This window comes from Ptychodera flava, chromosome 1, assembly GCF_041260155.1.
Source record: "Ptychodera flava strain L36383 chromosome 1, AS_Pfla_20210202, whole genome shotgun sequence".
NCBI lineage: Eukaryota > Metazoa > Hemichordata > Enteropneusta > Ptychoderidae > Ptychodera > Ptychodera flava.
The window spans coordinates 15,427,165-15,483,696 of NC_091928.1; the positions used below are offsets into that span (position 1 = coordinate 15,427,165).

Here is a 56,532-nt window from a genome sequence, read left to right on the forward strand (position 1 = left end):
CACAAAACCTAGAAACGAAAAACACATTGTTGGGATCTATCCAACATCAGCTTAATGAAGTCATTAAAAAAGAGAGAAAATTACGATCGCCATGATAAAATTGATCATAAAGGAAGTTCGTTAAAACCAATGATCTAATACATGTGATTAAATCGCAATTGCGTACACCGATACGCTTGTAGAACAATATGAAGAAAATGCGAATTCTTCCATTATGAGTAGTCAACCGGCCGATTTTTGAGATATTGTAAGATGTGCGTTTTTTTAAATAGAAATGTGCTCTTCTAACGCATTTTGAACATGATTAAATTTTTTAATTTGAATGATAGCTGTTTGTGACTGCCATTAGATTAGAAAACTTTCCGTCTCCCTGTTTAGGATATCTCTCTGCTTCACCTCTCTCGACCAAAAAAACTCTACACTCCTCTCCCCATCCCTTCCCAACCACACAAGTATATCCACTGCATCTCTTTTCAACATGCCCCCCTCCCCCAACCCGGCACATCGGCAAACTCCCGACCACCGAATCACCCCGCCTATCCATCCCCAGCTCTGCATGGCAGGCTGTGTGTTACCGGCGTTATACGGCCTGTGGTGGGAGGCCGTATAACGCCGGTAACACACAGCCCTACCATGCAGAGCTTATCCATCCCCAGCCCTCTGACACGGGGGGAAAACGCCCGCCCAACAGAAATCGCTAACAAGCATATTTTTTGCACGAACAGTATTGTTTTCCGCCCCCGTTCTGTACATTATCCATCGGCAGCAATTACCAAACAAGGAAGGAACTAAAACTTTTAGACCGTCCTCAATGTTCAGGCTTAGGGAGCGTTCAGTTTTTACGGCTGGGGGGGGCCGGCAAAATCTTGTCGCCGGTGTTCAAAAAATATAGACCCCCCTGCATTTTTCGTGAAAAAAAGATGACCCCCCCTTTGTCAGACGAAAAAAATTGATGACCCCCCCCCCCCCCGCTTAAAAATAACTAAAACCCATACGTCAAATTTACCCGCATGGTTTGGATTTGAACTCTGGTACGCCGCGCACTTTATTCGTGTAGCAGAGATGCCAATGCACAAACTCCTCAGCCACATCCATCGAAACGTCTGTTAATTAGGACGACTGTAAGGCAATTTTTAACTTCATTTCAATAGACAACTCATGTCCATGGACATTGTATAAAGTAAACCTTATTGGAGTGGTTCGCCAAAGGCAGCCCTCCGGTTAAGAGGGTCATGGGCCATTACGTAAAGTCAACTTTATTCTAGTGGGCCACCGGTACCACCGGTAAAGAGGGTCGATCATGGCTATTGCATAAAGTAGACTTTACTGGACAGGGCTGCTGAAGGCGCACAGCCATTAAGATTGCCGTGGGGTATTACATAAAGTCAATTTATTGGAGTGGGCCGCCGCAGGCGGCCCGCCGGTAAAGAGGGTGATCATGGCCATTGCATGAAGTTAACCTAATTGGAATGGGCCGCCAAAGGCGTCTGCCTTTAAAGAGGGTCATGGGTAATACATAATGTATATTTATTGTAGTGGGCCGCCGAAGGCGGCCCGCCGGTAAAGAGGGTCAATCATGGCAATGGCATAAAGTGAACTTTATTGTTGGTATTATGTTTATGAAAATGTGGTGACCCCCCCCTTTCTTACCAGTGAAAAAGCGATGACCCCCCCTTTGCGGATTCCAAAATTTTGATGACCCCCCCCTGGATTTTGCCGGCCCCCCCCGGCCGTAAAAACTGAACGGTAGCTTATTGTTATCGCAGTTTAGCTCACACGCGTAATGTTGTGTTCCAATCACATTGCCTAGGGGTAGGCATGTTACGTCATAGGTAGAATCACAGTCCCTCTGTGGTAGAATGCTGCCTCGGAGACAGATATTCCGACTCTTAAATTTTTACCGTTGTTTTCTGATCTACCAATTTTAGGGGCTCATTTTAAAGCTCTTTGAATAAGAAAAAATGTGCACCCTCTTAGTTTTTTGAAAATCGAACAATTTATTTTTTCTCCATAGATTTAACACAGGGATGGCGGCCATTTTGAATTTCAAAAATCGGTAAATGTTAGGTAATTTGTTTTTGCAGTACCAAACTTTCCACGGTGGACCCTGATTTTCATTTTTGATTTAAAAAAGAATGGTTGAAATTTTCATTGAGGAGAGTTCAAGCAAAAGTTTAATTCTTTTACTTTTGAGGTGCAGAGTACCGTGACTTACAAGAGTCCCTAACACGCTGTGAATTGACATCACGTTGAACTACTGGGTCATGGGTCACGAGTTGTCAGCAGCTTAAGGCGTGATTTTAAACATAAAAGCGAAAAGTGGGGCAAAAACCGCGGAGAAAACAAGCAGATAAAGACCGTTTTCACATGGTCAGTGCACTTGCCCGCATGTTTTCCTCCTGAGTTTCTTTTCAAAGCATCGACGCAAAAAATTCTCTTTCGCATCACAAAGAAAGTTCTTCAATTCATCCTGTTTGTCTTTCAATCTGATACGTTAACGACACGGACTCCACTGATAGGGAGATCACTTTTACATTGAAATAAACACGCAGTGACATCAATGACAACTTTATTGTCTCATTCTGAACCAATGACTTTATAAACAAGATTAGACTGACAGATAGACGTTTTCATATGCATTCCAACGTGTGTCATTTGACATCAAGTATCCGCTTTTCAACAAAAGTGTATAACCGGAGAACCTTCAAACGGTCCTAGTTTGGAGTCCTATCGAGGCATATGCGCTGACATAACACTGCGGCGAATCAATAGGGTTTACTTGTGAATCGTCGCAACAAAAGGATATCAAGCAATGATTGAGCCTATTACGTTTCCTGGTCTAAATATTTAACAAACTGTTCCTTTTTGAAGGCGTATAATCCACTACGCCATGCTTTGAACTCGCTCAGAAAAAAAAAAAACACAGACCAGATATACTGTCTATGAGAAAACACGAGCAGGCAGTGTGAACCTTCGGCACGCTTGTTCCTTTGAGCGCTAATTTTTTCCCTCCAAAATTTTAGTGCAACATTTTATACATTTTTATGAATTTTTCTGTATTTTTTTCCATGATTTTGGACCGAATGGCCATAAATTTTTATGGGCTGCACTTTTTGACCAAAATTTTTTGAAAAATCTGACAAAAATTGTCTAGATCTGAAAGAAACCGTTGGCATTGTTTAGTATAAATGCAACAAAAATCGACTTTGGCCCTCAAGGGGTTTTAACCAGAACTTGATAAAAACGATGCCGTAATTTACGAGGGAACACGTATAGTTGCAGGGTCCAGATGCCAGATTGGTGACGTCATAAGTGTCGAGGGCTCTAATTTTAATGAACAAAGGAAATACTGCATGCCTGGAGGAGCGTTATGCAGACACAATGTTCAATTCATTGGTGGGGAAACTAGTTAACATTGTGTAGTCGTCGGAAGAGACATGTATGTTGCAGTACAGGCCAAAGTTTGGGCCAAAAGGGCTTTTCGCTTTGTACTATAAACCAAAAGTGACTGTGGTATAGGCGATCAATTAGAACCCGTCGTGAAAGCTTTACAAATGCAGGCGCACGGAATGTTTCAGTGTATACACAGTTACCATTCGGTGACCGAGGGACAATGTTTATTATTTTATACATTGACCCTAAGCAATTGTCATAGAATGAGCCCCCGGGACACATCTCAAATCCTTGCAAATACCACAATTTGTAGGGACTCATTTTGAAAATCCTGACGACAGCATGATATTTCACAAATCAGACAAATCAAACAGGATTTGCTCTGTCAGAGAAGGGGGGCTTGGAAGGTTTTTTTGAAAAAGATTCCGAGAGCTTGCATTTGACAAAAATCCAGCAAAGGATAGCAGTAAAAATAAATAAATAAAGATTGCCAGCAGATGTGAAGTAAAAAAATAATGCATTCTGTAAAAAGAATGCGTTCAATTTTCGGTGTGTCCCTCGGTCGCCCCATTTTTAAAACATTTTTCATTTGCGTCGTGCCCTTTCTGGCACACCATTTTTATAATACAATTCAATGTCGTCGCGCCCTTTTGGTGCCCTATTTTCATAACATCTTTCATTTTCGGCGCACGCACCCTGGTCACGACATTTGACGACATCTGAATTCATTACTTTTCATTCATGCCCTGATTTGACTAACATTTTAATTTTGATGGATTTTAATATACAAAATTCAAACTTTTCTGTATCGAGAACACCCCTCCTAACCCTCCATATAATTGGCTTAATTCTTTTATATCAGTTCTCCACTGCTTGTTTCTGCAATCTTTTACAAATCTTTTGTAAATTCTTAGTCGGTTTGTACCCCACGCTTTTAGCCTATTAACTGGAACAAACTTAATCACTAACAAAGGTTGTGGTTGTCTTGCAGATTGAGACCACTTCAACTCCTTACTTGTCTCCGTCAGTAGATTTTCAGCAGTCAAGGATGTTTCTATTTTTTTTCTAACTTTACAGATTCCTGAAGCTGTAGTTCCGTGTAAACTTTGTGCTACTTTACATTTCTTTCCTTATTGAGTTTTGTCATGCCATATGAAGAAAATCATCTTCACAAAAAGAAGAGCAAAAACTGGCATTTCAGAGCGTGTATGCGCGCGCGAAAAAGACATATCCTCTGAGAGAGTAGTGAAAAAATGCCAGATTCACACATTTCAAAAAAAACGGGTGAAACAGGGCTAAAAGAATGGTCCAGGGTTAATTTTCCACCCCCCCGAATACCCACTGGCGTATCCCTTACTTTATACTCCTCAGGCCTTCGTTTCGCGTTCGCTCCATCTCACCGTCTACGTGACTGTCTACCAATGGGCGGTCCACATCACCCTCAACGCGACAGTCTGTTGAAGTTTATTCATTGCAGTTACTCTATTGTGATACTTATAAGCCAAGTGAATTGGAGGCAAGTCTGAGTGGCTGACCTATTTTTTACTGTTTTGTAATTCGTGTCAGCAGCGGAGAACCGACCATGCAAAGACATAGGGAAGAGACATGTTGCAGGCACAGTCCCTCGTGGGCTATTCAGCTCTGGGACTATTCGCCCCATAGACGAGTGTACAGAAGCGAGAAACAACCCTGGGTTGTTTCTCGCTTCTGTACACTCGTCTATGGGGCGAATAGTCCCAGAGCTGAATAGCCCACCAAACGACTGTGGTTGCAGGCCTATACCCCGGCTGCGCAAGCCCGGCGCTACACATGCCAACAAGACAGAAGACGCGATCGCATGGATGTTTATGTTTCTTCGAGCAGAATACGACCAAAACCCAGACTTGCGCCAAGTCTGTAGGCATGCAAATATCAAACAGAATAAATTGAAGGAATAAACTTTAGCAGACTATCCCGCGGGGTAAACGCGTTGGCCCACGGCAAAGCCAATACACTGCTGCCGAGACAAGCCGAGCGACTGTGGGCCAGTCTAAGTAAAACCTTAAACCAGTAATTAGGCGTGTCATGCCTGAAGCATTAACGGAAATATCTTGTATAACCAAGGATAATATTGTCGAAAAAAAAAGTTACTCGATACGGGTAATTCTTCAAAGTCAAACTTTTGTTTCAGACAACAGGCACTACACTAGCCTAGACACTGAGAAACGCCCGTAAAACGGCCTGAAGTCGTTTGACTGTTGTTAGGAGCGCGTTGACATAATAGGAACATTGGGTATCGATGCATTTGTAAAGAACACCAGCCTATCAGGAGAGATAGACTAAAAACCCGCAAAATAGAAAATCGGAAAACTGTTACACAACGAGATTGAACACCAACAGCCAAGCAAATATATATATCATCGAATCTTCACGTCATGGACAGTTTTTTTTCCTGGAAAGGACATAAGATTTGTAATTGCAATCTGCTTTGAAAAAAACGAATCGTTCTTTATATAGTGACGCCCTCAAAGATCCCAACAAAAGCTTTACTCTCGTGAGCCATTCAACCAAAGCGGCTAAAACATCAACGACATTCGTGAGAAAGATGGTTAACATCTATGATCAGAGGCAAAGTAAATGTTAGTCATACATCCTAAAATGTCAAAAGTTTTTTGACACTTCGCACGTATACCGTGGATAAATATTGTAAAAATACTTCTGTATCAAATAAGAAAGGTTGGTATTATATCGTGGCTACCTGTGTCTGCCCGTCTCTAGCTCTCTGTCTCTTTTTCTGTTAGTCTTTATTTTTCTTTCTTCCTTTCTTCTCCTTTCTCTTAAATGGTTTTATCCATGGGTACAATTACAGATTGAATTGTACAAGCTTCGCTACCGTTTAAGGCCTTTCAGGCACGCAAGACACCCGCAGAGGTAGACTGACAAACAAAAAAGGGCATTTGTTGTTGCTACGGTCGTGATATGTCATGGGACTTGCCAATTGTCAACGTCCTCAGAATCCTGCTTTGTAGATGTGAATTTAATTTTTTTCAAAAAGAAAACTAAGCAAAAAAAAATAACCGAAAATACTTTAGAATGTTTTGAATTTGTGTTAACCGTTTGTCTAATTAGCACGATTGGAACTAATTTGGGAGAATCGCATCATTATATTGTTCAAGCGTTTGGTGCCCTATAGCTGAAAGTTGCAATATTACAAAGTACTCCTAAAAACAAGTGTATTACGAAAAAAAGAAAGCAGAGGAGCTTACATTTGCAGATTAAACCAAGATGACTTCATCATCAAATTATCCCAAATTAGTTCCAATTGTGTTACTATACATTAACGAAACAATCGAGTAAAATCCTTTTGCAAGTCCTTTTTGCAAATAAACTAATAATCGAGGCTCTATCAGTGTCTACAGGGAAGGTAACATTCAGTATAGTGTTGCTTTAAAATTGCAGTTTTTGAAGATCCGCTTTACTTCAACCATCTTATCTTTGCACTTTTTTCGGGCAATTGTCAGTATTAAAAAATATTAAATGGGAGGGGTCGTGTGTTCAGACAGAAATACGTGCGGGAAACAGTGTTGATTTCACGAGTGCAGTAGGAACGGCAAAGGGACTGTATTTACACAACTACAGGGAATTGACTTTTTGACGCGAGTTACCAACATGGTTTTTTATTGTTTTTTGTTTGTTCTGGGGGATGTATTCCTAAAAGCGAGAATAGACCTTACACTTAGAATGACCTTTACGACGATGAATCGGACCCGCTTTTAAAGGAAACATTTTGCCGAGGGGTCTTCAGCAAGTCTTATTAAAGCATCACCGTACTCTTGAACGAATAAAATCGCTTGAAAATTGCATTTTAATCACGGGAACTATAAACTATGGTGAATGTCAAAAACACAGTTTGAACATACTTAAAATAAGGATGAAACGTGACAAAGGTTTGTCTTGAGGTCAGCAAAGGAGTGTAGAGACGTGTCTGTTATGAATGTCGAGAGATATCGAGGACGCTATGGTGGGGAACTTAGCACAAGTTCCTTTCTTCTTTTCGCGTGTATAATTAAGTTCGCTCAACTGGAAAAATCACCCGACTGGAATCGGGAAAGTAATTTTACGGCTACTCGAGAGTGTCAAGTCATTGTATTTCTGACAAGATTTGAGAAAGAAAACATACGTTTTTACTGGTCTTGATTCGCACAATGAAAGATTGCAGGAGGGTGTTCGACACAAACTGGTTCAAGGTTCTGACGGGTCCCAACATTGTTTTGACACACAGACTGAAGTTCTAATGTAAGTCACGACATTCATAAAGAACTTAGAGAATACGATTAGTCTGCATGTAACAGACAAACATGAAGGAGTCTTCTGTTTTAAATGCCATTGAATCATATACTTTTCTGGCATGACAAACACAAGCAAGTTACCTTAGCAGTAGAGACGTTCAGATGAGTGATTTGATCACACTTGGTCGACACCACTCAGTATGACTAGCCCTATTCTTCAGCGAAATTCGCTCTTTTACATCGGCAGTAATGTGTTTCTCATTCACCAGACTTTCCGTGATGAATGGCGCTCAACTGGTGTCTTTAAAACTCAAACATTACAGTGAACTTGAATAGAGCTATTGAAAATTTATGAATGCACATTTATCAACCATACGCTTTTGGGATAGCTCTTAACGACAATAAAATAGTGCACGATTGTAGGGCTGTTCAGAGGGTCATCTAAATTACCACAGGCACAAGACGCTTTTGATGACGTCACGAGCGACTGATGCAGCTTCGTGACCGCTTGTACAGGCTTCTTATAACTTTAAAAGGCAGTAGATTTTATTCACAGTGGTTTAGGAAAGCGTTCTTTTAGAGAACCCGTTGAGCTTGTCATCTTCGTCACTGCGGAACCAACACACATAAATAACGAACCAGAGAATCTTGTCACTCTAATTGAACATAAATTACCGAAAGTACCGTAAATTATTTCAACAATGTGCTGATTAATGTACTATGCATTTTGTCAATAATAACATCACTGGAAATTGTACAAAACGCATTGTGTTGTGGAGACTAGAACTTCCATTTCACCATACCTTCGCGAGAAAATAAAGCAAAAAAACCCAAAGTACTTGTTTTCAAGGAAAATATGACCAGGGTATAGTCAACACTAGAGTGCATCTATTGCCCATGTCATTAAATGTCTCCATGACCTGTCTGTATCTTGGACACTGGAAAGATTCAATCGGTGTGGTTGTACTGATACAGCTTTTTCATGAATTTTCTGTTCGATATGAAAAGAAGTCTGCGTTGTTGTTCGACTTCTTGAAACATGCTAGTCAACTCTGCTTGCCACCAGACGAAAGTAAACATTCAGTGAAACATTGTATGGTCTGTGCCAAACAAATCAAGTTCAGTGTACAACTCTGGCAATGCGCTGAGTTTAGACTCCATGTATAAAACATTTGAAATGAAATCTTAACCCTTTAAGCGCCAAAGTCAATTTTTGTCGCCTTTATAAAATGTAACCCCAGTCAATTTTTTTCAGATTTTTGTCAAAATGTTGATGAAAAACTGTACATTAGGGAAAGGCTGCATTAACTTGCATGGTACCTGAAACCCGGGTCCTTGCCTGACCAACTCGGGTGACACACAGAAAACTTTTAATCCCCCAAGGTGTGAATGTTTATCTAATCCAGCTGGTGCTATTGTAGTGCCATTGTAGGAAAGGCAGGTCTGTGAAATTGATCCTCCGATAACTAAGTAGGGAAGTAGGGTATTCCTAAGTTAATGGAGCTTTCCCGTAATGAGCCAATGAAATGTGATGTCTGTTTGGTCCAAAATTATTAAAACAATTACAGAAAAATTTATAAAAACTGGTAAAATGTTGCACTGAAATTTTGGTGGGAAATATTACAGCACTCAAAGGGTTAATATGTCGTGCCTTTGATATAGATAGGAATAGCAGTTCTCCATTACATTGTGGTGATGTTTGTTTGTCATAGGAAAGCAAGTCAGAATAGGAAAAAATCTATTGTATCTTGAAGTCACGAGCGAAATCATCTATTTGAATTCAATAAAGAGGTGATGTTTGACGCTTTAAAGGTATACTGTCACCTGTTCCAATTTTGCCATAGTTACCATAGAAAGACAAAATCTGACCAGTCAAAGATTTTAAGCGGGTGGTCGCTTTTTAAAAACAGCGCCCTCACATGGGCATTTTGAATACCAGGAACACCGCTTTGACCATATATGGGTATCTTTAGATTACAGGTGACTGTATACCTTTAACAAGTATGTACCGTCGTCATTTTGTGCACTGAGTGACTTTATGCAAGTATTCCATGTTTTCTTGATATCACAAAAAGGTGAAAAAACGACTTTGCACAACATCCTTGGTGTGACTTTGACACTGACCGTGCATATCAAACTACTCTCCAAAGGAGAAGAAAATTTGACTCAGAAATGCAAAATTGTCTTTTCATTGACCGTTGGTGACTTGTCTACAATTAATAGTAAAATAATGTTCAGGCGACAGTATTTACCTTTTTATTGTTTTTATTCAATATAAATTCAAACAAATATGGAATTACAAAAATCTCTCATCAAAAATCATGCACAGTACTTTGTACATGAAGAATGCTGACTCCTAACAATGGCAAATCAACCACAGGAATTCTCAGAACGGTATTTGCAGTGCGTAACTAGCCAATAAGACAGCCACGCCGTATTCTGGCGCGCCACTGAGTTGCATGCATAGAAGTTAAACTTTTCTGTGACGTAGTGTCGTCTGTAAAATTCAAACAGGGAAGACAACTTTGTTAAAAGGGTGGTCTAACACAATCAAAATCTTCTCACAGTTTGAAATAATGTTACATGTTTTCAAAAATGTTTTGAGCATCTCTGCAAGTAAAAAGAATGGATGACATTTTAAGGCAACCTTTTCAATGCATAGACACGGGAAGGTAGTTTTAGGCACTTACGCTAAAAATCTGAAGTCACTTAACTCATCTCAAACACAAATCTTGTAAAAGTTAGCGTAAATGGTCACACAAGTTCACAGATTTACTTTAGATACGCAAAAATGGGTGTTCGACTGACAGATTCTGCGCAACCTCTTTTGCAGCTATATGGTTGGAATACTTGAAAAAAGTGTCGTCTGCAGATCCATCCTCGTTCAAGAGACATACTTCCATTGTGTTGGTTTCATTCCGCACATTGAAGATGACAATTTCTCTACAAGGGACTGCGATACCTCTAAAATCTCTCTAATTTCTTGACACTTAAAGTTACGTTCTGTTCATAGGACATACGTTGTCATAGCAATCAACTATAACTTTAGCATTGACATTTTGAAGGTAAATTTAAGATACCTTCATACTGGTTATCGTAGAAGTAAAAATAAACGCAAAATAAAGCGTCTTCATACAAATAGCAGAAATAAACTGAAAAAACAAACATTTTGATTTTGTCTGGATTGTTTGTATAATAAATTAAAGTCTAGAAGGGAAAAATGTCTTGTTTTCAAAATAAACGAATATGACTGTAAGCGTATAATAAATTACAGTCTAGAAGGGAAAAGTATCTTGATTTCAAAATAAACGAAAATTACGCCATTTATAAAACAATGACTGCAGAATACGTGTTACATAATGGATTGTAGAGTACATATATAAGAATTCATTCTGTAGCACTTCAATTGTCTACACTGAAATGAAATAAATAAAAAAAAGTATAATTTGATTTTTTTTTCTTATTCAAGCGACCAGAGAGCGCAGAACAAAATTTGAAATTTCCAAAATATAGACTACATCCCGCCAAAACTACAGCACTGATCGATTTGTTTGTTACTCGGCATCTTGGCGGGAAAATGGAACTTGAATTCGTAAAGTGACAGATAATAGTCACTGTATTGCATTGAAGAATTGGCTTCGCCAGACGAGAATTGTTTCTTAGCCCATTCTTATCCACCCATTGGACATGAAATTTCATGCCCAATCCAAGTATTCTAGCCACACAAGTAAAAAATGTTTGACATTCAGTATTTACAAGACAATATATCAAATTTACAGATTATTTAAATTTCTTTACAAAAATACAAATTTCATTGTAGTAAATTGTAGTACGTGATTTGACATCATCGTAATTCTCTTTACAGACAAAAGGAGACCAGAAACTCAAACATTCAAAATAGAACGACAATAAATAAAATTATACAATAGCCTCAAAAGTAAAGTCTCACCGGACCATGAAATTGGCGCACTTTGAAGCCACAATACACACCGTAGACATTAACAAATATGCTTTCTTCAAGGGTCACACGGATCAGTCATGTAACCCAAGAGAACGAGTAAATTTGTATAAAATGGTATTGCGCTTTCAGTTCACCATCCCCGCATGGCATAGCTTTTTGAGGACAGTTTTCTAGGACATTTCGCATGATGTAATCGTCCCGACACCAAGCGGGGCTATCCAAAATGGCAGTTAACTGCATCAGAAGGCACATTGTTGGAAATGTTTTGCATTTTGTTGCCCTTCATGAGTCAACGGTCGATCATTCATACCACTGTGGTTCGAAAACAAATAAACAAATAAACAAACAAACACAATCACAACGTTTTCTTTCATGGGCGCTCATACATGTTTTCAAGTCTCAAAAAAAATTACTGCAGTCTTTATAGAATTGCAATTGATGACTGTGTCCTATTTTCTGTCGTGGATTAAATAGGGGCAGTGAAAACCTAAATTTGAAAAAGATGGCCTACCAGGTCAAGAAATAAAAATAGAAATAAATACACAAACAGTTGCCTTAGATATAAGGCTTGCACATGACGTCTTATTTTGTGTCAGAACCATCTTTGACGCTTTCCGCTCGGTTCGATGCTGAACGGTTATCAGGAATACAATTGCTGATCCACCTTGTGTATTGGGGACAAACAATTGTCGATTAAAAAAGCCAAGGCAACGTCGTCACGTGTCCGTTTTTGATCTGAACTCGCCCGAATGAAAGAAAGACAAGCAGATGAGGTTGGACGAGTTCGGAGTCGATTGCATCATAAGTCCCGTTGAACGTGTTGGCGTTTTACGAACGCTTTGCCGGTTCCTCGCTTTTCGCTCTTTTTATTTGCCTGGTTCTCTCGTTTACGGGTTGACGAACTGATAAACCAGTCTCTGCGATTTTTCAGTCTTTTTCATGATGCCTTTCTTGTAATACTGTCGGATCGAACGGCTGAGTTTGTCGTAGTTCATGTTGGGTCTGTTCTTCCGAAGTCCCCACAGTTTTGCCACCTCCACCGAATCCTCGATTCGGAAAATACCTGATGTCGGATAAACAAAGAAACAAATTAGTACCCTTGTCATCTGCAAAAAAGTCAAAAGCTCGAGTTTTGAGCGCTATCATAGCAACATGCTTTACATTTGAAAAAAAAACACGTCTTCACATGAGCTATTTTCTATACCGAAGTCGTTGAAAAGCGCTGAGGACGTTACGATAGTCAAAAAAATCAATTTCTAGAGTCTATGTGAGGTCAAAGTTTGCTCGTAATTTTGTCTTTTTAGATGCTGAAGTCACAATTCAACGAGCTTACTAAGCCTGCGTGGCTTCCAAAGTTTTGAGCCCAAGGAATTAACAACAAAGTTAAAAATAATTGAATTTTTATTTTATTTGACCACAGAACGGATTTAACGCTCCATTAGCAGGTACTTTTGATAGATTTTCCTTTTAAGATTTTGAATGTCTGTGAAATGCTCTTTTATTGGGCCCCCCATAATAATGTCTAAATGCCCTACGCTTGTCAACGCAGCTGCTGAATAAATAATTTCCTATTGTTGACAACAGTGTGATCGTCTGGACTAGAATTTATTTGAACGATAACTTTGTATGCTGTACTCAACCAGTTGTGTTGAAAAAGCTATGGCTTGTATTTCAAATTAATATAGAGATGAGAAAATGCATTTTAATGCATTAAAATTAGTTAAAATATCATCAATAGTCGCAGTATAGTATATATCAAATTTTTGCAATAGCTAGAAGCTGACTGCAGTTCTTGGCGCTGGACATTTCGCCGCGTAAACTTTGAACAAACAGCGAATGGATGTCAAAGCGTCCTTCTCACCTTGTTGTTTGTCTAGGTATCTGATACAATGGCCGAACCTTTCAGGTTGAAGGAGAAGCTCTTTCAAGAACTGCCAGAGATGAATGCTTGCTGTGTGGTTGGGAGTCATGGATGTGTCGAAACCACCCGCGGGCGAGGCTGATTCATCTGAAATAAACACAGCAAAAAGTATTAGTACATTAAGTGATTAACTGTAAATTATATTAATATCAACTACGCACGGCTGGCTTCGAAGTGTTGTGTAGGTTTACAGGAAAGCATACCCATCGGCTAACAGGCGTTACTCATTCTCAAGTCTTACTTCAAATGCATTTAGAGTTCGTCTGACAAAATCTGTCGAGTTAAATGACGAACTGCACCGGGGTCTGCAGCAACGGCGGTTAGTCGGTCAGTTGTTACGGACAACGACCACTTGGAAAATAACGCTGACCATTTAGAAATTTAACTTCCCAGGGAAGCTCTCGATTAATGGGCTAAGCCGTTAATTAGATTGTTCTTATTAACGAGCAACTTTGGATGTTGACTGTCACCGCGCGGTGTGTCGTCAAGACGACGGTCTTCAAGTGCCGTAAAAATACCCCCGCTGTATCGGATGAAAGTGAATTTCGATATAACTTCAACCACGAACACATGTTTGCAAAGATGGTGAGAAGCCCACAGGTGCAAATGCATCATAAATAGCAAGGTCGTAGTGACATGTAAATTCCCCGAGATTGTTCTCGCTCGTATTGGCAGTGTATACCTACAATAAATACCGTCGTCGGTCTTACACACTCATAAGCTCAGTTGTTCACTTCTTTTTGTAATTTAATAAAATTGAATTTCTATAAACATGTGTTGTGTGTGCATGGAGGGACTGTGGTTTCATCCATGCAACTCGAGGGGCTTGGCCATATGAAGAAATGTTTTGGTTTATCCTTCACTCGTAAGGCTCGATGTGGTGCTTGAACTCTAGGCGAAACTGTATTTCTTCTTTGTTTGGCATAAGGAGAAGCTTGAAAACGTATGATTTTGTAAGAATTCGGGTGAAGAGGACATTTTTCACCGGCTTAGCAATCATACTATTCAAACGCGAACAAAAGTAAAAATTTTATCGCCCGTGCTGTCTGATATCCTCTCACTCTGTTTGTCTTTTTTACGACACAAATATGAAGACAGGTGTCACTTTGAAAATTCGCAATACCGGTTTCGTGAGCTCACGGCAACATTTCTCATTTCATCAAACTATCGAGGAGATACACCCAAGAACGACGGAATGGGTTGACTTTCAACGATGAAAACAAAACCGAAACCGAAAGACACTTACCATCGCTTCCGGAGTCGTTGCCTGACGTACACAGGTTGCCGTCACTAAGTACCCGTTCCATGTACTGCGGTCGGCCTGGAAAAAAACCAAACAAACAAAGTTTTGAAATATCCCTTTCATTCCACTTGCCGCCTGCGCATCTGGTAGAAATATAGACCCGCAAATCGTTGGCTGAAAACATTTGCATGCGATAGTAAGCGTTACACTTCCAAAACTGACGGTATTTATGCCCGATTGCGTTGTTTGTGTGTTTCTCGGCCACACTGTTTTTTCCATTTTCCAAGTTGGGTTAAGCCGAACTTTGCAATTGGATGAAAATATCCATACGTTTATGTGCTGTTGCCAACACAAAAGAAAATTACTTCACCCCCCCTCCCAAGCCCTCCACCCGGCAAGGGTATTTTCAATGGATCGATCCGGTAAGGGGCAACAGCTCATCAACTTATAAAAAAACACACACAGAACCGGAACAACGCCGGATTTCTGGTAACGAATGTTTATAAGGTAATGAATCAATGCCCGCATTAGAAAGATAGTACCCACCTTCGCTGTGAGACAAGGCTGGTTGGTCCTTCGAAACTTGCATCTTGGATGCTGTAAAATAATGAACAACTCTATGTTAGCAAACACTCAGTCTAGTGTTTTGATAATTACTCCTGAACACCGAGTAGATGAATTACGACAATATATTACTCAACTACAAAATGAAGTAATATTTATAACCCTGGCATTGTGTCAAGTGGCCATTTTATAATGTGTTAATTCTTTACTTAGATCTCCAGTATACTGGTAGGGTAGACCAATATTGTTTGCCCAACCATGTGACCACCATTACAAGATTTTATGGTGTACATTCAGTCCCCTATACTTCGTTGTGAAACATTAACGCTTTGAGGGCCAAAGTCGACTTTTGTCACCTTTATAAAATGTATCTCTGTCAATTTTTTCAGATTTTTGCCCAAATTTTGATGCAAAACTGTAGCCAAGGAAATGTAGTGTCCGTTTGGTCCAAAATTATCAAAATAAATACAGAAAAATTCATAAAAACTGGCAAAATCTTGCACTAAAATTTTGGTGGGAAAAGTTACAGCACTCAAAGGGTTAAAAACAACTTGAGGACCAATTGCGCATGCATTGTGATTTATGGCAAAGAAAATAATGGGAAAGCATGCTCTCGGCTTCAAACACAAGCTAACTGTTAAGGTTCAGGCCTTTCTGTCTGCCGATGATGCCGGATAATGCCCGCAGGGTCGGAGACGGGTCCCACTGACTCACGAGTCACGTTCCGCCTCGAGACACTACAGCATTGACCCAGATCACAACCCGTCACTCTTTCATGCTTTTTTAACGAAGAATATAGACGCTCTGTCGTGATTCTGTCTCCCTACGACCGCTCTATAGCATACACCTCTTGCTTTCACTTTAATTTTCGGTGTAAATAGATAAGTAGTAAGATGATATAGGAAACAACACAAAAGAATAATATCTGAACCAGAATCTGAATCAGAATCCGACACTTACCCGTCATCCAAATGTCCCTCTGCGCGTGGATGATGTCGCCGCAATGGGGCGCCCTGTTGTGGAAGTCGCTTGCTGACATCATGCAAAGGTTGATGCCGTTCATGCGAAAATATTCCATGTTCAAACTGGCGCTGTTTAACTTGTATTCGTGTAGCGTCCATAACAGCCACTTTTCCACGTTGTCTATCGTCCAATGTGTTGGGTCTGGTGAACGGGGGAAAAATGCCATTATTCTCTAAAATTTGTATCCTTTTTTGACGAGCCTGTCCGTCAAAGCTCTTTAGCGCTAACTTTTTTCATTACTTTTCCAATAGTTTTGTATTGATTGTAAATTAGTTTTTGTCCTACGTCCCAAATTATATCGAAAGCCCCACGGCCACTTTTCAGCTTTTGCAGGTACGTATGCTTATTGTTTATAACTGAATGGTGTGGTTCAGAAATATGTATTATATATCCAGGCTAATGACTTGTTTTTCAATATCTTTAATGGAGCTGGGCAGGAGTTGCGGCTATTAAACCTTAAATCATCAAGAATTCCAAAAAATTATCGTATATCAAGTGTATCCTTGATTGTTTGGGTAAGGTGCGTCCGCGTGCTATTAGCTTTTCAGAGAATATTAAGAAAACAAACACAATGTTAACACTATTTCAAATAAAAATATTATATTCCAACAGAAACCAAATAAAAATTGAGCTTATGTTAATACGCTTGTGTTTTTGTCTGTGTTTGTTTTTTCCCTGGCTGGCTGGTAGGTTTTTCAAAAATCCAAGGGCGGCCGGCAAACAAAGAATTTTTTTATAATGGCCTAATACTGTAAAATCCCTTAACCACCACCTCTCCTTCTCTGTGCTGTAACTGACACACCCTGTACCTTACACAGTAAATCTGGCCAGACTGGGAAAGGGGAAGCTGGATATTCAATATTGAATTAAGAAAACTAACCTGCTGGAATGTTTAGCAACTTGCAAGCTAGATTGATATCTTTCATCACTTCAAAAATGACCAGTGATCGTACTCTCTCAACTTCTTCGTCATCTATGGTGTCCAGGTCACAGTACTCCATTTGCTCTTCCACTATTGGCTCTGGTGGCGTTACGTCGTCGTATTGCACCGGCATGAAACCATTTGATTGGTCCTGGCTATAATGCGTGTCGAGTAGTGATTCGATTTCTGATAGTTGGTCGCCGTAGCAGGTGACGTCATATGCAGTCTGGAGGGAGACGATAGAACCGAAAGAAGCCTTTAGTATAAAAATTGAAAATTTGAAAACCAGCTCGAAAAAATGAGGCGCAATAGCAATATTAATAAACTGTCGTGTGAAACTGGGGAGTGTCTGAACTTTGTTTTTGCTACGGAATGACCGAGCTTTGGAAGGCGGCGTGACTACATGCTATTGGGACTCGGAGTGTTGAAAGTTAGGTTTTTGAGATGCAGAGTACGAGAAGCAGACATCGCGACTCTATTCATACACAACCCTCCGTATCTTCCTACAGACTACAGGCTTATCGACTGCTCGCTAGAGTGTAGAATGTTCGAGTCTAGCTACTAAACGGATATCAGGCGCGCTGGCATTCTGCCAATACAGTGGGTACTTCTTCCAGCTCCGCGGCCCCATCCACATTTATCTATATAGTTGTAAGGTCGCCCGCTGGCGGATTTGGCAACAGCTTGTAACCCCATGAACAGCGTACGAGATAACGCAGGACGAATTGCACTCTGATGACATATGACCTTGATGAAAAAGGGATTTCCCCGCATGAAGCACCGGTCTGTTTTTACTACCCGTTTCCTGGAACAGAGGATATTCAATGTCGCGCCAGTCATTCTTTGGGCTATTGTTTGTCCGCTAATCCCCGTAATTGCAGTTGATCGTTAATCTTGCTCTCTGGCCAGTGAAATAGGTATGAGAGAATATTTGTAAATCAAGGCTTATATATTGAAGTTTGGTACTACTGTTAATTAAGTGGCCTGCTGACAATTATGGTTCATCTGTGAGAAAAAAATCATGTCCGCCCATCCTCCCCAAACGCTCCCGCCGCGACTAGACGAGATGTGCAGGAAATCGAGTATTTTTCATAGCTTCATCGCACTAGTATGGACTGTTTTCCGAAAAAAAGACGTTTTCAGTTTAAACTTGTAGGAATTTTCAAAGCCATCGCTCCTGTTTCTCTTTTATCTTGATTTCTCACCTTTGGAACGTGTCCAGCGGACGATTCATTGATATGGTAAACGAGTCCACATACCTTACGAACAGTGTGAACAATGTGCCAGTGTGATAAAGTATCAGTGGTAGGCAATGCCTAACAGTGCACGGTAAGAAAAGGGGCAGACCCTTCGCCGCCCCTCGTCTTGAACTCTAAAAATATACTATGCTCAACGTATTCTGTTTCTTGCTTTATAGAAACACTTGGCCAATGTGGCATGGTGTTCACCGTGGTCATCAGAGAGAGGTCTAAATCATTCATAGAGGCATAGCTTGAATGATAACATTTTTGATGGGGTATTAGTCTTCTGGTGTACTACCGTTTGATATTGTCACCGGAGTAAGCTTAAGAAATAGTGCTCTGGAAATTTATATCGAGAGAGACGAATTTCCCGCCAAGTGGAAAACATCCAGGTTGAGATCTACTTCTGTCACAACAGAAACGAGACTTTACCGCGCGCGGCCGATAAGACAGGTTTAGTTGGCTATCAGCGTAGTCATGTCATGGTTTCGCCTGGCACTCTCCTAATTTTATTCAAAGTTGTGCAATGTAGCGTAAACATTTACGGATACAACGACCGGTCAAGGCTAGGATGATGATTAATCGTACTTTTGATGTTTACCTTTCACCACACAGGTACATGGTATGTACCTGTTTTGGACACCGCGGTATGGCAGCCGCATATGAATTGCGATTATTCATTCTGTTATGTCTACAGTCACGTGTTCTTACGTCCCACCCAGGCTCGCGGCGCCACTCAGGTTATGATACTCCATTGTCCAAGGCCCCTACTCACCTCACGTACAGTCTATCTGAACTGTCAATTGGTCGGAGATGGCTCTCTATCCCTACCACTGCAGTCAGCGTGACTTGTTTATCCGAAATTTTGTTGTGAATTGGAACAAAATTGACAGCTAACCATCTAACAGAATGTTAACCCTTTGCCTGCCCATGCATCATTTCTACCTGTACGAGGTTGCATCAGATCTTGGAAAAATAGATTGGATAAAATTGCTCGGCAAGCAACAAACGTCTTCTCATTATTTATTAATTTTTGTGTCTCGATAATACAGCTTCGCTTTTCAAACTTTGAGAAGTTGAAACTACGATTGGCCGTACGCAACCATTTATCAACATTCCCACTCACTGCCGCATTGTGGCTCCGCCGCTCCAACTATGAAACTCTTAGCGCGAAGTGCTGCTTTTGTCTTCAAAAATGTTGTTTTGTTGTTTTGTTTGTTTTCCAAATGACAAACACGGCTTACGAAGTTTGACTGGATGCGAAGATGGGTTGCAGTAGCAAAATATAGTATCATGTTAACAGTCGGTCTTATTGACAGTCTGCCTTCCACATAACTCTGTTGTTCTCATGTCTCAACCGCATCTCTCTCAAGTTGTCTGAACTAATCCTCACCCCAAAAAACAGCATAAATCAATGCATGGCAACGCCTTCCTTACTTAAAACATCAGTTTTCTTGCCGTACGAAAGGTAACTCAGCGAGCAGGGTCACAGCGGTGCGTTCAACCTTGATGCGCAGACATCAACAATACACGGATCACTTAAAATGATACGCAAACCACTGAGGATCGTGCAAGAAATGGTGAACTTGGCAAGCAGCCAAGTTTACATCAAGGAAATACTTTCCAAAAAATACATTGTAATTGGATGCTGGGTGACAAGATCGAAGACAGTTTGAGAACTTTTTTCAAAAAAAAACTTTCCTTTTGTACAAAAAGTTGGGAAACTTTTTGGAAGAAAATATTTGCGAAGAATGTCGTATTTTGAGCCCACAAAAAATGTATAAAAACTGCATCCGTTGCGATTTTCTGTTTGTGCAAGGATTGAGAAAATTTGAGTGTGCATTTTAGAGATATAAAACACGAAGCAAAAAAATAATGGAAAAGCAAGGCTGTATTTGGAATATCAGCAGAAAATTACAGGTGTCATAGAAAATAGTGTCACTTATTTCTCACCGCATCCATTGTTTTCTGTTTTTTGTGGTGGCGTGCTTCACAGGATAATTCAAGTTAGCTGATGAAACTTCTGATCGTCCTTCAAGACAGTTAGCCGAGAAACTACAAAAAATAAAAAAAAGAATAATAAAATTAAGTGCTTGAACGTTGCATCTGCGTCGAAATTCAATTTCAGTATGGCCAGCTCCCCTTTTCGCTCACCGAAGGGATGAAACAGGTGTGTGTAGCACTGTACCGAACGGCGCAGTGCCGAGAAGCATACCGAAAGCACGCTCACTAGTCGCTAAGAATGGAGACGAGGAGGTCCAAGAAACCTTAGTTAAAGGCGGCATGTGAAAAACAGAAGCAAACTTACACGCACGATTGACACGGTGACTGCGACTCGAAAAGCCAAGTCCACGGTTGGCACAGCTGTAGAAACAAATTATCCGTAGAGTGTCTGTATTGGTTATTCGGTATTTCAGCTCACTGGTGCAGACTGCAACTCTGCTAGTGCTCATGCGTACTTATATGTGAATGTCCAGTTTGCGTCTGATTATTGTAAGCTCCGCTCCGTGGAGACACCAAGAAGAATAACATGCCAAACCCAGTCACCGACAGGCTTATATTTTCTTATTTACATAATAATGCTATGTGGTCAACCAATCAGAGGCAGTGTACCGTGACCCCTGCACCGACGCGACTCTGACATGGGCCGGAGCAACTCAAAACACCACAGACCACTTTTTCGATCGCGTCCAGCCAAGCTTTTCCAGGAATACAATCACAAGTAATATATAAGCACAACCAGCATATCCTCCTTATTGCGAAAATAGTAAGAGCGGTTCAGATTCTGCGTTGGTAATGTAAACAATCTGCTACGTATCGTTTCTGCCGCTCAGACGACTATAGTCTATAAAAATGTGATCGCCCCTCTTCGAGCGCAAAGCATGCGCTAACCGCTAAGTAAGCTTAAAAAAGAGTTTGCTGACAGAAAACAAACATTATTCCCCTAAAATATATATGTTATAATCTGATTATCGTAGTATGTGCTAAATTCTTCAGTTTTGATGACAAGATATCCGTAGGTTGGTAAAAAAGTTAGCCCGCCGCTGACACGTCCTCTACCCCCTGTACTAATGGTATAACCGGAAGGCTTGGCGATGATGTCATAGCCAAGGGTTTTTCCCTAACCAGACCATATCGCTGGGGTTGAATGTTCGCGAGAATTACTCATTAATAATTAAGAGGTAGCCAGAAATTATATTAACGTTGACGTTTCACTGTCAGTAAATGTGTCAGTAGATCAAGTACAAGGGAATATTAAACTTTAAAGCCACGAAATTTGGGTTGTTGTTATACTAGACACTATTATTCCGATGTTTCACCATGGGTGTCCAGGCGTGTGCCTTGTACGCAGTTCACTGCAATGCAAGCGCGACATATGCCGTGCACTAAGCTCCATGACTGCCGACGCTGGTAATGCGTGTCTTCGACTCTATCGAGGAGGAATCACAGCGCGCAGCGTCACCCCTCCCCTCCCCTCCCGTTTACACTTTCACTACAGCTTACGATATTTTGTACGGAGAAACGCGGATATCTCAAACATCTTCATTTCGAACCAAAGGATTTTCGCGTCATACATTGCGGGCGGACCTGTAGTCACCACAATTCAAGAACCGCAGAATTTCCTCGACCGAGGGCAGAGCGATAGTCTCGGAGAGCGCGACAGACGACTTTCTCGTCTGTTCGTCCTAATATCATATTTCAAGCAAGCGACAATCAAAACTTAATTATCGTCTGTTGCTCCGCTAAGTATTGACAGAGGCCGGAGCAATAACATTTTCGGAGTTACGTCAAAGTTTTAGCTACCACAACGGTGATAGCATTTACACAACCTTACAACCGAGGGACACGCGTTCCATTGGAAAACGTCTTGCCGTGACATATCATTTCCTATTTTTTCCGATCTATTCCGGTCAAAACCGTAGCACATAACATTGGCTGATCAGCTAATCCCTATTGTTGTCAATTGCGCATCCATTTATTCATATTGATATTCATATCGGACGAGTTATTACAATAATATTCGCGCTATTTTGTCTCGCACAAACTGTAGTCCCCCTCTCCATCTTTTAAACTTAGAGAAACAAATATCTAGCTCATCGGCATTTCAACACGCCAGTCTGAATTTCTCCACCTTGAAAACACCGCAGATTCTATACCGATAATGACTCAGTATTCTACGATAAAGACAGTCTTGCGTAACGTGCTGGATGCACGCCCCTGGACCTCAATTGTGTAATTTGAGTTTCCTATCGAAGCCATATTGAAATTTCGATTTTGCACCATTAATAAATTTTTACGCGGTTAAGTTGAAGCAATGGGTTTTGTAACGCACAACAACATAAAATCTGGCGAAAATGGGATATCATTAACCCTTTGAGCGCTGTAATTTTTTCCCGCCAAAATTTTAATGCAACATTAAATTGTTACCAATTTGTATGAATTTTTCTGTAAGTTTTTGATAATTTGGGACCAGATGGACATCACATTTCATTGCCTACAGTGTCTTATCAAAATTTTGACAAAAATCTGAAAAAAATTAACTAGAGTATATTTTCTAAAGATGAGAAAAATCGACTTTGGCAGTCAAAGGGTTAATCACATGTGTGACATAGAGAAAGGTGTAGACAAAATAAAGTGTTTACCATGGCTGCATATAAATACACTTGTTGATATTTTCTTCTCCTTATATTAACTCTACTTAATCTTTCTGGAATGAGATGCAGTATGCTCTATGTACATATCGGCTACCAATGAGATCTTGCTTCGAAAGGACAATTTTACATACGCCTCTGCAATTTTTAATTTGAAAACTAAATGCGGCTGAAATCCAAGAAACCGGAAGCATAAATTATAGCCATCAAATGGGAAGTGACATGGACCAACTTTAAATGCAACGAATGACATATAAACTGACGCTACAAAATTCAACCGTTTGCCCCAATACTAAATATTGAAAGGCGGGACACCTACTGAAGATCACGCCTTGATAATTCTTTGCCATGGTACAGTTTTTTCCTTCCCCACATTTCAGTCTACCCCTCTCGTCTTTAAATGAGAAATCCTGGGTTTTTAAACATTCATCTGTCATATATTGGGCACAGCTTAAAATCCACCGAAATACACAACGTACCGAAAAAAATGGACAAGGCATCATAATATTTGATATTCGATTGTTTTCACCGAATTTGACGAAAAATTAGACCATAGTAGAATTCGTATGCTTTGGAAATATAAACATGCATTAATGCTTGTTTTCGCTGCTTCCAAACCAAGCCAAGATTCAAGCAATTATCCTATCTTGATGATATTTTTTTTTTCTGTCAAATATTTGTATGCAAACTTTATGAGCTTGAAACTGTCCTATGTGGGTGTATTTGGTTCTGACTTTAAAGAAATGCCACGCCTCAAGTTGCAAGATATTGAACAGAAAAATCCCTAAACAAACAAACAAGCTAACTATATATGTATCAAATACATTTTACTGACGGCAAACATACCCATGTCATTTATCAATAAACATTTCTTCAATGTCGAATCACTTTTCCCCTTGGAAATTTGAGTGTCTTCATCACATTAAAGCCAAAACATGAACGAAAATTTGTCTCTCCATGGTAACATTTGCGTGGTAAGAACACACATGCCAAAATGGCGAATGAATTTGAACCTACCAGCGCAGCCAATGCAAATGTAATATTTGTTGTGGGACCAAGAACACGGGCATACCATAGCAGTTTAAGCAACAACTGCCGGGGTTTTTTTTGTCTAAAACTCGTCTAAAACAATCGTTGCATAGCAGAATCCAACGTATAGATACAATTCAAATGGAATACATTGAGGTAAACTTGCATTTCTTTAGCGCAACACGACGGCGAGGGAATAAACATGGCCAAGTATTCGGACGGGGCCACGACGTCAATAATTCTGAATGTGAATCAGACATTTAAAATAATAAATTTTACAGAAACTGCTTCATAGTCGCTCGGTGAATGCCACGGGTAAAGCTAATTTCTGTTTGAGATATGGAGTACCAAAATCTCTTACCTTCTGTAGGTGTGTTACAAATGGCCGAAGATTGTACAGGTATTCTTTGACCCCCCTGTTACAATTCAACATTATGCAAATTGCGGATTTCATCACCATCCTCATTAGATATGCAAAGTTTTTGCCTGACATTTTATGTTTGCTCAAATCTGATATAAATTGTATTGTTTGGGAATTTCCGCTGCTTACATAGCTACATAGAGAGTGAAATCACAGTGTAAAATAACGTTTTCAAAGAAAAAATACAGGGCGAACAAATTGAAACAGAGGGATGGACGAATATGGCAAGTGCGACACACAGACAGACATGGCGGTGGCCTAAGTCGGAAAAGTCACTGATTTTAGAGCGTCTGTGCTCCCAAAGTTTGGTTAAAGTGCAGAATTTACACAGAACGCCGACAAGGTTGTACGTTTTGATAAATTCCAGTCTAAATTTTTTAGAGAAGTCCACAAGCTCATGGTCGATGTCAACCGACTAAAGAGACACGTCAGAGCTGACCTACACAAGGGGTTTACAATAACTACAGCTTTGTAATTCTTTTGCACTCTGAGGAATATTTTACATTAAGAAATTATCTCAACGTGTTTTGCTGTTTTCCAGATAATGAAGCAAGGACTCAAATTATACAGCGAACAGAGCCCCTCGAACCTACGTTTGTACCGTGTCGTTTTATAAACTTTGTTTTAGCGGAGTAAAATTTCTCCCTCTTATATGATTGTGTGCAATGAGAGACTTGTCTACAAGATCATGGGTACATTTTTTTATTTAAGAGTGGATTTTTAATCATTACTGACATAATTTCCACTTGATAAGCTGTTAGAAAAGCCACTGCATGTATTGTTATATTATTTGACTCAAGCAGCTGTGAACCGTCATAGTTTTTCGACCTGAGAGGGATAATTGAGCAGCTCCCAGGGACGCTTATTATCTTAACCTTTAATAAACGAATGTTTGGTACCTTTTCAGTTTGCTCAGAACGCGTTTTGTTTTGTGATTCGTCTTCTTTGCTTTTCAAGTTGGATGCGTTTCATCGCTATCAATTATACGTCCCAAGTTTTCAAATTTGTGTCATTCATTATTAAAATGTCTTGGCGTCTTGTCACTGAACGACCGATGTTTGGAGTGGAATTCACCAAATACGTTTGTCATTGTTGATGGTGCGGTCAGACGTGGGTGTGTTGGCGATTTATGCTCTAGTAGCTACGGGAATTAAGGGCTCAAGTTGTTTTTATATACTCATGTATCTTGTCACTGTTTTTGTTTATAAATGTGCGTACACGCTTTTGATTGCGAATATAGTGTAATAGTTTTCAAGTTTGTTCAGCCGGTTAATTTTTACTGGATGTATAATCGTTGATTAAAATTCAACCTTTCAGTAAAAACTTACAACATAATTATGATCTTAACACTGTACGTTTCTTACATTTTGTACTTTACGAACGCAACATACGACCGCTTTCTTAAACTGAAATCGATCTGAAATCTGAAATCTTTGTTCTCTCTAATCGACCAAAGTAAAACCCAATCTGAAAACCCACAGTCCATCCATGAAATACAAAATGAAGCCACTAAAAAATATCATTACAAAACTATCCATAGCCATACAAGTCTTTTAATAACCATGACTATAGATTTCTGTTTTTTAGGAGACATGTGCATCAGAATCTACTGTTTTGACAACTGACACGGGAATTTTACATTGTAAAATTTACTTCAAGTAAAGCCTCACTATTGTATTAAGCTAATATTTATACCCGAAACAGCCCGCCTTTTCAGGCAACGCACGTGCAAGGCGGACTATAAGGCTTTTTATGGCATTCCGGCTGTATCTTCTAGCTTTAGTTTCAGCTTGGAAAGTCACTCAGCGTAAAATCACGGATTTGCGAAGTTGTCTCCTGTGATAACGACACATCCTGGCAGCTGTTACGGTCCGCTAAACCGTACAGGTGTAGTCTTTAAGATGCAGATGTTCGGGGAGAAATCACGATACGGTGTGCCATGGTACTAATTCTTTGTAAATAAGAAATTAACAGGATGCAATCTTCGCTGTCACCGTGTATACCGAAACGTTGTCTCACAAGAGTCCGCATTCGAGTAACAAAGACACCATCTCCCTGTCTGACCCTAGGCTGTCAGTCATAACTGCCCGAACTTTAATTTTGTCAAACTTTCTAAACCCTTTCAGCCACGAGCCAGCTGTCTAAATATATATTGTTTTCATCGTTCAACTTGGTTAATTCTATCTGGGCTAAAATATGCATATCAAAATCCCGCGCAAACTGATTTTATTTTCCTACTGAGGGGCGTGTTGTTAGCGGGAAGGTGGGAAGGACACGTACGCCTCTGGCAGTGACGGCATCTTCGAAACTGTCACTGAGAATATCTCCGGACCAAGGGTCAAATCGTCATGGTCCGATAATGCAACCATGGAGATTCCTTCAATACGATGGTCGCTGTTCCGTGTGTGGATGTCAGTCGCTGTGCATTTGTGTTTTTGTCTCACGACTCGATTTCAGTGAATAGTGCGATCTCTTCGTGTTTATGCGCGCAAGAGAGCGAACTTAATGTCGGTTTTGAACTCCGACACAGTCCGTCCATATCTCAACGTGATATTTGAGATTTCTGATGACCAAACCTGAGATTGTGAAGACGGTCGGCTTGCGGGGAGCTTTCGTCTTCGTTGCTAAGTAATACATCGTGAAATGACGCGTTAAAGTCGTGAGCTATGGTCCTCCTACAAAATAATGGCCAAACGTCTAACTCGATAATGTGGACCGGATCCTTCTTTAACGTTAACCCTTTAAACGCAGTAATTTTCTCCCGCCAAAATTATAGCGCAAAAATTTTACCACTTTTTATGAATTTTTCTGTAATATTTTGATAATTTTGGACCAAATGGACATGACAGTTCATTTGCTACAGATTTTTTCTCAAGATTTTGGCAAAAATCTGAGAAAAATTGACTTGGGTTTATTTTATAAAAGAGACAATGGGAAAATGGCTTTAACGGAATGGGAAAATGGCTTTAACGGAATATAGGCCTATTCGCATTTTTTGCTGTCGAATACATACCATTCAGTCTTCCACCTCATGAAGTCTGTCGATATATAAACTAGTAAGCCTACAAACACAGCACACCACTGTGAATAATTTGCTACAACGGTGTAAAACAGTAAATGGCAGCTTAAAGTCGATCGCCAATAAGAATATCAGACATAAAACACATACAGGTTGTACTGACAAGGTGAGCACTGGGCATTTCATCACGGTTCAGGGCGTAGAACAAGAAACTGTAACTTTCAGACAGAATTGAACAGAAAAAAATGCACAAAAATACTGTCAACGAGGCTTTTATTACTGGTATATGGCGCGTGTTTCCTAAAACAATGCGACGTGGTTGAGGTACTGTCCCCTCGAAAGTGAAACTTTCAACCATTCTCTTTCAGAAATCAACAATAAAAGTGAGGGGACGAAACACAAATCTTGGTACAAGACAAAACAAAACATACATAAAACAATTGCCGATATTTGAAATTCAAAATGGCCTCCACCTCTTTTGTTAACTGTAAGGGGGAAAATAAAAAAAATTCCATAAACTAAAACGGTGAAATTTTTTCTCGTTCAAAGAGCTATAAAATGAGGCCCCCCCTCAAGGGCTAGACTAGAAAAGTAATAACAGCCAGTGAGAGCCGGAATTCAGTCCCCCCATATGGAGGGACCATTGGCCTGATATATGTCTCTGAAGCGCACAATGTTCTACCTTACCTGTGAAAAAACACCAAATTATGAGCAGAGCTCATACCCTGCTGAGTGACCGTCTTATCTTTGCCAAATTATGAATAGAAGTACCATACGGACTGGCAATCTATTTGAGAGATCATTTGAGAATTATTTTCCTCATACAATCATAAAAGTAATTTCTGGATCAATTTTTTATAACGCGAACACTTCAAAATCCCCCTGCAGTGCAATATGGCGCAAACTGTGTTCATTCACCAACAACATGACTGAACACGACAAAAATATATTCCTAACCAACGCCCCTCGCAGGGCATATTCAATATATATGAGAGCCATCGGTACCAGGGACCCCCACATGATCGTAAAATGAGTAATCGACCAGTGGATATTGTGAGTCATAATCACAACACTTTGCTGTTATTTTTAACGGCAGACTGCTCAATAACGCCCTGACTCGGTTGACGAGGGTTAAGTCAATGGACTTGACAGCAATAACGTTTTTTGGATTTTAAAGGAATTGATCGGCAACTTGTATGACAGGTCACAATGCTAATATCAAAAGTGGGGGGGGGGGGTTGGAAGTAAATTTTTTCAGTTGTAGTACCACAAGACCGCGCCTGTCTATAGTTTATTTCGTCTCCATAGCAACTTCAGATGGTTGAACATGACCTGTATCAAATAGATGGCAAACCACGATTTTCTATTTTCCCCCACATTGTATAGTTATATCGCTTTGTTCAATAAACATGAGATGATTACAAATAATCTAACTTGTGTCTCAAAGAAATATATCACGAAGGTTTGGTCTTAAGAAAACACGAAGACACTCTTTGTAGAAAGCATAAGAATGTAGGGTGAGTGGCAGAGAACTTACTCGGGCGAAAATAAATTATATCATGTTTTGTCCCTGGTAGTGCAGAAAGAGAAGAGGGGTGGTCAGTCCGTGTTCCCTCCTGTAGAGGTCGTACTTTGTGTATAAGATATAGTGAAGGAGTTGAAGACTTAAAAATCACGAGTGTTTGTATCTATGGCAACGAGTATGCAAGCTACCAAAGCCGTAAGTTGGACACTCATCACACTCCAGTAAGCTGAGTAAATTTCGAATAAATATAAAGTAGCCAGTGTAAAAGTAATGTTCCATAGAATTTGTTTCCTCCTTCCTTGAAAATGTTTGTTTTACTCGTTTGTTTCGGCTTCGTGTTAAGATATATGGGGTCAACCAACTGTAAGTCAATTACTGATAAAGACTACACACCACACCACAAGTACTGAGTCTCCAAAACTCTCACATCACCTGACAACATTTTCCCGCCAAAACAAAACAACAAATGGTTTCGAACTACTTGTTCGTAATCACACTGTATAGTCAGTCTGTTTAAGTGTCAGTTATATCACTACAGTTAATTTGCATTCATCTTAAAATGGTGCGACTGTTTTTGAAAATATGAACGACGTTTTAAAAAATACGACGCATACTACATACTTTGATGAAATTCGAACACTCAGTTTATAAGAAGGTCAAAGTTCAGTTCCAGGTCAATACTGTGATAGACCAACTCAATTGTTGTTATTTTTGTTGTAGTGTATGTAGACCTGAATCGCCAGACGTAAATTTCTTAATTCGAGGCGTTGTCGAAATTTTGAAAGTTGCATTCTACCGGCTTAACTACCTTCAAGGTGCTGCAACCAAGCCCATAGTAGTCAACAGGTTTTTTCAGCTTTGTTTTTTGTAATAAAATGATCAACTCGACTCAACTTTTAAAGCATTAGACCTACCATATCATAATCGACGTTAACAAGAGTTGATGCGAAAACGAGGCTTGAGGACTGCCGCTTTAAATTTAATATAGAACGCGCCTTAGTGACAGATATTTGAACTCTCAAACATTTCCAATTATTTTCTGATCCACCACTTGTTGGGGCTCATTTTGAAGCCCAATGAGAAAGAAAAACTTTCACCGTCTTAGTTTTTTGAGAATCGAAAATTTTATTTTTTAACACGGATGGCCGCCATTTTGAATTTCATATATCGGAAAATCTTGGGTTTCTGTGGCTAAAATATGCATGATGACCCCTGATTTTTAGTCTTGATTTTGAAAGAAAACGGTTGAAAGATTCGTTAAGGAAAGTTCGAGCAAACGATTGAGTCTTTCACTTTCGGGGCGCATACTGCCTTTAATTAAGCGCATACGCATACACTCTGCGCCGTCTGTATAAACCCACTTCCCATCCCGTATGTACCACATCTCGGTGTCGTGCGCACTAGACGTAATCTGAGGGCATCAATTGAGATTTTAAAGTTTCCAATTTATTCTTGCTCCGCACTGGGTCAAGGAAACCGCCCTAATTATGCTGATCTCGTGGGTTTTTTACCCAACAGGCCTATTAACTTACAAAACGACGACTTCTATCATTAGTCAACTCACAATCCGGCCATCAAATGAGGATTGAAGATCACATGAAGGCGAAAAAAGAAACCTGCTGTATTTAGAACACAGACTGGAATGGACAAACAACAAATTTGTAGCCCGTATTCCTTTGAAGTAAATGGCTCAAGAACTAAAATATTCATTATAGCTTTTGAGATCCCCAGTGCTTCTTGTAATGGGCACGTATGAGCAGTTTCTTTTTCATTTTAATATAATCAAACCGTTTGTTTGTTTCGACAACGGCACTTTGCAACTGATGTCGGTATAAAGTGAGAGAGGAAGAGGCGCCTCAAGGGGCAGATTAACCAGCACGCGCTCTTCGACAAATACTAGCATTGTGCTATCGGGGAAAGTGAGAGGCGGAATTCAAAATAACCCATATTCGCTGCCACGGAGGGCGGCTGTATCGGGAAGTGGTGATAATGGCGGGAGAAATAACAGTTCTGATATCTGTAAATGCTCAACTAGTCAAGGTCTGGTGAGTTTAGAGAAAGCAGTCGCCCTGAGAAAGTAATGTAGTGTAATTATGTATAGCCTGGAATGGTTTTCTTGCTACCTTTCTCACTTTTAATATTCGCAGACCACTGGCGTAACACGGTGAACCGGGAAATGACCTCTGAAAATCCGTCCACTTTGCCAAAAGGGAATTAAATATTTCACTGAACGCCCACACTAATGAGACAATAGTTAGCTCCTTCATCGAATTCGGCGATATGAATGGATTTACTGTCAGTGCATCAAACCATGCCCCAGTGCAGTATATTTCAACCACGACCAGAGAGAGAGGAGGAGGAGGGGGGTGTCTTGTCTTCGCCTGGTTGCCGTACTGGCTAGAAATCATGAAATGACAAGCGACCATTCTAACGGTAAAATGCTTCTTCGTTCAGCAAATAATAGTGTCTGTTATCGATTGCTAAACGCAAGTAATACAATAGAAAACTTTTGTCACAGCCTGTACACAGATGGTTGGGTTGTGAATTCCGACACACCCATCCCGCTTTGAAAAACAAAACCTGGTGTTATGTTAGAATGAGGAAAGACCAACGTTGTCATCTGAAGTTACTCAATATTGCTCAACTGACCAAACCAATTATATCATAGTACTGGTAGCCCCACATTTCCGCTCCATAGCATAGAATACGCAAAATCATAAAATCAAACATTTTAAAATGGGTTTTATATGAGACATACCCTAGTTTATTTCGAGCACTTAGTAATTAATAAGAGGCTTTGCTTGCTTGACCTGCAAGAGTAGAAACAGCTTTTGTCCAAATGTTTCGGCACGATAAAACTAAACCTAAATATTTATAATAAGATACTACTTCAATCTTAGAGTTGAGATGCCAGATGACAGACAACGCCGGCATGCATATGTTATGTTACGTAATTTAGACCAATTAGGTAGACACAATTGGGCTATAGTACGTCAATCAAAAACATTTTATTTTCTTATGGGTTCGGATTCGTATGGTTATCACAGGAAGTTGGAGACAAGAATGTATTTTTATCATCTTTTATTTCCAGGGTAACCGATATATGCAAACAAACATGGTCATCCAGTGTAAGAAGTAAACCATATATATATGAAATGTATACACTGTGTGTGATTAAGTAACTTTTTACAAGATATTTTGTAAGACCCTTGCATTTGGGCCGATGGCCTTGAAAAACAATACACTTAATAATAATAAAAAAACCTCTGACAAAATAAACGCGGAAACAGGCCAGCTTTATGAATATCGTCAACTGGTATACTGGCCAGCATCATGACAGGAAGACACAGGTGTTGTATCGGTGTGGTACGAAGAAGACGTAACACATATGACAATCACCTGTGAGAATGCCGAGACAAATATAAGCATTAAATTGTACCATTTGATTTTCATCATGATAGGTGAAAAAAACACAAAAATTACCCAATTGCACATGTAAACATCTATACCCTCCCAACGATAAAAAAGTTGAACAAGTACATTGCATACACACATTTCTTTGTAAAGTGCTGTTTCGGTTTACACGTTCTCACTGGCAAACTTTTTTCTCTTTACCCATAACACGATCGGGACGTATTTTCGGGCAACTGGATGGTGAAAATAAGGCGACAGAAATCTATCCTCTGCCCTTACCATTTACTTTGCCAGGTCACCCTTGCGTTTGTTCAAAACTTAAAACTTAGTTTAATTTTTTCTTCGCCTAAACAGTTATGTAGAAAATGGAACACTTATTCACCATAATTTCAATGGTGTTACATTTGCCTTAATGTTGGTGTTTAAGTTAAAATCTAATTATTATAATTTTATGATACAGCGTGAGTCACACTTCACTTTTTCATCACAAGAATGGTCTGAACAGAAAATCAATACCCTAAACCTTTATGCAGTGTTCAAATTGGGAAACACAAAAGTTACAATAGTATGGAGAAATTTGCATCGCCAATTGAAATTCACGCCTTTAAAACACAAAGTCGTGTTTTCCTTGCTGCGTGTGGTCACCGCAGATAGCTCTTGAAGGTTTGCAACCACAGAAATACACTGGCATGGAAGGGTGTACGGATGAAGTAGACTAAAAATATTTGAAGGTGTAAACGAGGTTTTATAATGAAAAATGACACAACATTGACAACAGCCAATATGATATCCGGTGGATAACATGTAAACTTTCGCGATGTATTTCGAAGGTTCTTCAAGTAAAATTTGAATCTTTTGAAAATATTTATTCTACAATCAGATTATCTTTACGTCACTCAATTTTAAGACATTTTTTTATTAATTTTTTATTTATAAACAAGAGAAAAAGACACAGCAAAAGAGAAGAATTTAAGACACATTACACTTCTGCCACACTAATTTCAAACTATTAAAATCGAACATTTATCTAGCCCTACGCTTGTTTGTACATACTTTTAAATTTCAGGAAGTATTAAGTTCTCCAGTCTCTGTCTTTTCTTTCGAGAATTAAAGATTGTAAACCCACAGAGCTACTTCCCCGATTTTATTCTTGAATTCTTATTGTTGAATGTGGGACAGAATAGCCTGAAGTTTCTAAAAGCAGAGTATTTTAGAAACTTGAACGTTTTAAAGGGCAAGAAGCTATAAATTTTAATATTTTTTTCATAATTTTCATAATGTTTCTCACTATCTTTGTTTTTAATGTCAATTACAGTTTCTTGCTCTACCCCCTTAGGCATGTTGATAAGAAGAGTGTTCAGCTTATCAACTCAGTTTATACATGTGTAGACTGCATTGTTAATTCTGGTCCGGACCATAATTCAAATGTAAACAATAAAAGTGCATATCACACGCGTATAGTCGCTGTGCGGACAGGCTAAATATATGGTTTGAACATGCTTTGGGGAGTAGAACAAGAACTTGCAATTGACATACAAAATAAAATTATTGAAAAAAAATCAACGATTACACTCAGTGACCCCTTAACTGAAGAGAAAATACGAGGATAATCAGTTGCTCATAGGCATAATTCAAAAGAGGGCAATTCGTCTACAAAATCCATGTTCTGGGGTCTGAGAATAGTAAATCCATAATATGATATTGCAAAAAATTGTTTTGAAATCCACACTGAACGTATCCACTGATTGTTAACGTCCATTTGTTCGTTGGCTTGCCATCGGTAACAGGAAAGAAACTGCAGCTCATGATGATTTTGAAACTGTGGCAAATTCATCATAAATTTAGAAGTTCCAATTTGTCACAATGACACCAAAGCCTTTACATAACATTAAACTGGTTGCAGTGACTAAAAAAACTTATAAGTGAATTTGATATTCATGCCTGCTATTTCAGAAACCTTCAAAGGAAAACACTAGAGGTCATCTCCATACTGAACTATTTATGGAACCGTTACAGCTCTTGTCATATTGAAGAATTGACAGACTATAATTGAATATTACAATTGAATTATTGTGAGATTGATTACACTACATGACAAATATCAATGTAACAGCGTGACACATTCATGCACTGACATGTCTACAAGTCACAATTTACTCAGAAAAGAGGATGTAATGACGTAATGAGGGTGGCTAGAGTGGGCGACACACAGACAAGGCTATGTTCTGATACAGTGAATTGCTACAAGACCATGAGATAAAGCTTTTGAAATAGTATATGCACAGACCTACTTCAGGATTACCTCAAGAATGTGTCAGACACAATACAAAGTTCATGTTATCAAAAAACATCCGATTTCGCCCACGTGTTTTCACCTAGGTCGATCTTGACTTTTTCCTCGTATCCATGTTTTACGGAAATTCGACTGTCACCACGTTCATCATTTTTATTTATTTATTCAGTACAGAACAGCCACTAGTGTAATAAGGCAAAATGAACTATTGCAGTTAATGCACATGTCATGAAAACATTTATCATTGAACCATAACATTCCTAAAATTACAAGGAAATTGGAAAGATGGATGTAGAGATGGCAGAGCTCGTAAAAGAAGCAGAAGTACTTTTGAGAGGAAATCGTAAATTGCATTGCATTACGAGTCAGTATGTTAATAATTAGTAAACCAGTTTCTTTCTCAAATTTCAGTTGTAATATTATATGAGGTTAAACCACATTTTGAATAATAATTCTCTGCCTTCATAAAATTTCTCACATCAAAGTAAAAAATGCCGCTCATCGCAGTACTTGTTTGAATATGTGAACGGTCAAGTGGAGAGGACCTGGCTGTTGACATGCCTATTCTCGAAATCCCTAACCCTGCGAGAGCTCGACTAGTGAATACGCTGGCTACGCAGCTAGGATTTACAGAATGGGGATGTCATGTGACTAAAGTATGCGGAAACTCACACAGAATACCGTCCTGTCCATGAAGGTATTCTGCCGTTTGTAATTGCCTACTATGCAAAGCTTAAATCCTGTGTATAGGCAAGCTGAATAGTGGATGAATGTAATCAGTTTGCCAAGCTCCAAATCAACACCCTTGGATTATAGAGCACAAGTTAACAGTTGCACTGCAGAAGACGTAGAAATAAATCCTCTGAAATTCATACTACATACTTGTTTCTTCAACCGAGTCTGAATAAGATAAAACGCTTGCTGCAACATTTTCTAACTTGTTGTAATAGGGGACAGCTTGTATACAACCCAACGGGGTCGATAGACACGGTCCCTTGTTCTAATGAATATATTTTTGGTGAGAAGATGAACTGTGATGGGTCGGAGAACTGGGATAGGCGAAAATTATAGTGCCACTAGCTGTATCTTTTATCATTACTTTTATGATAATTTACTTACAAACTAAAATAAGTTTGGGAGAATATACTAATTTAGGTGTGTGTATACACTTATTATTAACTTACTATTAAAGTTGAATTTACTTGTCAAGTATTTCACAAAGGAGTGGTTTTCTAATGCAGTAAAATCCCATATCCCTTCAGAGGGTAGAATTCAGAGAAAACCAGGAGAGAATAGGAAGGTCTTTTGAGGTCAACAAATTTCGAAAGTTACAATTCGTAAATTTAAATTTCGAATAAGATTCCAGCAGATGTGACTTATTTCCGCGTGTATTGTACCCGGATGTTGGAATTTATAGTGAATGAAGCTCAAAGCGTTTGGTTACTGGCGAGTCGCCATTTTAAACATATAAGAGGGCCAGTAAGCTGCAACCTTTGATTATTTTTTCATTATTTTTGTTTTTAATGTCAACTACACTTAGGTTTCCTTCAGTCACAAATACTGGTTGGGACTGGAGGAATTCTGGTGGGGGGGGGGGTTCGAAAATTCTGGGAGTAAGGGGGATTTGGAAGTTTTGCTCTGCGAATAAGGGGGAAGCTGAAAATATTTTGGTTTCCTTTTATTTTTCACATTTTCCGATTCCAAGGTTTGGTAGGTAATTCGATGAAAAATGAATAACATTTTTATGTCATCCAATAATGACATGAAAACAATGGTTCTAATGTTAGTAATGATTAAACAAAATCTAGGACCATTTTGTCGCATTTCATTACTTATATCTCGAAAAAATCTAAAAATGTATGATGCTATTGAATTTTCGTAAAACTTGTAACAGGGCAGAAGCTGCAACTGTTGATAATTTGTTTTCAATATTTCTTTGCAGTGTATCAAATACAAATTCTTGCTGTCTCCCTACACCATGCTGAATCACAAAATATTCAGTTTGTCGACAAAGCCTGTATATATAAATATTGGTGATAACTGAATTTAGAGTCCAGACTGACAGTCAGTTGTCAGTGATACAAATGCACAGTTTATTTACACAGGCTGTGTTGGCAAGCTGAATACTGGACAGTTCAACATGCTGCAGGGAGTAGAACAAGAGAACAGTTGTATAAACTGAACAAAATATTGTTGCATACTGGCAGTGACAGTGACAGTGATAGCTCTGACTCTGATGTACATGGTAATTGAAGAAGAGTTTGGGACAAATGACGCTCATGACGGTGCAACATACCCAGGGCAACACATGGAAGACCGGGAGACTTTAAAGTCTCCACGGATTTTTGAATATGAGAAAAACAAATATTGAAGGAAAAAGATGGCGTCACCATACTTGATTTTCTACAAATGTACGATGAAAGTTACTGTTTTTCTTGAAAGTCACTTCAAATCAATATATAAAACCATTCATTTCAAGTTCATGTAGTGAATGAAATGTTTCACATTCTCATCGTATATATAACAATACAGAAGTAAAATTTTGAACTGTAAAGACTCTAAATGAAAAAAAGATGTGTGACTAAAAGGAACTATTTATTTTTTACTAAATTTGCCATCATTTGTTAATTTGTAAGATTTTTTGAAGTAGTATGTAAGTCATATATGTCTTTTACTTTTAAAAAATATATTGTTTTGGTAAGTCACTGTGCTCAGTTTAGTATGATTTGGCAAAATGTAGCCAGGAATTGATAATTTGCATATTCGTTTTGTGTGCTCTTCATCTGGTGTCATTGACCTGGCCAGAGTTAAATTAACTCAAGTCGGTAAATACTGATAAAAGTCCACCGATGCAGTTAAAAATGAATCAATTTAAAAACTTGCCTGAAAAATATGGCTAATTGCTCATAACAGGTAGTGTTGAACATCTGCGAGCACAACTGCGCAACACATGTTTATTTCTGTGCGTACATCCCAATAACTCTGTGGCCCTATGATAATTTAGGGGGAGGGCGGCTTGAAAAGTTTTGATCGTGTAGATGAGGGGGGATTTGAACATTTTTGATGATATTGAGGGGAGATCAGAAAAAAATAAGATTTCAATCGCCATTCCTTTAGGCCCCCCATTATTTATGAACGCACCCTCACTTGTTCTAATCCCCAAAGCATATTGAGATACACAGTATTCAGTTTGCCAACTCAGTCCGACTCTGTACTCGTGTAGATTATCCTGGTCCAGACTAGAATTCACATGTAAAATGTAAACAATAACAATGCATTTTACACGTGTTTACACACTGTGTGGACAAACTAAATAGCAGGTGTTCCAATATGCTTTGGAAGGTAAAGCTAAAAAAATTAGTTGACATACACAACAAAAGTTGTGAAAAAGTCATTAAAACTTACAGCTACTATAAGTTTGAAATGGTGGCCATTAATGGAACGGACTGCCTTCTAAGTTCTGACTGGATTTGAAGTACAGCAAATGTAATCTCAAGCTATTGCAAATTTTAATGTGCTAAATTGACTATCTGATAAATGTTAGGAATTTGCTGGAAGGGTTGGAAAGCGGACGAATATGATATGACTAAATTGAGTAAGAATACACATGAAAATTTGCGTGTGTATGGCCGTTTGCATATAGATATACTGGTAATTTATGGGGCTGTTGAGAAACGCTAGGCTATACGGCACTACCTACTGACACAAGAGTAACATTTTATTGCTGTCACGATATGCCCACGTGCAAAGCAATCATATAAATGACAATTTGTCTAAACCGTACCTTTGGTCCAAGTTGAGTTGAGGTCGAGTCGCATGCCAAATTACGGTTCGGATTGCGGTTTAAATTACGGTATTATTTTAGAGACTTTCCTTTGCCACAGAGGGATTGCTGATTCTTACAGAAAAAAAATATTCAGATGTTTACCTTAATATTCCTTATTGTCCTGTGTTACCGCCAAAGGCCAGACCTGTCGTGCTCTTCAAAGCCGCTGTCACGTCTAGGAAAGAGACAGATGAACTGTCACGTTTTATCACTGAACTGTCGACCAAACCGACATTTTATGACAGTAGAGACTGTCTGTTATCAATCACTCACTGTTGGCAACAAAATAAAAGAAACGTGGAAAGTCCCTATCAGAGTTAGACAGCGTAATTGCACCGAAAAGGGGAACTTTTCTCGGAACCCATCACCCGGCAAGCCCTTCATTAATGAAAATCCAAAGATTATACTGTTATCTGTTGAGTACATCAGCTTAACACCGGACGGCCCTTTATAATATTTGAAAAAAGGCACCCCCTCCCGTAAAAAAAAAATATTTCTCATGAAAAACGCCATATTTTCCAGAAACCGTTACTAAAGGAATGTCTTATAATATCCGATCCTACAGGCTTGGTTCGATGGTGTAATGGCCAAGGGGATAATTTTACATGTGGTGTACTCTGACCTGGTGACGTCACAATCAGGTAAAGCCGCGGAAACGGTGTGAATGCTGACCCTACTGAAATGGACCACATAAACCTTAGCAACGCCCTAACGTAACACAAATCTTAAACCCCAAGTCACGACTTTTTTTTTCTGATAACACTTTAGATGACCCCTGAGGTCAAGTGAGTACTAATTATTAAGTGCACGGCTGCTCTTCGGTGTGTATATATTTTTTGGCTGTATATGAACGTCGGGGTCCTGATTGAACTGTTTTAATACGGGAGGCGAGGAGGGGGGGGGGGAGCTCATTTTGCGATAGGTATCATACATTGACTTGATGTTGTGAGGTAGGATTTTTCAACCGTAACGTTCGATCAGTTGTGCCGCGATTTACTTGGCGCGATGAGGGGCTTCGAAATACACAACGCGAATTTTAAAACTCTAAGACAATTCCTTGACTACAGTTCACGTTCAAAAATCAGGGAAAGGTCAGGTCATCTTCCATCGTTTTCGTCATTGTGAAGTCTACCTGAAAATAACCTTTGAACTGAGAATTATGACTGATCAATAAAATATAATCGCAAGCTTTTTAGGAGCAAGCCTTGAGGAAACGACATTTTAATGTCAGACCATAAAATGATGACGTCAGCAAATTTGTCACTTCTCAAAAGCTTTATCGTACCCGGAAACTACTGCTGTACAACGACGGCAAGAAATGCATTTTCTTCACTTTCTTGGCAAGTTCAAATTATTTTGCAATTTAAAATTATTCCAATTTGAATATGATGTCAGTAAAGATTTCTACCATTCGGCAGCTTGTGAGAGTCCAACAAAACGGTTCTAACAGACATAAAGACGAAGAGCCTTGATGCGTGTGTAAATTTAAAGCAAAGAGTGTAATATTTGTATTAAACGATGGGGTATTTAGGAAAAAAATCAAACAAATATTGAACTGAACATATCAGATTTGGGTTTTCAATTCTCACTGTACATACTTTTTCGAATTAAGGTAGTATGTGCCTCGAAAGTGGAAGATTTAAACTTTTGCTCAAACTTTCCCCAAGGAATCTTTCAGCCATTCTCTTTCAAAATCAAGAATGAAAAATCAGGGTCACAGTGCAAATTTTGGTACTAGAGAAACGAATTACACAAGATGAAACGATATATGAAATTCAAAATCACCGCCATCCCTGTGTTAACTCTATGGACAAAAATAAAATTTTCGGTTTTCAAAAGACTAAGACGGTGAAAGTTTTTCTTTCTCATTGGGCTTCAAAATGAGCCCCAACAAGTGGTAGATCAGAAAAGAATTGTAAAAGTTTGAGAGTCCAAGTATCTGTCCCCGAGGCACATTCTACCTTAACTGTGACGATACCAAGGAGATTGTCGGACAGAGCAGTCACGATCTAACCGTATGGAAATAGAAAGAGACATCAGTATATGTACGCGAATATCCTTCAATAAGAAAAATTATGTATATGCTTTAAAGTAATCCCGACTCTCATTTTTTTCCAATACTTTGTTTTTATCGTTTACTTTTGGGGGGGGGGGGGTTGTAGCTCTTGGCGTAAATAAGATTTTCACCTGCTCATTTTCATGAAAACTGATTTTCCCAGTTTTTAACATGGGGTTGACGACCATTTTGAATTTCGAGAGTGGGTGTTAAATATTGGGTGCTTTGTTTCTCTAGTACCGAATTTTGCACTGTGACCACTGATTTTCATTTTTCATTTCAAGAGGGCAAGTCTGAGCAAAATTGTTTGAGTCTTTCAATATCGAGGCGCGCAGTGCCTTAAAATCATGACTGATACAACTTGTAAACGGGTTATCGTGTTTAAAATTTTGTTCAACGACTGTCAGGATAATTTGGAATCTCTACAATCAAAGAGCTGATGTCAGTAGTGGCTTCGATGGTTGAGTCGCTGGCTTGACGATCTTGTAGAACATATTTTGCCCCCTCCCATGTCGTTTGCAGATTTTTATCAAAGGAAACGCTCATACATACGAGCAACGGGGAAAACCCGTACAGATAAGGATTTATCATATACAGATACGGAGTCACCCCGGTTTATCAAATTATGTCACACGTACGCATCAAACTCCACAGCTATAGGGAAATTCACCATTGACATTTGACCGAAAAATTAAACCGACCTGACGATGCAAACAAGATTAATTTTTATTGTTACAGTACGCTAATAGTCGACGGTTATTTCAAAGACATGTTCTCTTCACTTGACAATTGACTTTTTGAAATCGGTGCATCTCGCGTATTATTTAGATTTCCGGTACAGCTTTGCGGTATACCACAGCGTATATCAGATTTAACCACTGTGTCAGAGGTCATATGAGAATTGTGAAATCAACGCAGAAATGAACAATAGACTAATAGGTGCTATTTCCCTGTGTCTAACTTTCTCATTCAACGACATCTTCCTTACACAATGTAATCGATGTGAAAGGTTGAACTTTCAACTCTGCAATTTACACGGTTAGCTATCCTACAACATAGGGCGCATGCATGGATTACGAACGTTTGTGTGCGGGGTCATTGTCACTACCAGATCGTAATTTCTTACAAGGAATAGGCAACGTTTCTTCCGCGAAATGACGACACCTCAAAGAGTGGAACCCCCCCCCCCCCACTGTCAGCTTAACTCGGTCAAGCGTCATCGCAAATATCAACATGGGCACACAATGGCTGGGAACCTTGACCGAAGGCCCCACGCAAAGCATGCACAGAGGACTATCAGAGGGGAGATAGGAACATATGATTGACCTTCCAACCCATCCTTACATAACCTCATATGAAGTCGGGAATTTACAAATTAACTTCCGTGTTCTCTTTTTGGTGAAAGAGGCGACTAAAAGGCATTATTCGCTACAAAATACTGAAGATTACTGGCCCCTCACTGAATTATTTTACAAAAATAGACAAAATCCTTGAGATTCCAGTTGCTTTAAAAAGATATGTGAGTGACCCTAACAATACTCTATTATTTTCACAATGAGATAGTGTCTGCTTCTTCCAAACAGTCAAATCAATGAAGAAATCATCGGCAACCACTTTGCAAAAGTTGTTTAAACCCCGAAAGTTCTATGATTTTATAGCAGCGGTGCGACGAAAAGACTCGAGACTTCGAAGTATTTTTGATCTTTGTCTAGATTGTTGATAGTTAGCCTGAGGTCTGCTAACACATGTAGTTTGACATGTCACCACCGAGTGGTCGCTGAACTCCTTAAATGATCCCTGTGTGACTGTAAGGTGTATCAAAGTGTTAAAAGGCTTTGCAAGCGCTACCGTACAAACCCACCCCTCTTTTTGTTTAAGGCGGAAATTACTTTAATGAATGACAGTTATTACAGAAAACATATTCTTTTCTTTTCCACTTGTCAAAGCTTTTGAAATGGATGTATCGCCTATCTCTGCGGTTTAGGGCTGCATGTTATCGGCTATGAGTCTCCCACCATATAGCCGGTAACACACAGCCCTGCCACGCAGAGCTAGTGTATCAACCACCCATCATAAAGATTTCACGTCGAGTTGACGGTATCCCACATTACATGTCAAGTTTCACCACTGCGTCGGAAGTCATTAACCCTTTGAGCGCCATGGTCAATATTTGCTGCCTTTATAAAATATTTCCAGTCCATCTTTTGTTTTCAAATTTTTGCGAAAATTTTGATAAAAACTGTAGCTAAGGAAATATGATGTCCACTTCGTCCAAAATTATCAAAGAATTACAGAAAAATTCATGAAAACAGGTAAAATGTTGCACGAAAATTTTGGTGGGAAAAATTACAGCCCTAAAGGCTTTAAAAACATTCATAATTATGAAATCAACATAAAGACGAAAAATAGAGTTGAGAATTGTTAGCTCTAAATGCGTTGTTATTTAAAGACCTTCCTACACCATATGATCGGTGTGACGTTGAACTCTCAACTTTGGCTTTTTCTGGGCAAGCATTCCTGTGGCGCATTAAATTACAAAGTTACATTCGTGTGACGTCATTGCCATTACCAGAGCGCAATTTCTTACGATGAATTGGAAGCACTTCTTCTGAGAAATGATGATACTCCAAAGAGTGGAATCCCACCCCCAACTGTTATCGTCAGTGACGTCATCATCTTTATAATCAGTATATATTTTTACCCGAGACCTAAATTACCTTGACCAGCTAGGAGATAAGAACGTGCTCTGGTCTTTAAACCCATCCTTGCATAACTTCCTGTAAGGTCTAGACTGGCCAATCAGAGAATTTAAAAATTCATTTCCGTGTTGTCTGTTACAACTGAAGGCAAACTGAAGAACGCTGGGCCCCTACCGACCAACTTTGCAAATCAACGCCATCCTAAGGGTTCGGTTGCTCCATAAAAGTTTTGGCAGGACCCCTAAGGATGTCCTGCCATGTTCATGTCCACCATCAGACTAAGTGTTATTCCGATCCGATACTTCAATCTTTTTACAATCTAGTCAAATGAATGTAAAAAATCTGCAAAATTCACCCAGTGAAGCCTTTTTTATTTTGAAACACGGAAATGCTCTAATTATGTAGTAGCGATGAGAATCTGAAAATTGTGTCGAATATTAAAAACCTGTGTTCAACTTGTAAACACAAGCTCTAAGTGTGTAATTTCATGTTTCGTGTAACCGTGGACCGGAATTCATTTATGAACACTCATCTAGAAAGTTGTACTGTTTACAAAAGTTTATACTGCAGTGTTCATATCTCAGTGCACTGCAAAGAGACGAGTAATCACTTGTTTGTTTGTTTTTTTTTCAGAACAAGGACGTCGAAACAATAAACAAAAATATTGTTGAAACACGGAAACGATGCAATGCAAAATTCTGCCGTGGAAGCAGAATTGTGATAAGCCTGAAAGGCGATAGGTCACGCGTGCATGCATACATGCAAGTTGTCGAACAGGCGAGTTGAGTGACAGTGCAATGTAAATAGAGGCCATTTTTCTGCGCATGTCACTTCGGACACACACCGTGCGCCCCCCCCCCCCCCCCCGAGACTGTTTGTGGTACGACTTTCTCTAGCGAACGCTCTGCATTTGCCGCTGTCGCGGTCTTTCATCCCCAGTGTGAAGTCTTACAGATTTTGTTGGAATCAATTCAAGCGATCGAGGCTCGTGGAGTTCAACGAACGCAGTATTTTTGCCCTCGGGTGACGCTTGCGTCAGATAAAGCGTATTTCGCATGATGAAATATCGTAAATTGCTAACTTAATGTCAACAAGCTGACACGTCAACAAAAGAGACTCGACCCTACATCGTTTAACGTACTATAAGCGGGAAGAGAAAAGGGCAATAAACTATATTATTGATTCTTTATTTATGGTCTTGGGTGGATTAGTTTGAGAACTTCTCGATTCCGATAATAAATTTTAGAGATATGCTTAGTTCAGAACGTTGAAAGAAAAAATATGTGAACCACTCCAATCTCGTTATGAGAAACATCCCGTAAAGGTTGGTTTAGAAAATATTTTCATATTTTGTACTGTGAAACATTTACATTATTTTCTCCTCCTCCTTCCCAGTATGTTAAAAAACAGAATATTAGCCTTGTAAGTGTGTTTCTAGTCCGGATTAGAATTCAATATTACACAATATGATTGGGCAGTGGTTTAAAAGTTTAACAAGGACCTGCAATTTACAGACAGAGCAAACACTACATACATGAAAAAGTTACACCTGAAAAAAAGCCTCATTTCAGACAATGGCCAGCTGTGACCCGACACGTTGACTCAGAAACCCAATTTCACATACTCATTAATCACGGGCTATAGCCCGACCTTGTTCCGAAACATTGTGTAACAAGCAAATATGTCGTAAAAGGGCGGCTGATTGATACAGCTGCCTGTGTCGCAAGAATCACGATTTCGGAACACGATGCCCTAGCGGACTAATATGGCAGAGAACTGTGTTTTGAAGTGATTGTTGCTCATGACTCTTGCCTCGGGTTCTTGTCTCAATAAATAAACTTTCGCCCACTTCACGTCTTGATTTCGGCAATTATCAAGAAACGGTTACGTCGACAAAGTGCGGGCGCGGGAAATAGTTGTCAACTTCTATCGACAGAACATGTAGTCCGTGGGCTAGAGGGGGTCTACGTGCACCCCCCCCCCACAGGATAACAAACCTGTATTTTTCAGAACCCTTGGGATCCCTAGAATACGAAATGGAATTTTAACAGAAAAAATATAGGGACGCAATAGCTGTTATGGTCATGTTTTGAAGGGTACCGCAAAATCACGATTTTCCAAGCCAAGTGCATTTTCGTCAAATCTGTCTTCTTGTAAGTCAAGTGCTGAGCTCATTTTTTAACATAACCTCATTTGTTTGGTATCATTAGAAAGGGAATTTATTCCTCTTTAAGATGACATATTGCATTATGCAATATCTGCTACAGTTTTTGTCAAATATAACCAAAACTTACCCCTTACCCCAAAATTTAACATTACACATTACAGAAAATCTCAAATTCTACCAATTTTTTAGCCAGGCATAATAAAAAATGCAATGCTTTGTCTGAAATCTGTTTTATTTGATACAGGGACATGTCAGAATTATGAAATCGACTTTTAACAGAAAAAATATTGGGAATCTGCAGCTGTAACAGTCATATTTTGAAGGGTACCGCAAAATAACAGTGTTGCAGATTTGCATGCATTTTTGTTAAAACTGTCTTCCTATAAGTTATCTGCTGAGCTTGTTGTTGAATATAACCTGGCTTGTTAGGTATCATTAGAAAGATAATTTACTAATCTTTAGAATGACATATTGTAACATGCAATATCTTCTAAAGTTTTCATGATATGTAACCCAAACTTACCCCATACCCCAAAGTTTACATTGAGAATTTCAGTCACAGCCAAAACCAAATTCTACCATTTTTTTAGCTTGACACAAAAAATCTGGCCGTTTTTGCTATTAAATCTGTTTTATTTGGTACAGGGACATGTCAAAATTATGAAATAGACTTTTAACAGAAAAAATATTAGGAATCTACATCTGTAACAGTCATATTTTGAAGGGTACCGCAAAATAATAGTGTTGCAGATTTGCATGCATTTTTGTTAAAATTGTCTTCTTATAAGTTATCTGCTGAGCTTGTTGTTGAATATAACCTAGTTTGTTAGGTATCATTAGAAAGATAATTTACTAATCTTTATAATGACATATTGTAACATGCAATATCTTCTATACTTTTCATGATATATAACCAAAACTTACCCCATACCCCAAAGTTTACATTGAAAATTTCAGTCATAGCTAAAACCAAATTCTACCATTTTTTAGCTTGACACAAAAAACCTGGCCGTTTTTGCTATTAAATCTGTTTTATTTGGTACAGGGACATGTAAGAATTATGAAATAGACTTTTAACAGAAAAAATATTAGGAATGTACAGCTGTAACAGTCATATTTTGAAGGGTACCGCAAAATCACAGTGTAGCAGATTTGCATGCATTTTTGTTAAAATTGTCTTCTTATAAGTTATCTGCTGAGCTCGTTGTTGAATATAACCTGGCTTGTTCGGTATCATTAGAAAGATAATTCACTAATCTTTAGAATGACATATCGTAACATGCAATATCTTCTATAGTTTTTATGAAATATGACCAAAACTTACCCCATACCCCAAAATTTACATTGAAAATTGCAGTCATAGCTAAAATCAAATTCTACCGTTTTCTTTACCTAGACATATAAATTCCGGCATTTATTTGTATGAAATCTATTTCATTCGGTAATGGATCATGTCAAAAATATAAAATAGACTTTTAACAGAAAAAAGATTGGAATTCTCTAGTTGTAACAGTCAGATTTTGAAGGGTACAGCAAAATCTCAGTATTCCTGATTCGCATGCGTTTTTGTTAAATCTGTCACCTTATAAGTCGTCTAATGAGCTTGTTATTGATTATAACTGGGTTTGTTTAGTATCATTCAAAAGGTAATTAAATAGTTTTTACAATGACATATTGTAACAGGTAATATCTTGTATAGTTTTCATGAAATATGACCAAAACGTACCCCATACCCCAAGGTTTATATTGAAAGTACTGTCATAGATAACGTGATCAAATTCCGTGAATTTTTAGCTAGACATGATAAAAATAGCTCTGTTTCGGTATTAAATCTGTTGTATATGGTACAGGGTCATGTCAGAAATGTGAAATAGACTTTTAACAGAAAAAATATTTGGACTGTATAGTTGTAATAGCCATATTGTGAAGGGAAATGCAAAATCGCAGTACCGCAAATTGGCACCTTTTTTGTTAAATTCTTCTTCTTGTAAGTCATCTGCTGAACTTATTTTGTGACACAACCTGGCTTGTGAGGTATCATTAGTAGGGAAATTTATTCTTCTTTAAGATGACATATTGTAATATACAATGTCATACATAGTTTTCCTGGAATATGGTCAAACTTTACCCCATACCCAAAAAGTTTAAATCGCAAATTACAGCGTATCTTAAATTCTACCATTTTTTGCTGCACATAATACAAAAGGCAATTCTTGTTTAAAATCTGATTTATTTGTTACAAAAGTATGTCACAAGTATAAAATTAACTTTTAACTTTTAAGATGATACAATTTAGTAGCCATTTGGATCATTTTTGGAGGGGGAACCCATATATTGCAAATGTATGTGTTTCGGCAAATTTGCCCTGATACCCGGGTACCCTTCCAAATATGATCCAAAAGGCTACAAAATCATATTATGTTCTTGTTAAAAGTTAATTTCATATTTGTAACATACTTTTTAACAAAAACACATATTTCATAGATTGCATACAAGCATTGCCTTTGGTATATAAAGTTAATAAATTGTAAAAAATGGTAGAGTTTCAGATTTGCAGTAATTTGCTGTGTAAACCTTGGGTATGGGGTAAGCTTTGGTCCTATTTCATGAAACTTAAACAAGACATTGCATATTACAATATGTCATTTTAAAAACTAGTGAATTACCTTTCTATTGATACCTAACAAGCCAGGTTATGTCAAAAATACAGCTCAGCAGATGACTTTAAAGAAGACAGATTTTACAAAAAAGCAAGCGAGTTGGCAATACTGTGATTTTGCGAGACCCTTCAAAATATGACTGTTACAGCTGTAGAGTCCCAATATTTTTTCTGTTAAAAGTCTATTTCATAATTCTGACATGTCTCTGTACCAAATAAAACAGATTTAATAGCAAAAACGGCCAGATTTTATATGTCTAGGTAAAAAAATGGTAGAATTTAGTTTTAGCTATGACTGAATTTTTCAATGTAAACTTTGGGGTATGGGGTAACTTATGGTTATATATCATGAAAACTATAGAAGATATTGCATGTTACAATATGTCATTCTAAAGATTTGTAAATTATCTTTCTAATGATACCTAACAAACTAGGTTATATTCAACAACAAGCTCAGCAGATAACTTATAAGAAGACAAATTTAACAAAAATGCATACAAATCTGCTACACTATGATTTTGCGGTACCCTTCAAAATATGACTGTTACAGATGTAGATTCCCAATATTTTTTCTGTTAAAAGTCTATTTCATAATTCTGACATGTCCCTGTACCAAATAAAACAGATTTAATAGCAAAAACGGCCAGATTTTTTGTGTCAAGCTAAAAAAAATGGTAGAATTTGGTTTTAGCTATGACTGAAATTTTCAATGTAAACTTTGGGGTATGGGGTAAGTTTGGGTTACATATCATGAAAACTATAGAAGATATTGCATGTTACAATATGTCATTCTAAAGATTAGTGAATTATCTTTCTAATGATACCTAACAAGCCAGGTTATATTCAACAACAAGCTTAGCAGATAACTTATAAGAAGACAAATTTAACAAAAATGCATGCAAATCTGCTACACTGTGATTTAGCGGTACCCTTCAAAATATGACTGTTACAGCTGTACATTCCTAATATTTTTTCTGTTAAAAGTCTATTTCATAATTCAGACATGTCTCTGTACCAAATAAAATAGATTTAATAGCAAAATCGGCCAGATTTTATATGTCTAGGTAAAAAAATGGTAGAATTTAGTTTTAGCTATCACTGAAATTTTCAATGTAAACTTTGGGGTATGGGGTAAGTTTTGGTTATATATCATGAAAAGTATAGAAGATATTGCATGTTACAATATGTCATTCTAAAGATTAGTAAATTATCTTTCTAATGATACCTAACAAACTAGGTTATATTCAACAACAAGCTCAGCAGATAACTTATAGGAAGACAGTTTTAACAAAAATGCATGCAAATCTGCAACACTGTTATTTTGCGGTACCCTTCAAAATATGACTGTTACAGCTGTAGATTCCCAATACTTTTTCTGTTAAAAGTCGATTTCATAATTCTGACATGTCCCTGTATCAAATAAAACAGATTTCAGACAAAGCATTGCATTTTTTATTATGCCTAGCTAAAAAATTGGTAGAATTTGAGATTTTCTGTAATTTGTAATGTTAAATTTTGGGGTAAGGGGTGAGTTTTGGTTATATTTGACAAGAACTGTAGCAGATATTGCATAATGCAATATGTCATCTTAAAGAGGAATAAATTCCCTTTCTAATGATACCAAACAAATGAGGTTATGTTAAAAAATGAGCTCAGCACTTGACTTACAAGAAGACAGATTCGACGAAAATGCATTTGGCTTGGAAAATCGTGATTTTGCGGTACCCTTCAAAACATGACCATAACAGCTATTGCGTCCCTATATTTTTTCTGTTAAAATTCCATTTCGTATTCTAGGGATCCCAAGGGTTCTGAAAAATACAGGTTTGTTATCCTGTGGGGGGGGGGTGCACGTAGACCCCCTCTAGCCCACGGACTAATGGTAAGGGGCCTTATTCCAGGATTATCCTTGGATTACGGCCCCGGGATTACGGAGTTAGGCATGGGAACGGAGATATGGGGGTACCGTTAATCCTGAAACTTAAACCCATGATCTGACAACTGTTTACTACCAGGTACCCATCATATGATGGCGGACGACCATACCAGGGACCCTGCGCCCCGTACCTATAATCACAAGCGATTACTCTCGAAGGCAGTATCCGCCTCGAAAGTGAAAGATATGAACTTTTGCTCAAACTGTTCCTAACGAATCTTTCAACCATTCTCTTTAAAAATCAAGAATAAAAATCAGGGGTCACAGTGCAAATTTTGGTACTAGAGGAACAAATAACACAAGATTTAACGATATTTAAAATTAAAAATGGTCGCCATCCATGTGTTAATTTTATTGAGAAAATATAAATTTTGGAATTTCGAAAAGCTGAGCCGGTGAGAAGTTTTCTTACACTAAGAGCTTTAAAATGAACCCCCACAAGTGGTAGATCAGAAAAGAATTGTAAAAGTTTGAGAGTCTGATATCTGTCCCCGGGGCGCGTTCTATTGGAGAGCGACAGTCCGCAAAGAATTGACACCTGTTGACTAGTTTTATCGAGACGCACTTTACCTTAAGTTATTACTTTCGATTAGGTAGCCTATTTAAGAAAATAAACCATGCAAACAACCCCAAGCGACGGATATAAGGCGTGCATATATGCACGAGCAATTTAGCGAGTGCATGTATAGGGCCTATATGAATTGGTCCAAACCGAGTGTTATACACCCGTTGCGGAAGTGGTTTATCACTATTATATCATAACAGTGTATTGAAATTCTGGCCTGAAGCTCGCGCGTTAGTGTTACAAGTTCTCTATATCGCAAATGTAGGACTTATTTTCACGCCTCTACAAATCAGATCTTTGACACAATATCCTAACATAATATAATTTGTATTATTCTTATATTGGAATATATGCTCATTTTACTGCGAGTTATGTGTGAGAAGTTAACGCTAGTTTTAAAAGCCTATGGCTTTAATCCCCCTGCGATACTATGATAATCCAACAAATCCACCCGTCTTTCCAATCGAAGTACACCGTGCACTGACATTCCACGCGCCTGTGCCACAATTCATGTGTATATGACGAACCCGTGGCGTATCACCCGTTAGACTTACATGTATCATAATTCTGCTTTCATGGCAGCATTTTTCACTGCAGTCTGTCTATATTAAGGCAGTATGTGCCTCGAAAGTAAAATACTTTCGCTCAAACTTTCCCCCAGGTATATTTCAACCATTCTCTTTCAAAATCAGCAATAAAAATCAGGGGTCAGCTTGCAAATTTTTATACCAAAATAAAAATTACTCAAGATTTTATACCGATATTTGAAATTCAAAATGGCCGTCACCCTTGTGTTAACTCTATGGAAAAAAATAAAATTTTTCTTACACCAAGAGCTTTAAAATGAATCCCACAAGTGGTACATCAGAAAAGAGTTGTAAAAGTTTAAGTTTCTGAACATCTGTCCCACTACGAGGCGCATTGTACCTTAAAAGCAGTACCTTTTTATAATTGGTTTAACGTTTTTATTCTGAAAGAAAACATGTTTTTACTCGTCTCCCTGAAGTACATTGAGATGTAAACACTACAGAATGAACTTTGTCAACACAACGCATCTTGTATACGATATATGCAGGATTACTGTTCATAAATGAATTCCGGTCCACACCGGAATTTACACACGAACATGAAATTACAAACGTAGAGGTAATGTTTACAAAGTTGAACTGACGGCCAGACTTGTAAACTATTGAACTTACGGGTATGCCTTTAGAACATGATAAAATATAATGATATATGTGACGTTTTACTCGAAATGTGTTGAAGTGCTGGACTTGTGTTGATTGTTGTAGAACGCACCTCGGGGACAGACATTCGGACTCTCAAACTTTTACAATTCTCTTCTGATATACCACATGTGGGGGTTCATTTTAAAGCTCTTGGTGAAAGAAAACTTTTAACCGGCTTAGTTTTTCGAAATTCGAAAATTTTTATTTTTCTCCATAGAGTTAACACAGGGATGGCGGCCATTTTGAATTTCTAATATCGGTAAATCTTGGGTAATTTGTTTCTCCAGTACCAAAATTTGCACGGTGACCCCCTATTTTTATTCTTGATTTTGAAAGAGAATGGTTGAAAGATTCCTTGAGGAAAGTTTGAGCAAAAGTTTAAGTCTTTCACTTTCGAGGTGCATACTACCTTAAGGGGCTCTCCTCAATCCCTGGTTCTCGCATAAGTAGTTAGCTATTGACATAGGCTGTTTATAATGATTTCAGTCCTTTATTCTCCTTTGAAGGTTGCGCAGAGTTAGTATGCTCAGAGACAAAGCTGACAAAAAAACCCGTCGCTGTAAGTGCAATTCAGAGTAATACCAGGGTACAATAACTTGTCAACTGCCACCTCGTCACTGAACGCGTACCTCGTATTATTATTTGCGATGAATGAGTTCCATAACACTTTGAATTTTTATGAGTTCATTGTATCAATAAGTGCAATTGTTTGCATTAAGGCTTTATGCATACGTCACATAGCTGTCCTCAAGTGACCTCTGTGACATCATCTGTTGTCCGCATTGTTCTCTCACGGAGACCACTTGTGGACATAACATTGGCGGATATTTTTTGTTTTTTCACATCCAGCAGGTTTTAGTCCGAATCCGCGATCTTAAAATCCTGAATTTTTACTTTACTGCAATTTTAATGTTTAAATGTATGAATGGTGTCTGTCCACAATATTTATCAAGCTTATTTACTCTCAACTGCAATGTTCATGACCATAATACGCGGTCTGCATATCACCAGGACTGTTATGTACCAAGGTGTATTTCAAAATCTGGTCAACGTAGGTTTCATTTCCGAGGATCTAAAGTATGGAATGCTTTACCTACAGATATTAGACAGAGTACTACTCTTTATACTTTCAAACGTAACTTGAAAGACTACATAAGAAGGAATGTTTCCCTGTAGTTCCGTCTCTTGTACGCATGTCTGTGATATGTAGTTTTCTTTTTTTTTCCCGAAAGAGCCCCGATGAAAATTACTGTACAGTAATTCGGCCGCTCAATAAAGTGTTAATAATAATAATAAAAAATCTCCGATAATGACCATCTTTATGTCTAATGACTGAGCATTTTTTGATTTTTGCCAGCACTTTTGTTCCGTTTATCAACCACAATTACTCGCTAAAGCATCTTCAAACAACGGGTGCCTGGCCTGTACGGGTTGAAGTGTGTTGTTGTTGTTTTTAACCGAATCCTATAATATTGACGCGGTAGTGGTAGTCCGGGGTGGTAGGGTTCAACACCACGGTAATAAAATCACACCTGGTCACTAGTTGTGCAGACGACTGCGCTCAGAATAGCGGGTATTTAGCCAGTGGACAAGGACAGTTTCAGTTGGTACGTAGAATAGAATAACAGAATAAAAAAACGCTAACGTTTGTTGTTGCAGAGCCGCCAGGTATCACGATGAGCTGTGTCGGAATGCCGGGTCAAACGCATTCATTGCAAAAGGCAGCTGGAAAAAATTCAAAGCAAATAAATGAGCGGGTGCCTATTCTTTAAACTACTTGTTTTTGATTAATGCCGCAACGTGTAAACTCAGTGGGCGCCACAGATCTTTCTCCACGTGACCTCAGACCTCAATTAATAGCAAAGAGTCGTGACAGACATATCCTACGTACAGTTCTCTGCATTCTGCTTGTTTCAGGTGTACATGTCTCTCCGTAAGTGAAAAATAAAGAAAGTTTCCGACATGTGAATGGAGAAACGTATACTGAGAGTGCACCATGCAAAACATGAAGAGAGAGAGAGAGAGAGAGAGAGAGAGAGAGAGAGAGAGAGAGAGAGAGAGAGGGAGAGAGAGAGAGAGAGAGAGAGAGAGACAGAGAGACAGAGAGAGAGTGTGACTGTGTGTGAACAAAATAAATTGCTCGTAGCTTATGCAATTATAACGGTCGTCAATTATGGAATCACATTGTTTACGGGTTTTGAAAATGATTTATCTATCCTAATCCATGTTTCCCTAGCACAGTAATCTTTCAAGTTATTTCACCACACTCTTTATTTATTTGCCGACTGCCAATTCCGATACAGTTCACGGATCTTAGCAGTCCCTGGATCATGCTCTTTAACCTCAGTGCCTTTGTTAAACGTGAACCCTGGACTCCTTGAAGAGGTGCGGTTTGCCAGCTGCAGTGTTCCACACAGCTCGGCTACAAATTAAGTGATAATCCGGGCCTTCTGGCTTGCTTGCAAGGTCAAATTACAATCCGTCTCAGGTTTCAAACTGAGAGAAATCACTACTGAATAAATTACGCTTCTTGAACCATTTACTGTAACTTTGGGCGCCTTTTTTGTTATGCTGGTAACTTCTACACACAGCTGTTCTACTCCTGCATGCTGAAATGCGTAGTGTTCAATTTTTCAACAGATGCTGCGCAAGTGCAATGTCAAAGGCTATTGTTGACGACTGATTTTTCAGAACGGACCAGAATTCATTAGTCACTGATAACAGTACATATCAGACATGTCGGTCACAATACAACGTGTATGTATAGGCGCTGTGTTTGTTCATTTTTCTAACATGCCCTATTGAGATAGACTGGATAGACTGGATAAGATGCGCCGAATTTGACAGGAAAGATAGTTAATACAAAGACACGAGATTTTTTAATTTTCTCCCATCTCATTGCTCAATTTCTTAGCATGGAATGTCTGCTGCTACACTTTGAAGAACATTTGAATCAGTTGATGTCATGAGAGAAATAAAGTTACTGCATGCTGGAAGATTAAAATAAAAAACATTTGTAGCAAAGCTCATCGAATTCTGTGCGGCCGTTCTCATTGTATGTCTGTTTTTTCTGAAATCATTAACTATGCAAATGTGCATAAAAATGCAAATCACACCCACCAAAAACTAATCGGTTCTTGCCATTCTCAAACTAAATCCGATAAGTCGTTCTTGAGATATCGCACCAACAGACAGACGGGCAGACAGACGGACAGACAGACGGACAGACAGACGGACAAAAACAAAGAGAGACAAAGAGACACACAGACATCGCTGCGATATAAGCTCACTTGTGTGAACTAGTGAGCTAACAATGGGAAACATACCAGATCCTTAAGCTGTCAAAAAAGATTGACTTCATTCATTAGAGTAAAGCATGACGTTTTCAGTTTATCTTGTGTATTTTTCAAGTCTTGCATTTCTTTCCTTAAGGACTGGTCAGTTTCTTCGGCCTGGGGGGGGGGGGCGGTGGATTATGTTTTGCCGACGTCAAAAAGTGGCTGACCCCCCCATTCCAAATTTTGAAAACAGGGTGACCCCCCTGTTCCAAATTTCGAAAACAGGATGACACCCCCCACGCACCACATAGGTAAAACAAAAGGTGGACATAAATTATATATATATATATATGTTTTACATATATTTATATTTTAAATAGTCATTCTATGTTTTAATGAAATTGTTGACATGTCAGTTGTAAGATAAGAATTTCAAAGTGTCAATCTTAAAGTTTGAATACAGTACATTTTGAATGAGCTGTATTTTGAATGAGCTGTGAATGTATTTCACACATTCTATGCTCTTAAACCAGATGTCCTGAACTGTTGTACAGAAATGTATGTCAATCATTAATATCAAAGAGGAAAAAGCAGTGAATCAAAAACTTTGATGGGTGTTAAGACTTGCCAACCTTCCAATTAAATCTCCTCAGGAGCCATAGAGAGCTTTTTTAGCCAAATCTGATGTGTACAGTGTCTGAGATGACCTTTTCTTGTAACATTGAAACCATAAAAGCACAGATAACAATGACAAAATCTGCCTTTTTAACTGTTATTTTGTTCATAAAAAAGCATCTTTCTACAGAAAACCTGAGACACAAAGGAAAATAGTTGCATCAATGAGAAGGAAAGATATCTTGTCATTTTTCTATCTCTAAAATAAGTCACTGTATCAAATATATATTGTGAAATAATAGTGCATGTTGCTTTCTCATACTGAATTCTCATAGAGAGAACAGAAATGTATCAGGAATTTGTCATGCTTTTCATATGAAATGCAGATTTCATAACGGTATACACTTTCACTTAGCAAACATCAAGATATCTCTAACATATATCTCTGATTTATTAAAGTATGGCGCCCGAAGGGCGCGCCGAAAAATATGAAACATCCTGATATCTCTGATGTATATGCCTTGTATATTAAAGTCATGCACCTGGAGGGCGTGCTGAAAAATGTCTGATATATTAAAGTAATGAGCTTGAAGAGCACGCTGAAAAATATTGA

General features: G+C 38.6%; 1 protein-coding gene across 3 annotated transcripts; it reads right to left on the minus strand.

Moving 5' to 3' along the window:
- Positions 1-9,908: 9,908 nt before the first annotated feature.
- Positions 9,909-38,940, minus strand: LOC139131165 (SAM pointed domain-containing Ets transcription factor-like). 3 transcript variants are annotated; one of them, XM_070697145.1, is made up of 8 exons: positions 38,818-38,940; positions 20,490-20,591; positions 17,254-17,521; positions 16,311-16,514; positions 15,333-15,383; positions 14,790-14,864; positions 13,484-13,630; positions 9,909-12,685 (listed from the first exon to the last, which is right to left on the minus strand). In XM_070697145.1, exons 2-8 carry the CDS (start codon positions 20,496-20,498, stop codon positions 12,510-12,512), a joined length of 930 nt encoding a protein of 309 aa, XP_070553246.1. In that variant the 5' UTR covers positions 20,499-20,591; positions 38,818-38,940; the 3' UTR covers positions 9,909-12,509. The 3 variants fall into 3 exon arrangements, with proteins under 3 accessions (XP_070553246.1, XP_070553239.1, XP_070553252.1); XM_070697138.1 differs by lacking the exon at positions 38,818-38,940 and adding an exon at positions 20,845-21,068; XM_070697151.1 differs by lacking the exons at positions 20,490-20,591; positions 38,818-38,940 and adding an exon at positions 20,845-20,963.
- Positions 38,941-56,532: the final 17,592 nt, after the last annotated feature.

Bases quoted from the DNA above. Each gene is read 5' to 3' on its own strand.
- LOC139131165 (XM_070697145.1), bottom strand. The intron at 16,515-17,253 runs GTTAGTTTTCTT...CCCGTTCACCAG, and splicing joins GTTGCTAAACATTCCAGCAG to ACCCAACACATTGGACGATA. The intron at 15,384-16,310 runs GTAAGTGTCGGA...ATTATTTTACAG, and splicing joins GAGGGACATTTGGATGACGG to CATCCAAGATGCAAGTTTCG.